The 71,786-nt window shown below is 44.7% G+C and overlaps 1 protein-coding gene and 1 pseudogene across 2 annotated transcripts; both read right to left on the reverse strand.

Annotated features, from left to right (window-relative positions):
* Positions 1-5,099: 5,099 nt before the first annotated feature.
* Positions 5,100-19,023, reverse strand: Pabpc1 (poly(A) binding protein, cytoplasmic 1). 2 transcript variants are annotated; one of them, XM_011245339.3, is made up of 16 exons: positions 18,977-19,023; positions 17,756-18,215; positions 15,186-15,379; positions 14,884-14,999; positions 12,288-12,427; positions 10,757-10,851; positions 10,312-10,449; positions 10,035-10,130; positions 8,647-8,919; positions 8,394-8,484; positions 7,644-7,754; positions 7,415-7,569; positions 6,899-6,983; positions 6,406-6,536; positions 6,005-6,097; positions 5,107-5,541 (listed from the first exon to the last, which is right to left on the reverse strand). In XM_011245339.3, exons 2-15 carry the CDS (start codon positions 17,946-17,948, stop codon positions 6,005-6,007), a joined length of 1,911 nt encoding a protein of 636 aa, XP_011243641.1. In that variant the 5' UTR covers positions 17,949-18,215; positions 18,977-19,023; the 3' UTR covers positions 5,107-5,541. The 2 variants fall into 2 exon arrangements, with proteins under 2 accessions (NP_032800.2, XP_011243641.1); NM_008774.3 differs by lacking the exon at positions 18,977-19,023 and having other exon boundaries at positions 5,100-5,541; positions 17,756-18,415.
* On the reverse strand, positions 38,965-39,355 carry Gm6704 (predicted gene 6704; annotated as a pseudogene).

Raw genomic sequence — 71,786 nt, forward strand, 5'->3', positions numbered from 1 at the left:
CATGACAATGAACTCAAGTTGAAGAACATTTATAAAATAATCTCAATTACAGAAAAGAAAGCAACAATAAACAAACAACAAACAAAAATCTGAGGAGCAGTAAGAAAGACAACTTAATTCCAGAGTTGCCCTAGACTGGCAAAGAGAAGGTGTGAGGTCATGGAAGGACTGACTGATTAGCTGCGTATCTCCCCAAATGGTGCAGCCTGTGTAAGATAACTCAGGAAGAACTCCTTCTCCCAAGGAAACAGATACGAGTGGGTAAAGGGAAGCAGCATCCATCAGACTGAGTTAGTGGTATCTGGAATCCCAGGGGTCCAGGAGACCGAAGTTACTGCCCAACTCAGCCAGACCGCATCAATACACAGACAAGCAGACAGGCAGACAGACAGCATGGTGGTCCCTGGTTTAATCTTCGTTCCATAAAGAAAGATGGGTGGGGATGCACAAGCAGCAAAGGGTTCAGCCTAGTCTGTGAGGATCCCCAGCACTCTCCTACACCGAGCTGTGCCTACAGTGAGCAGCACCTGCTGCAAATGCAGACGCTCGCCTCCGCCTGGGTGCTTGCTGGGGTGGGTCTGCCTGCATCCGCCTGTGTCTGCCTTCCAGAGGCTAAAGCCTCCCTCATCTAGAACCCCAGCATTCAGGCCAGATCTCATTGCAAAGCTCTGGCTTGTCTCTGCTGTCATCATAGGCCTCTTCTTGCAATGGCAAATCTCCTTCCTAACCATTGACAGGAGGTGAAAAGCAAAGTTATCAATATGAAACTTTCCAAAAAATTAAAAAAAAACAAAAACAAACCTAAACTAAAATTTAGGGCTGGAGAGATGGTTCAGAGGTTAAGAGCCATCTGTTTTTACAGAGCAGCTAGGTTTGATTCCTGGCACCCACAGGGTAGCTTGCAACTCCAGTTCCAAGGACTCTTGATGCTTCTGGCCTCCAGAGAGGTACCAAGAATGAAGTGGTGCAGATGTGCACATAGGTAAAGCATTCACAGTTAAAATAGAAAGCTAATTTTCAAAGGAGAAATTTAAGTGTAGGTTTAAGTTCACAAATAGGACACACTTTACGACATTTAACTTTATAATCCATTAAGAATCTACATTTTAGCCTGATTTTTCAGACACTCTGAAATAACTTTTCTCTTTGGAAATCATATGAAAACACTAATTGTCCTTCAGTGATGTGTTCCACTGTCCCAGGAGAACTGGGCCTTGTTCCAGTGCAATACATCAAATCGCAGCAATGTTCACTGTAGCCTAACACCCAACACTGTTGTACGGATTCCTGCCTACACACAAGCTTATCTTTATAGCCAAGAACTAAAACCACAAGTTTATACACACAAGACAATGGATAAACTTTCATATATTCACATGTTGTCTCAAGGTAGCCAACAGTACTGCTATATATGATGTAGATAAACAGATATACTAGCCCACAGAAACCAAGCACAGGAACTTGTAAGTTCATTTAAAGTTTAAGAACTACCATACACACACAAATGAATTCCATCAGCAATCATAAACATCTATTAATGTGTTCTATCAATGGACATGTTTATGTAATATACAAATCCCTTGACTACAGAAGGAATGCTAATTTGAGGTTAATACTCCACGCTACCTAAGTTTTCCTGGACTATTGTCAGCTTGTATGTTTTCCTACCCTTTTAGAGGGTACAAACTTGCCCAAACGTGCACACACAACCTACAGCAGGTAAGCCACATCAACAACACAGCACTTGAAACCAGGCATAGTCACAGCCACATCTGAAAGGTATCCAAGGGGCAGGAGTGAGAAGGTGGCAGTGCAGATAGGTTCTAGTTGCATCAGAGTAAACATAAAGGCCTGGTTTGACTGTGCAGGCTTATTCCATGGTCTCCTCCACTAGCCTAGAAGAACCAGACAGTGCACTGCTGGACTTGGCTTCCATCAGAGTTGGAACACGTTCATTAACCTGTTCTAAATTGAGGCTCGCCATAAGTGCATAGCCTGGACCCTCACTTTATCTCAAGAGTAAGAAATTCAAAGTACATAGTATCTCACAGGAGGTTGACCTAAGCTGGAGCAAAAGGAGTAATGGCACGTTGCATCCTGGGAACAAAGCACATTAACCTCACTTTTACCTGTGTGAGCACATGCAGAAATGGAAAGTCTAGTTTCCAGTTGGCCCTTACACAGTTCCACTTCAGCATATCAGTTGTCTTCACTGCTATCCAGCTCAAAATCTATCGTGAAGCTATGCAAGTTTAAAGTCATAATCAAAAAAGTAAATTAGACAAAAATGATAGCTTCTGGATATACTGTCAACACCCTTGGTGTTTCCAAGTCACCCTCAATTCTCAATAAGCAAAAACTGTTCCAAGGGGAAACTGGTTAAGTTTAAGACATCTTTAATGTTATCAACATAGAACTCCTAGCCAACAGCACTGCAACACTATGTTGCAAGTCTCCTGTCCAAACTTACATTACGCCCATTTCTCTGAAGGGCATGTCATTCTTCCTACTGCTTGTTAAAATGACTTGTCTTGGGAGCTGGAGAAGGGGCTTGGTGGCTAAGAGCAGTTACTGCTCGTGCAGAGGCCACCCATTATTCATGGTGGCTCACAACTTTCAGTTGATTTGAGGCCCTCATCTAGGTTCCCTGGGCATCAACCAGGCACACAGATGGTATAAACTCAGCACATAAGATGAAAGCAAACAAACATGTCTGCATCGTAACTGGTACTCACTTTAAAAGGACAAAACATGGAGGTTGGAGAGATCAACAACTCATTACAACAGCCATGTGTAATGGGATCTGATGCCCTCTTTGGTGACTGAAGACAGCTACAGTGTACTCACAGTGTACTCGTACTTATGGCCCTAAACAAATCCTCTAACATGTATAACTCAAGCAGTAAACCGTAAATCTCACCTGTAAGAATACTGTTAGGTGCCGGGGCCTAGCAAACACAGAAGTGGATGATCACAGTCAGCTATTGGATGGGTCACACGGCCCCCAATGGAGGAGCTAGAGAAAGCACCCAAGGAGCTAAAGGGATCTGCAACCCTATAGATGGAACATTATGAACTAACCAGTACCCCTGAGCTCTTGACTCTAGCTGCATATGTATGAAAAGATGGCCTAGTCGGCCATCACTGCAAAGAGAGGCCCATTGGACTTGCAAACTTTATATGCCCCAGTACAAGGGAACCCCAGGGTCAAAAAGGGGGAGTGGATGGGTAGGGGATTGTGGGGGTGGGTATGGGGGACTTTTGGGATAGCATTGGAAATGTAAGCGAGGAAAATACCTAATTAAAAAAAAGAATGCTGTTAGGTAGCCGGGCAGTGGTGGCGCACGACTTTAATCCCAGCACTTGAGAGGCAGAGGTAGGCGGATTTCTGAGTTGGCTACACAGAGAAACCCTGTCTTGAAAAACAAAAAATCAAAAATATACTGTTAACTCAAGTCCTTGCCACAAGCTACTGTAAGTCAGTTTCAATTTCCACTTGAAAAGCCCAGCAGTGATATCACACACCTTTAAAACCAGCACCCAGGTGAGAAGCAGGTGGGTCTGGTTTACAGAGCTAGACCCTGACTCGAAAAGCCAAGTCAACTCTGCAAATAAACTCTTTACATATCTGTAACAATTTCTGTAGGACATAGATTTTGCAGACTTACTGCTTCTGCCCATCATCTATTAACAAAGCTGTTTAAAACAAATGTGCTGTATTTTCCTATTCCTTGAGAAATTAATTCCAATCACAGAACAAAAAAAGCCAGTCTAGGCATACCCTATGTCCCTGAATGTCACAAAAACAGCTTTTCAAATTAGAACCTGCTTCAAAACATCAAAACCTAAAACTTTACTAAATTTAAGATGCTTATTATTTCTCTGCCTTCCCAAGGAATCTTCAAAAGCCAAATCTGGTGATATTCTGTGATCCCAACACTTAAAAAGATGGGTGTCAGGGTGACCAGAAATTCCAGGCCAAATAGGGCAATATGGAATCCCTGTTTCAATCAACTGAAGGACACAGACCAAAAGCAAACCAGGATTCCCGGTCTAGTCAGGCCAAAAGTGATTCCAGGGAGAAGCCATAAGATGAGGTGCCATTTTATATGCATGTATTTGACCCCAATTTTAGCAGTCCTAAAATGATATGCAGCTAGTGGGGCCAGAACTGGCTATATGATAGTATATGCCCATAATCCCAGCATTCAGCAAAACTGCCAAATTTGAAGCCAGCCTCATTTAGATGGCAATAGGTCAGCCATCTAAATAATTACAGGCACTTTTTTTTTTGAGACAGGGTTTCTCTGTGTAGCCCTGGCTGTCCTGGAACTCACTTTGTAGACCAGGCTGTCCTCAGAAATCCGCCTTGCCTCCAAAGTGCTGGGATTAAAGGCATGCGCAACCATGCCCCGCTACAGTGGGACTTTTAATCCCACCAGGTTGGAGGTAGAGGAAGGGCAATCTCAATTCTAGGCTATCAGGGCTACATATTTAGACCATACCTCAAAAAATAAAGCTGTATTTCCAAAGTACAAGTTGCTTGGGTACAAGCTTATGTCAAGGTCATAAACCAATCCCAACTTGTCCATCTTTACTTTCCAAGTGGTCTGGGTGAGGCACAGACGGTACTTAACTACCTCAAAGCTGGTAGGGTTAAAAGTAGCACAGGGTAGTCATGGTGCCTACTATGCCATTTTTCCCAATACATTGGGTAGCTACTGTGACTCACATCTTACCAAAAAAAAAAAAAAAAAAAAAAAAAAACCAGGTGAATTTATTTTGTAGCACAGAAACCATACTAATGGTAAGTTGGTATGTTAAAAACAAGCTAACTATACACAGAAGAGCTCAATAAATTAATGTGGGTAGCTGAGAACACACTAGAATTGTGAAAACGATGAGACATACATAACGAACCCAAAACTTGAGTGGCTAAGGCTAGCCAGCAACAGAGAGATTGTCTAAATCCACACCACCCCCAAACTGCGTATGCTTCACAGAATTGGTAGCTGCTTTCAGCTCTGTACTATTAAGTCAGCAACTACCGCTACATCTGCCAATTGCCCAGAGAATCAAAGTAAATAAAAGCATAACCATCTACTGTTTAAGGAATTTTTATTAAAGCAAGAATTTTATAATCCAAATTACGTTTCCTTGCTCAGTCATCAGTTCTGCTCCTTAAAACAGAGCTGATGTCCCAAGCTATTCCACAGTAAAGAATTACAAAATTAAAGAAAGGAATGCTTTAAATTTTTGTACTTTGCTGAAAATTCTTTTCCCAGGGTCTATAAAACATTAATTTGTTTTTATATTTTACTATTTTTTTGTATTTTTTTGTTGTTTTAAATCAAGTAATCTAGGACTAGCACTGTTTGCTAGACCTGGCATTTGCTCGGTACATAAGGTTCAAAGTTTCCTTTCCTTTTTTTATTTATTTTATATTTTGCAATGTTTTTTTTCATAATATTTAAATTTTTCGATGTTTAAGATATTTTTCTTCGGTGAAGCACGAGTTTCTGTTCGTGGTCCCTGATCAATCTGTAAATGTTAAAAAAAGACATAATTAAAGCCCCTGCCTGAATTCAGTGGGTCAGTCTGCTGCCTGTTTGTACTGGCACAGCCACACCCACTCCTTTAATACTCACAGCTATCACATCACATACAACATGGCCCACAAAAAACAGGATTCTAGTATCTTTTTACTACTGACCTTACTATATATACTCAACCAAGCACTAACAGTTTCCTGGTAGTGGGACAGAGAGAGGTCCAAGAAACTGCTTAAAGCCATCACCCAATTTTTTAAAAAGTACCGATTATGAAAGCCAACTTCCGTTACAGGGCATTGCATACAATTTACTATGCAAAATCTGTTTCCAAGTATTGACTTAAAATTGCTGATCAGTATTTAAGGTGAAAAAGATTTCGTTATGTATATACCCCTCTGGAAAGCTGACCTAATGTCCTTATGTCTGGAACAAGCGGGCGAGGGAGAACTCACTTAGACAGTTGGAACACCAGTGGCACTGTTCACTGCTTTCTGGGCAGCCTCTTTCGCTTGGTGGGCTTGTAGTACAGCTACAGCTTCATCAACCTGGAAAACATAATGGTTCAAGGAAATTAATTCTCACCCAAACACTTTAAAATGAGCCCTAAGTAGCAGCATTCATGAATCCGGCTGCAGGAGCTGAACAAACTGATCTGAGCAAGCTTTGCAATCTACTAGCAGTAAGCTTTGAGCAAGTTACCCAAAATAGAGAAAACAAGCACTACAGGTTTATCACAGGTTTGTAGTCAGTATTTACATATAAAGCCTAATTGTATACTCATTTGTATAAGGGCTCCATTTACATGTTCTGAAGAATAAACCTGTGAAGGACATAGGCTGAAAGCACAAAATACCTTTGAGCGGAGAGACTCTGGAGACTCGAGCATGTGAAGTAATTCTGAGTTATCAATCTCCAACAGCATGCCAGTGATTTTACCAGCAAGAGAAGGGTGCATGGCTTGGATAAGAGGAAACAGCCGTTCACCTAGAACAACAGACACTCTAATCAGAGTGGCAATGGCTATTATCAACCAGGGGTTTAGGAACCTACCTTATTTAATATAGAGTATGTACTAGCTACCACACCCGTATGTATAGCACAATCTGTCACAAGGCAGTCACTTCTCTGGTGGTATCAGTTCCTCAAGTGTTTGGTATTAACATAGACAATGCTTCTTTGTTTCAAGGCTAGAGTGGAATGTCAATGGCAAACAGTAGCCCACCATGTTTTCTAGTATTCCTTCACATACCATCCTAAGCCATCTCATTTTAGGTGCAAAGTGTCTAAGTGGTCCTTGTTATTTTCGTCAACTCTAACTGACAGACCAAGACAACAAAGTTACTTACCCAACATTTGCTTCTGCTCTTGCGGGGGCGCAGATGCCAACATGGAAGCAGTTAAAGGTTCTTGACCTTGCACATGAACAGCAGGCTACACATAAAACAGAAAACCCTCTTAATATTGAAGTAATGAGACATAAACCAGCCATCTCTCAACGGATAGTCATAGGAAGGACAGAGTGCTACCTGAATTTGATCTAGAGAAGCTGAGAGAAATACTGACTAAAGGTCAGCAAGTACAGATAACCAACCCCATGTGGCACATCTGTGCTTGAGATGCAATTACATTTTAGTCTTCTTTATAGTTTTTGGTTCCAGGACTAGGAAAAAGATTAAGTCTAATACACCCATCCTAAACAAGACACCACATAGGGAGACTGCTGGCTGCCCGTCAACTTTCTTCACATAGAACCTTAATAAGATGGCCCAGGTAAGTCTATGCTCATAGCTTGTGCAGTTACCATCAGACCTTGGATTTCAGCTGAACATTATGACCCTTGCAAATAAATGATTAAACTGTACCTGTTGCATGGTAACTTGTGGCTGTGCATTAAGATGTTGCTGGGGATTGCGGACTCCCGCAGCATATTTATACTGGGGAACGGTGCGGACAGCAGGAGTGGCTGCAGCAGCAGCAGCTGCAGGACGTGGACCCATTGTCTGTGTTGATGTGTTAGCTAAAGAGAAAAATGACTTTAATTGTGCCATTTTAAATTGGGGATCAATCTTTACAGAGAGGTTTAAGACTCACCAACACGCTGTGTTGACATGACTCGTGGAACCTGTGAGGAAGCTGGTCTCATCGTACTAAATGGTGGTCTAGGAGCAGCTGGGCGGATAGCACCGGGCATATTCTGGAATGCTGCATTCAAAAGAAAGACCCTGTATGAACTAGGAACTTCACTAAGTGAGTCAAAGCCTAAGCTTTCCTAGGGCCAAGGGTTTATGAAAAGCCAAAAGACCCTTACAGAAAGTGAGTTTCAATTTAATATCTGAGATTAAAATTTAAAAAAAAAAAAGCAGGATTAAAAAGTAACACCAAGTGCTCCTGAAACCCAGCTTGTTATATACCATGGCCAAGGACCAAAATGCCACACATTACCCTGTAGAATGAAAGCTATTGCTACCAAGGCAAATTAAGAATTGAAGCAAATACCCACTGATGGCATTTTTTTTCCTTTGTTTTTAAACTTGGAGCTGGGTATGACAATCAGTCCAATACCCATCTTAGCAGTCACAAAGATAAGGTAGGAGGCTTGCTAGTTCAGGGCCAGCCTAAGCTACACATCTAAAAATCAAAAAAAGCCAAATCTAACAACTATAAATTATCAGGAGCAATTTAATCACTACAATAGGACAAATTTGCCTCATATGATAGCACTGGGGAATTGAACCCACAGCCTAGCACATGGGAAGTTAATTGTTATATCACTGAGCTACACACATGCCCCCACTCCCACCCCAAGTCTCCAATTCCCAGACACAACTAAATGAGGCTTACGATGAGGTCTGGCACCCTGAGCAGTCCAGCGAGGACTTGGTCTTAGTTGAGCAATTTGGCTAGGAGGATAGTATGCAGCACGGTTCTGAGTCTGGGTAAAGAAAATAAGTCCACAAAACACAACTATCATTACATGCTCTCAAAACAACTGACTCTACCACCCTTGTCATTTGTCTTCCCAATCGAATAACTTAGTGCTTTATCGTGGAGAGCTTATGAAGCCAACCTGACTTAGTTTCTTCTTCACACTCACCTGTGGGATAGCTGCCATGAAGTAACCTGAAGGAGGTGCTGGCTGGTAGGGGTTGATCACGGGGTTGGGCACAGCTCGTACACTTGCCATCCTCTGCATATACTGGTTAGTGAGGTGAGCCTGGCGCTCTTCTTTGCGCTGAGCTAAAGCTACATACAGTGGCTTCGTGGCCACAATTCTACCATTCATCTCTGTAACTGCTTTAGTGGCTTCTTCAGGGGATGAGAAACATACAAAACCAAACCCTTTGCTGCGCCCACCCTCCATCATTACCTATAAAGAAAAAAGAAAGTTAGGGAAATGATAGAATAACCAAGAACTGTCTCTTATACTCAGTCATTGAACCAAATAATCTTGTTAATGCTAGAACCATCCTGTATTAACTGAGTTAGTTCCTTACAATCAATACTTAAGAGCATTCAAGGTATAGACATGTAATATTACATCTATTATCTGTGGTAGCAACGAGAATAGAATTGCACAATTAAAGTCCAACATGAAACAGTCCTCCTTAAATCAAGACAACCACACAGGCACATCATTAAATGATTTAAACTGCATTCAAAGGACAAGACTACTTCTTATTCTACTGACAAATCTGTTAAGAGGAGGAGATGCCCAGGATTGTCTCCATCTGAACACACGTCACCTCAGCAATTCCAGGCAGTGTTGGAAGTTTTGTCACCAGGACACAAAGGACCTTTATTTGCCATTTTAATCATCCCTTTGTATTACTTGGCAAACCTGGTTTTATTTTAGTAAATAAAAGCTAAACTCATGTCTTTAGTTTAGTTTTGTAGTTTAGTTTGCCAGCCCTGTGACCCCCAGAAAAGTTTATACTATATTTTATGTCCCTACCATATACTACCAGCAAAAGTCAATTCAAACACCATTCAGGTACAACACTGAAATGAAAGACCTTCAAAAACACTAGAAATACTAAATCTAGAAAAAACTGCACGCTAAAACACAGGGCAAGCCAAGCATGCCTATGTTTCTTATTTGCATTTACCCAATATACCTGTAAATATTTTGTTTCTAACAAAGTCTAAGTCTACGTAAGTCTACGGACATGTCTGGGAAATCAGAATTAAGGGGCAAGGTAGCCACAAATCATGGACACTGGATAAAACACCCACAGCTTAAGTTCTTAAACCAAAATCCTAGAATTTAGGTTAGAATCCTATTGCTTTGCAATCTGACTCCCAAGGTTTTTTTGAAATAGGATCTTTTCTACTTGGGGGGAGGCTGACTACCCAGAATGAACTATGTAAGTCAACAGGTATCAGTGAACACAGTTAGTGATAGAGCAGAACCTAAGGATCAAAAACTCCCTAGCTTAAAAATTTACTCACACAATCTCAACTCAAAGTATAGTGCACACTTACTTTTGCACTGGTGATTGTACCAAACGGAGAAAACTCCTTCCGGAGACGCTCATCATCAATCCCGTCATCAAGATTTTTCACATAAAGGTTCACACCCTGAAAAGAAGAGAACTATGAAGAGAGGCAGGAAGACTATCGTGCTACCTAAGCACACCTGTTACTGTAGAGCCCACATCTCTTCTCTTCCCTCCCAACCTGTTACCTGGAAGTAACTGAAATGAACATAAAACAGGTTTCCTCATCCCTGTCTTATGTGCTTGTTCGAGTAAATATGAACCTGATATCTGGTGATCCTATCTTGCTTCATCTGCTCAAATTTGCGCTTAAGTTCCGTCTGCCGTTCCACTTTTTTCTGAGCTCGTCCAACATAAATCTGTTTTCCATTGAGCTCCTTCCCATTCATCTCATCCACAGCCTTATAGAAACCAAAAAAAAGGACAACAAAAAACACTTCCGTTACTTGCGAAATACATATATCTCATTAACAAGAAAAATTTGTCCAATTACTAACATTAACAACAGACTCATCCCCAAATCTCCAGGCTATAAAGGGCGTACACACTCTAATACATAGAATGCAAATAACTGATTACAATACGGAAAGCTTCCATTAATGTCCGCATATAAATGTATACACATTTCAATAATGTATATAAATTTCAATACCAGAGCAAGTTTTATACCCGCCTTTGATAGAATAAAAAATGATTTAAGTCTCTTACTTTCTGCGCATCTTCATGCCTTTCAAAGCTTACAAATCCAAATCCTTTGGATTTTCCACTTTCATCTGTCATTACTTTCACACTTAAGGCAGGCCCTAAAAAAAGTAATTCAGAGTAATTCAGTAGTCCACTTAATGTACACATTTCATGTCCTAACATGTAACACAAAAGTCCCAGCCCTCCCAGCCCTAAGGTTTTACTGGTCTACCATATGCACTTCTAAATACTGTTTGATTTCTTTCAAGCTTATGGAAGATTTTATTCTTAGCTCAGTAGTTGTCCCTTTACATCATTAACTTGATTTTTCTTGTTCAAAATAATCCTTCAAAGCCTTCTGTTTTTCAACAGTAAGTACAGAGAATGGCTAGATCTGCAGGCATAAAATACCTGAAAGAATGTTTCTTAAAACACAAGTTCTGCCTTCCCCTTTTGTGGAGACCATAAGCAGGCTCAGGCACAGAAAGAACTAGGAGTGATTGAATGATGGCCCCCATACATCTCAATACTTGGTCCTCAGTTGATTGGTGGGCTTTGAGGTTTCCAAAGACCCATACCATAAAATGCTTTGTGGTTGTTGTAACAAGTAAGCTCTCAGCTGCTGTTCCACTGTCATGCCTACCTGCCACCATATCCCCTGCCATGACGGTCATGGATACACCTTAGACTGTAAGCCCCCTTAGCCGTAATGTCTTAGCACTTAGCAAAAGAAAAGACAGTGGTCTATAGCCAGGCTGTACAAGAGGTGGTGTAAGGTTTTTTTAAAAAATAAAATAAATTAAATTAAATAAAAATAATCCAATCTGCCTTTGGGAGGCAGCTAGTGGATCTCTCCAAGTCCAACCTTGTATATACATAGTAAGTCCAAGGCCAGAGACCCACCCCATACCACCAAAAAATGTTTTTTTATTTTAAAACTCCCAGGTGCAAGACAAATGATATACAAGAGAAACTTGACTGAATGAGGTGCAAAAAACATGACTGTCATCTTACATGATTGGTACTTGTGAAGAATCACAATTCCTTTTGCTTAAAAGAGGATTCAGCCCTGTGTGGTGCTTTGTGCCTTTAATTCCAGGACTCAGGAGGCATCTCTTGGGAGTTGTGTGCCTGCCAGAGCTGCAACTCTGAGGTCCTGTCTTTGTCAAAGCTCAACACAGCTTTATGATGTTAGATATAATACAGAACTAGATAAACAAACAAAAAAGGCCATTCCTAGGCTCAACAGAAAGGGAGGAAGTCACCTACAAATAATCCTGCCTTCCTCGTCTTTTACTCCAGGATCCCGACATCACCCACCTACCTCACACTAATGTCTGCACTCAGAGGATCTTACTTAATGTGGCAAACCCTTTACATCTCCTCAGCCACCCACGGCTCGTGTTGGTCACTGTACAGCATTCCACTTGCATATTACTCTTGTGCAGTGAACTATAGCCTAATTCAAATCAAGTGTTAAAACTTACTAGTCAAATATTAGTCATTAACTTTAGACAATTACTCTAAGTATAAAGATTTAACTTTGACACATTACCAAACTTGCCAAAGAGTTCCTTAAGGCGCTCATCATCCATGTCTTCTCCAAAGTTCTTGATGTAAACATTGGTGAACTCCTTTGCCCTGGCTCCAAGCTCTGCTTCTCGTTCCTTCCGAGATTTAAATCGTCCAACAAACCTAGTAAAATGTTTCATAAAGCTCAGATGAAGGCTGATGGTTTACAAAATATATCACAAAATAAAATGTCTTCACTGAATAAATTTTAAAAAACAATTTATAATTACAAAGGGAAGAGTTTTCTTTCAATGCACATTTGATCAAGTTAGCCAAGGGTTAAAGGGTTCACTCCTGTCAAGAGAAATAACTGTTCTGTGCCAAAAAGCCCTGCATACACGCGCTTCTTCATAGCTGTTTCAGAATGGTCCTACATTGTACCACCTCCTTAAACAGAAATTCTCAATTCTCTCTACTAATACAAGAGCTTGATCTAATTGCAGTATTATCAACATAACACTAAAACTCAATTCTTCCACATTATTAAATAAGATGACATAAATAATAAACACCAAAAGAAGAATACAAACTTCTGTAACCCCACACAAAAAATCAAAGTCAACTTGAAGGCTTCTTGTTCTCTGTTCAAAAGCACAGAAAACATAATGAGATTTAGTTTTTTTTTTTTTTTTTGGTTTTTCGAGACAGGACACAAAAAATCAAAGTCAACTTGAAGGCTTCTTGTTCTCTGTTCAAAAGCACAGAAAACGTAATGAGATTTGGTTTTTTTTTTTTTTTTTTTTTTTGTTTTTCTGCAGCTCTGGCTGTCCTGGAACTCACTTTGTAGACCAGGCTGGCCTCGAACTCAGAAATCCGCCTGCCTCTGCCTCCCAAGTGCTGGGATTAAAGGCGCGAGCCACCACGCCGGGCCAGATTTGATTTTTTTAATCCTCAAAATCATGGGCTTCTTCATGTAGTTTGGTAAAGAAGAAAGGATTTCATTGTAGACCAAACTTTCTGGTCTAAGTAATGCTTTAGCTTACTATGTCTTAGGACAGTCACCAAAACCACAGTTCAAAAGAAGAGAAACTGTATGTACACATTTAAACTGCTTTCTGATATGGTGCCTCATTATACACTTAAGCCAGCAACCAATTAGTCTTTACTTGGATCTTACCAGTACAGTATAGACATTCTTTTAATTTTTACTAAAGCACTGCCGTTGAGTTTTCCATTATGGTTACAAGTTGGGGCTATAGTCTTGGGTTTCAGTATTTGTAGGCTTTATGAGCTAAGCACCTCTACCTGAAAATCAAATATGCCAAAATCTCAAATTTTAAAACTGCTGGATTGCAAAGAACACTTTGGAGTTCCTATTTCTACATCTGAGATCAGCATTTCCTTCACTTTATAAATGAGTATTCTAAGAGTTGGGAGGTGGTGCGTGTCTTTAATCCCAACACTCGGAAGGCAGAGAGGCAGGTGGATCTGAGGTTGAGGCCAGAATAATGTACAGAGTTCAAGTACAGCCAGAACTAGAAAAGCCCTGGGGTGGGTTTTTCTTTTCTGTTTATGAAACCAGACCAATGTAACTTCATATTGGTTTCCAACTCGTGACAGGAATATGCTACCAGAGGTAGAATTTGTCATGAAAATGAATGGCACTGTCAACGATCATGCCACCACTGGAATTTACACATCTAGAAAGAACTTTCAGATCACTTAATAAGTGACCTTACACACTTAATGCGTGAGCTCAATTCTCCCAGATTAAGAGAAATCAATCTGCAAATTCAGCTGCGGTGGTAACATACCATTGATCCCAGCACTGAGGGGACAGGCAGGCAGATCTATTAAGTTCGAGGCCAGCCTGGTCTACAGAGTGAGTTCCAGGACAGCCAGGGCTACACAGAGAAACCCTGTCTCAAACAAAAACAAAAAAATAGATCTCCACTGACAACAGCCTTTTAATTTTCAGTGCCATTTGCCAAAGTTTTTAACTTGTGTTAAACCAGTTTATTTCAGATAAGAGAACAATACTTCAGAAAAGATGAATGGAAACCACCAGTGAGCTCTGAACTCAGACTACTGGGTGTCTTCTTGCAACATCTATCCATTTCTTTAGCTAGTTTCCCTAAACATGAATGAAATAGGCTGATGAACTAGTTCCTTAGTTTTTACCTGGTTCATTTTGGGTTTCTATGATGAGTAACTGACATTACTGATCATGAATGATTATGAAACCCAGCAAATATGAGTCAGTGCTATATGTATGTAAACACAGTTTGATGGATCTTTTTGAGATATTCTCATGTAGCCTAGCTAGGTTGATCCTCTGCCTCTATCTCTCAAGTGATGAAATTACAGGCATATACTAATCCAGTTACATTCTTTTGAGACAGTTTCAGTATGTAGGCCTGGCTGTTCTAACCTATGTAGACAAGGTGGGCCTCAAAGATCTTACAGAGATCTGCCTGCCTCCACTTCTACCTCTCAATTGCTGGGATTAATAAAGGCATGCTACTAAGTCCAGCTCCAGTTCGCTGTATTTTAAGAGCACATATTTACTTGTTTTTAAACTGATAGAGAACTATTAAAAGCAGACTGACCATATCCACTGTAGACGTAGCTATACTTACACTTTACGATCATTTAGAAGCATCCCATTCATTTTTTCAATAGCTCTTTCAGCTGCTTCCTGTGTTTCAAAGTGTACAAATCCATAGCCCTTGGAGCCATTTTCATCACAAACCACCTAGGGTGAAACAGAACACTCACTTTTCACTACTTGCTATTGCTTTCCTACTCTGTAGAAATGTTAGCCACCCAATCCCAGGAACTTCAGAAATAATGACAGTATTTAACAGACAGCACAAAGATCTCTTCCAAATCTAAAAGTAGCACAACGCTGCAAATACTAACCTGTTATAGCTCAGCTTACCTTACATGAAAGGATGTTACCAAACGCAGAAAACGTATCATATAGTGCTTTATTGTCGATGGATTTGTCCAAATTTTTAATGAATATGTTGCCTACTCCACTTTTGCGAAGTGATGGATCACGCTGAGACCACATGATGCGTACTGGCTTGCCCTTTATAACATCAAAATTCATGGTGTCCAAAGCACGTTCCGCTACAAGAGACACATTTTCAGAGTAAGTATTACTTCTAACACCTCATTAGCCACTTTGTATAAAATTACCAGTGACAGGGAGTAAAAGGATAGCCATGTGGCCTCAGCTCAACTTCCTCTTTAAAGTCAAGTCTTAATCATTGTAATGAACAATTTATCCCACTTATTTTTGGATAGTTATGCTTCACAACAAAAAACCTAGCCTATAATTTCAAGGCCCCAAAAAAGATTGAATACTTGTATTAAAAAAAAAAAGTGTACTATAAAAAGAAGTGCTAAAGCTGAAACTTTTTTTGGATACAGGATCTCTATGCAGCCCAGGCTGGCCTGGAGTCCAGCCACCTCTGCCATGTACCCATTACCTGTCTTAAATGAAAAAAAAATACTATCATTAAGTAAAGAGATGAGACCTTCAAGGGGGAAACAGTCCACTTGAACACCTGAAGCAAATTTCAAATCTCATAATAATTGTAGTTATTGACAGAACAAGTTTTTCAGCCACCTTTTCTCTTTTTCTTTCTTTTTCTTTCAGATAAGGTCTCACTGTGTATCTTTGGCTTTCCTGAACTCATGTAGCCCAGGCTAGCCAAGAACTCAACAGACAAACACATGTGCTGGGTTTAAGTGCAGAAAGCACCACAGTCCCCCCAACCACTTTTCTGTAAATGAAATTTCTAGCTCCTAGAGCACAGTAATCAGCAGCCAGCTCATTATCAATTGGCCACACCTCCTAAGCACCCCTGGTCCTGCTGACTTTGCTTGAGCTTGGGGTTTTTTTTAATGAGTCACATCTCCCTACAAAACTGAAAACTGGTCACTAGCAGAACCCTAGTCCATTACTGCAATCGGTAAGGAAATACTGTAAAAAGGAAAAAGCTGGTTTAAAAAAAATTGGTAAGATGGAACATTGAACATACAGCCACAAAATAAATGGAAGAAAGAAGAGGCAAGATTCTGAGCAGTTGGAATATTGGTCCACTGACACAAATGTATAAAGTTAACTATAACCATGGCAATTTGAGGTTCGGCTTTTCAAATCCCAGGACCTTTAAAACCTGGGCATGTCTGGATTTAAAAAAGAAAAGAAAACCACTAAGTTTCAAGTCTTTCAAGTTTTGTTTTCATAGAAGTTCTGGTTACTCTATCCCAAGCTACCTTCCTGTACCTTACATTCTGTCACCTGCCAGAGTTGAAAGCTGTAATGAAGTGACACTAAAAGTGCCCCTTAGAGAGCAAGGGGCAGGCCACCTGCTGTGCCCTTCTACAACTTCTGGCTTACCAGAGCATCACTTAAGATGCTGCTTACCCCAAATCTCACCTTTAATCTAGTGACCACTCTTTAATTCCAGTCTTCCTTACTAAAATAAAACCCAGAGCTGACTTCTAAATCAGAGTCATCTAGATTTAAAAACCCAACGATATCAGGCCATAGATCTTATCTGATTCTTAGATTTCTGTTTCAGTGAATTGTCAAACTTAAAACAAACTCAATGTGTTACTTCTTAATTATTGCCCAAGATTCATGGATATTCCAAACCACTTTACGAAAGAAAAATCAAAGAAGCTTTCATTAGTTGGATGCTATTAACTCAGCATAATTTGATCCAGGTTACCCTAATATTTAGGACCAAAACTGGTCAACATGTTTAAAATTCATAACCACAGGTGCTATTTTAGAAAAAATATACATATGTATACATTAAATAACGACTTCTATTAAACTTAAGATCTAATTTGTTTGAAAATGAGCCAAGGAGTCTGGTGCCCTAGAGTCTTCCACATCCCCTCCTCCACGGCATGGTTAAAGAATACTTCATCTAGGGAAAACCCCAAGCAATTATATATGGTATAAGGTGCCTTTCCTGGTCCACAGGTCAGAGATGTGCTATTAGGAACGAGCTTACGACCCTAAGGACCACCACCACCAGGCATCACCCTATTTAACTTTCTTCTAAAGCCTAGGGCTCCTCCCAGCGATTGAGCCACCGGCAGGAACAGGCCTCGGGCCTGTGAGGTTACAGGGTTCAACACGTGGTATTTCCCAACACTGAATCGTACTTCCTCCCCGGCCTGACTGCCGGGCCAGGGCAGGGGATGGAGGGGTACCTCCACCCGCCGCTCCAGGAGGGTACTCGAAACCCCCGAATCCCACAGCTTGTGGCGGGAGCGCGGTGAAGGCTATCTCAACCACCCTCCGGGCGCGTCATCGCCCTAAAGTTTGAGAGCGACCGATGGCGAGAAAATGGTCGCAGAGGAGGAAGTGCCGGCCCGCGAGGGGCTGCGGCGCCGTGCCCTCCCGCCCCCTCGCCCGCCCCGCTAGGCCCGCCGCCCCGGCCGCATGGCCGCCCGCCCGCCACCCTCCGGCCTGCCGCTCACCGTCCGCCGGCTGCTGGAAGTTCACGTACGCGTAGCCCAAGGAGCGGCGGGTGATCATGTCCCTGCAGACCCGGATGGAGAGGATGGGCCCGGCCGGGCTGAACTTCTCGTAGAGCATCGCCTCGGTCACGTCGGGGTGCAGGTCCCCCACGTACAGAGAGGCCATGGGGTAGCTGGGGGCGCTGGGGTTCATCTCGGCACGGCTGCCCGCGGGGCCGCAGGCCGCGACCTTTCCCGTGAGAGGAGGAGAGCGAGTGCGGGGCCGGGGGACGGAGCCGGGGGGAGGGGAGCGGGGGCGAGCGCAGAGGGACAAAATTCAACCGGAATCGACGCGTACTCAACGGCCGTGGAACCGGGGGAGCGAGGCTGGCGGTGCTGGGTCCGGGCGGCAGGAAGGCCTCGGTCTCTGGGTTCCTGCTTGGAGCTGCGGGGCCGCGGGCGGGCGGGTCGGTCTCGGCTGCTTCACCGGGTTATTTTATAAAAGAGGAAGAAAAAAAATAAAAGTCTCCGGCGGGGGAGACGCGGATTTTTTTGTAAATTTTTTTTGGGTTTTTTCAAAGGATTTTTTAGATTTTTTTTGGATTTTTTAATAATAAATGTGTGTTCCGAGCCCGGAGCACACACTCCGCACTCTCAGCACTAACCGCCGGGGAGAAGGGGAAGCACCGCCTCCTGCACCCTCTACTTATACCCCCCGCCGCACTCGCCCCGCCCACGCGCGTCTGACGCCAGGGCCCTACGCGAGCGACGGCGCCGGAGGAGGCGGAGGAAAGCGCAGAGGAAGGGAGAGGTGGCGGCGGCTGCCGCTGCTGCGGGCGTGGGGGTTGGGCCCGAGGCGGGGCGGGGCTTCTGCGCAGGCGCCACAGCCAGGGGCCGACTTCCCGCTGCGCAAAGCCAGGAAAGGGCGGGACGGCCAGTGGGCGGCCTCGGCGCGGCCGCTGGTCACGCCCCTTGCGCACACGCCCCGCCCCCGCCCGAAAGAGCGTTAACCCGTCAGCGCAGCGGGTGGGCAGCGCGCGGGGCTTCCGGGTTTCTGGGCGCCAACCGCCCCCCACGTGCGCGTCTAGTGGCGGCCTCTTCCCTCCGCCCCGGCTGAGGTTCTGCTTCGCTAGCCCCCCACCCCCGAGCGGCGCTGGAAACGGGTGGGCGGGCGTGAGCCTTGCCGGCCGGGTTTCCTAGGTGTGCGCGGAAGGAGGCAGGGTAACTGCCTCGTTCTCCTACCCGGACCGCACTACGAGTCCCAGCGGGCAGCGCCGCCACGCGCGTGGGCCGCGGAAGCGGTGCCTGCCGGGAGCTGGAGTTCTCAACGGCCGCGGGCTGGCTGACCTCAACCGGACCCCAACCGTCCCGGGCGTGACCCAGCACGGGTCCGCGGCCCCGACGAGGGGGAGGGGAGGGGATGGGATAAAGGCAGTTGGGAGTCTGGCGCTTAAGATGTTCTGTTGGAATCACTTAGCCACTTCCTACATTTTTTACAGTGGTAAAAAGGACTCGAAAAAAAAATTTTTTTTCCTTTAAAGTATGCGTTTCTCATAATTACTCGGTATCTGTCACTCTTACCCAAACAAACCTGGATAGCCTGCTTAACTAGGCGTGGTTGGCCACGCTTTTAACCCACTTCACCAGGCGTGGTGCCCACGCCTTTAACCCAGCTTTGGAAAGGCAGGAGGGGTTTGCAGATCTCTGAGGTCAGGGCCACCCTAATCTAGCTCTTGGATGCCAGGGTTTGGGGATTAATATAAATGATTGATAGGCACAAATATATCAACTCGTAGAAATGACATTACATCAACCCAAAAACTCCACTTTAGTAGGTTTTACAGTTTTTGAAGTCCTCTATAAACATCCTTTGACAATGATGTGTGGGAAGTGAAGCAAATAGTACTATTTTTACCGTTAATGGTGTCAGAAGTTAAATGACTGCTCAGCTCTTCAATGATCGTTAGCCTAGCCTATTGCCTAGTGTAAATTAGTTATAACTCTTCTCAGTTAGAATTTAAGTCCGGAGACTCTTACACAGATGCTGTCCCCTCTCCCCCATCTTCACCTCCCCACCCATATTGATGGAAGATAACAGTTTTGAAAAATATGTTGTATGCTTAACACATGAGTATCATTTAAGGCTGTTCTTTGTTTGTTTGTTTGTTTGTTTTTTTGTTTTTTCGGGACAAGATTTCTCTGGAGCTCTGGCTGTCCTGGAACTCACTCTGTAGACCAAGCTGGCCCGAACTCAGAAATCCGCCTGCCTCTGCCTCCCAATTGCTAGGATTAAAGGGGTGCACCACCACTGCCCGGCTTAAGGCTGTTCTTTAGGAAGACACATTATGCTATGTAATCTAAATCTGTTTACTCAAATAAGGCTCTAGTTAAAACAATAATTCATCAAAACACCACCGTTCAGTCTACTAGGAAAGTAGTTTAAAATCAATCCATTAGTATAGTCATTGAATGTCCATCGTGTGCTGGGTACCCTAAAGTAAAGATAACGAAGCAAAGTTCTTATCCTCAGGACGTTAATAATGGTTTTTCTGGTCACCATAAATATAAACCTGAAGGTGTAGTGAATATCGAATCCCAGCACTTTATCAGGTGGGATATTACTATTAGAATCTATTCTAAAATTTTTCTTCAAAATATGAAAGTGAAAATTCCATTGTTAGTGTTTAAAAGAAAACAACATCATTTTAGTACTTAAGCTCCTAGGCAAAGAGCAATATAAAACGAAATGAAAACGGAAGAGGCCTTTGAGAAAGCTGTCAGTATAACTCAGTGAAGGTGTTTATTGCCCTGCCTAACCTGAGTTGGATTCCCCAGGCCCAACATGATGGGAGGTAAGAACCAACTCCTGCAATATTCCTCTGAGCACACATTCCAAGGACATGAACATAAGACCGTTGTAATATGCAAAGATGGCAGCAAAAGTTAAAACCAGGTACAATCACTACCTTTACCTACTGTTTTTTACATATCCTCTTGAAAGAAAAGATTACCTTTAAAAATAAAAAGTGTGTGTTTGTGAGTGTATGCCACACATGAATGATGCTCACAGAGGTGAGACGAGGGTATCAGATCTGGAGCTGGAGATAGAGTTGGGTGTGAGCTGCCTAGTGTGGGTCCTGGAAATCAAACTCGGGTTCTTTGGGAGAGCAAGTGCTGCTACCCACTGAGCATATGTCTCTAGCATATGTCTTCTAATGGACCCCATGAAGACATGATTGTAAAGGGCAGAAGTAGGGGGAAATGGTCTACTTTGTCAGAGAGCAAGCATTTAGCAAGCACTAACTTAAATGAGGGCTGAGTGTTCTATAGCTCCCAGGTCTTACCTTCATTTTCCTCCAGAAAGAACTGTTACACATGTTTTAGCTGCGGATCTATTTTGTACACACTTCCAAACGGTTAAGTCCAATTAATAATTCAGCTTTCAGGATAACTTGGTACAGGAAATGGATGCTCTGGATGGTGGAGAGAAGAAGCATTCTACAATAGTCTTTCTTTCCACATTAATATATATATTTTAAAGACAAGATGTGTCTATGTAGCCCTGCCTGTGCTGGACTTCACTAGACCAGACTGGCTTCAAACTCAAAGACATCAGCCTGCCTCTGCTCCAGAGTGCTGGAATTAAAGTCATACACAACCACACCTGGCTGAACATTAGTTCTTTGGAAAAAGAGCTAATAATTAGGACTCCTAAGCCACTGCAGTTATTGACAGGAAGTGGATGCCAGTGTCCTATTCTAAGGAGGGATAATTGTGCAAAGAAATCTAGAAGCAGAGACTTCCTTGAGAAAGATAGCTAGGAGAGACACAAGGGAATTGGAATCCACACCATTGAAAGTAGGAAGGATTTGGACCTCAATCGAGAGCTTTGTTTTTATCTATGGATGATGGCAACTGTTGCTTATCTGAGTGGTTTGGTAGGCTGAGGCTTCTGATCACTTATCTTTCACTTCTAACCAGCTGGTTCCACATAGTTTAGTATCTTTTTTAACAAAACAAGGACCATCTTCCATTCACTTTCTGTTCATAGCCAACATTCTTAGATTTTGTGTGTGTGTGTGTGTGTGTGTGTGTGTGTGTGTGTAAATCAGAGGACACCTTGCTTGAGTCAGTTCTCTCCTTCCCCTTGTGGGTTCTGAGAGGCTTAGCTGTAAGCACCTTTCAAGGCTAAGCCATCTAGATGGTCCCTCCAGAGCCTTTCATTTCCATATACTTTGTAAATCTCCCCTTGATTCCTTAACCCACTACAGTATTGCTCTCTTCACCTCACTCAAACTGCCCTGTCAACAGTTGTTAAAGATCCCACTGTGGTTTGACAAATCCAGGGGACTTTTTCAGACCCATTGGACTCAACATTTACAGAGGCTGTCTGTTCTCTTGTCTCTTTGTAAACATTTTCTTGGCTTCTGTCACACATCCAGTTCCTAGAAACTCCACAGCATCTCTCTCTTCTCCAGCAGTCCTTCCTGATCATCAGCTTGGGCTGGTACCCTTCCTGACATTACATTTCCTACTTTAAATTGTTCACTAGCTGCCTCCTGAAATAAAATTCTAATGTGCTCCAAAAGAAGTGTATGCCATGTTTATCTGTATCTCTACATCCTAACATGAAGCTTGGCAAATCCAAAGTTATGGATTTGGTGTTTCATTTTACCTAGCCCCAAGAAGGCCAGCCAGGTTTTATTTAATCATGCAAAATAGGTTGCTAGGGAGATATCCAACTTTTTAGCCTAGGACTGTGCACACCAGAGGCTCTGGCCAGCTCTCCCATCTGACCTCTAGTAGCAGCTAGCTGCTGTAGGAGCCACATTCTAAAATGCTGCCTGGGCTCTTGGTTCTAGGCACGAAGGTAATGAATAGACTTTGTTTTGTTTTGAGACAGGGTTTCTCTGTGTAATTCTGCCTGTCCTGGAACTTGCTCTATAGATCAGGCTGTCCTTCTTCTCAGAGATCTGTCTACCTGTGGCTCCCAAGTGCTAAGATTAAAGGCGTGCACCACCACTGCCCAGAAAGACTTTTAATAGACAGCCAGGCAAGCAGAGGCAAGTAAGGACTATGGAATGAACCTCAACAACTGAAGACAATGGTGATCCTACTATACTCAAACTCCCTTCAGGAGCAACCACACAACCTCCCTGTCTTCCAGTAAAGGGAACTAAGGATATGTCGACAGAATTGTTAATTCCTTCTGCCTTTTAAATCTCCACTCTCTGCACTTATCTAAACTAACTCTCTCTCTCTCTCTCTCTCTCTCTCTCTCTCTCTCTCTCTCTCTCTCTCACTGCCTATGTTTATCTGACTTCCCTGTGCTATCTAATTTTAAACTGCAGGCTATGTGATGGAGTAAGCACCTTTATTTGTGCACCATCTCACTGTGGGAGCCTAAGGATGTCTAATGACATCAACATCATTCATTAACTTTTTTTATTTAATGAATAAATTCTAAGACTCTCCAGGAAACCCATTCACTAGAACTTCATTAGAAGTGTAGAAATAAATTTCAGGTTTACCCAGGATATATTCAGAATACGAGCACATTAATTTGTAGTGTCTCATGACATATAACACAAATAGAAGTTGGCTGGCCTTACAAAATCTTTAGGTAATACTGAATAACATATTGGAAAAGGACAATAAATAAACATAGTCGCTCTCCCTACGTAAGGAGTATAGGTCTTATTGATCCTTGAAATAAAAAAAAACACTATATTAAATAAAAAATGTTACATAATATTTCAGAAAATTGGCTCTTTTGTTTCTGTTTGGGGATTGGTACTCCCATTTTATAAACTGACGCGTCCATGATTAGGATTTCCTACAGATGCCATTCAGATTGTATTTCCTTCCATATACAATATGTATGATTCAAGTTAGAATACAGAAAGGAGCATACTTATATGTATATGTGCACATAGATACCTGCACACACTCATTTGGACCTTTCCCTGGAATGTTTATCAGATAACATCATCTGACCTTAGTTCTTAGAAGGTGACTGTCAAGCAAGAAAACCTAGATCCTGAAACACTCACTTAGGGTCTTCCACAGAGACTCAGAAACCTGCAATAATGCAGAGAAGAATGGTGTAGTTTGCTGTAGAGGAGAATAAGAAACTTACAGGAATCTCAGAATAGCAAGACTTCTCCCAGGGCATAGCTTTCAGTGTTAAGGCAGTGTTCTGTTATGCTCGTTAAGATGATCAGGGTCCCACTGTCCCCTTAGCAGAGTTATTGTGTGACTGAGTGGTTTATAATGCAGTTCCTAGCTTTCAGTGTTAAATCAGAATTCTGTTACGCTGGTTAAGATGATCAGTGTCCCACTGTCCCTTTAGCAGAGTTATTGTGTGACCGAGTGGTTTATAATGCAGTTCCTTACTCAGTGCCTTCCATCTCTTGAAATACAACACATCAGCTGATTTGACAGGTTCCGAATTCAAATTTGTCAGAAACACTAGACAGAGGTGCATGCATGATGCAAGCAACAGCTGTTAGCCCCTGAACTACCTGCAGGACAGAAAAGTGTATCACTTCCCAGCCTTTGTGGTTCTAGTGTGGCCAACAGAGGAAATGGCATGGCTGCCTCAAGACAGGGTTCCAGAGCAGCTGCAAAAAAAACCAAAACCAAAACCAATCAACCAAAAGAAAAACCCATTGTTATTTTGTGCAGAGGTCAATGTGAGAGAGAATATTTGAGGTGATGGGCTGTGTCTACCATAACAAGTTCAAGGGGTAACCCAAGCAACAACAAAGCTCTACTTTATAGTCTACCAGATAAAATTTATTCACTGAGCATAACAATGTATTGAACTTGGGTGCTTTTATTGCCTCTTTATAGCTCTTTATCAGACAGGAAACAAGGAAGAAATTGACAGTAAATAAACTGAGGCCTAACAAGTAGAAAAACTTGATGCCCAAGCTTCAAAGGATGAGGTCTTTGATGTGGGAGCTGAGGAGACCAGTCTTTAGAATAACAAGAGGAAAGGGTCTGGAAGAAGAAAATAACTCCCAGAGTGTCCTGGAGGCAGAAATAAGCTTTGGGTTGCTGAGAGAGAGCAAAGTCTCATGGTGGAAACTTGGTGCACCAAGACTGTGTAAGGAAGGGCCAGTAGCACACAAGATGAGGAAAACCAGATCAAGGCTTGGAAGGAGCAGACTGCAGCTGGGAAGGAGGGAGGCCAGGGTGCGATCTTTTGTACTGGTAGGTTTTTTTCCATAGGTTATTCTGGTAGCAGTGTTACAGTACTGGATTTGAGAAATGAGAGACAAAAGAAGGCCAATTAAAATATTCCTGGAAAGGTGTTACTCACTGTTCCAGGAAGTGAAGGCAAAAAGAAAGGCAAATGTTCCTGGTTAGGGGTGTGTGAGGAGGGATGGGACACTCTAGGCTTATTCAGGAAGACAGCTTCTTTTACCTGGTGTAAAACTAAAAACACTGGTGTGTGTAGCTCTTTATTAAGAAGATATTGACCCAGCATTTGGGAGGCAAAGGCACCATCTATATGATAATTAAAAACCACAGCATCTCTGTCTCCAGGAGGCTTACTTTGTAAAGAATCAGGCAAGGGTAACTTTGCTTCTGCTATTTATTTATTGATTTTTGTTTGTTTCATTGTGCTGAGACAAAGTTTCACACTATAGTCAAAGCTGACCTGGAATGCAGGGTAATCCTCCTGCCTCAGCTTCCCAAATGCTGAGTTATTGGCACATAGTACCATATGCAAATTTGAGCGGTGGTTTTAAATGGTGATCTTTATTGTTGCTGTGTTCAAATGAAGGAATCTATTACATGGATTTGTTTTCTTAAGTCAGCTTTCAGTCCTGGCTGATTATGATTCAGTAAAGGCACGTTCTATTGTGATTGACAGCTGAGGTACCAACTCCATGGAAACTGAAGGTGATGTAACCTTGAGGCTCTGAGTCTTGGTTAGCAGTGGTTTCCTCTGGGCTGGATTAAAGTCACTTTCAAATTGAAGTTCAGATAAGGTGACTAAAGTACAACTATTCTCTGTTGGAGACTAAAACCAGTGTTTCTATGTACTTGTATAGGCGTTTCCCCACTCCATATAAACTGATAAGCGATCTGTTAAATACCTTCAAACATTTCAGAAGCAGAAAAAGGTAAGAGAATCCCTATGTTAAATGTAAAATAATGATAACAAGTTTATAACATTCACTTGTCTGTTTTCTTTTTTAACCATATGAATTATATGTGTACATGTGGATGTGCACATGCAGGTGTGTGTGTATGCTTGTGTGTGTGTGTGTGTGTGTGTGTGTGTGTGTGCATGAGTGTGTGTGTGTGTGTGTGTGTGTGTGTGTGTGTCACGCATGTGTGTGCATGTATGTAGAGGCCTCAAATAGAGTTCCTTGGACACCATCCATCTTTTGGTTTTAGTCTTTCACTGGCCTGGAACTTGACAAATAAGCTAGGACATCTGGCTTGATCCCTTCCACCCCCTTTTTGGTTGTTCGAGACAAGGTTTCCCCCCGACTCCGGGGGGATTGACTAGAAATTGAATTTTATTTTGAGACAAGGTCTTACTCTGTAGCCCAGGCTGGAAATCATTTTATTTATATATAGGTATAGGTATAGGTATAGGTATAGGTATAGGTATAGGTATAGGTATAGGTATAGGTATAGATTGTGTGTGTGTCTGTGTCTGTGTGTGTGTGTGTGTGTGTGTGTGTGTGTGTATCCCAGGCTAGCCCTTAACTGACAGTAATCTTCCTATCTCAGCCTCCTGAAGTCTGGAATCATAGGTGTAAAGCCATCATCCACATGGAATTTTAAAAATTTTAATAACACTTTCCAAAATTCTCTAGAAAATTAGATAACCCAAACTTCCTCAGAGACACACTTTTGGAGCTGCAGCCCTCTAGGATATACCTAGAATGACATAGATCTCATTAGGTGAGAGCAATTAGAGTCGACTGGTTTCGTGAGGGTCTTGCATCTAACATCAAGAGGCTTCTTTGGTGTGAGGAGGATCTATAACTCCCCACTGCGTGCATACTTTCGAGAGATGCTTATGATGATGCAGTGTTATATGAAGGCTGTCACAGTCTAATGGATGGACAGACGTGATGGCCACAGATGCAGTAAATGGAACTACCATCCAAAGAAACAGCTCTCATCTCAGAGGAATAAAAGACACTGTTAATTCTGGAACAAAATATGAGTGACCATGACCTGAGAATATATACTTCAATCTCTTCAAACCGAATGTTTCAAGGAAGAAGCAGTTTCATAGAGTTTTTATAGTTGCAGTACAGATAAAGTTATATGTCAAGGTATTTTTAAAATGTATTGCTGGAAATGGCAGAGGTCATGGCAGCATGGGTCTCTACTATAGGATCCTATAATATAGGATCTCTACTATAAGATATTCTATATAGATCTCTATATAGGATCTTCTATATAAATCTCTACTATAGGATCCTCTATATAAGATCTCTACTATAGAATCCTCTGTATAAGATCTCTACTATAGACCTCACATGTTATCTAATGGCGTTCTTAGCATTTCCATTGAGGGAGAATAAGGTTTTGTTAATACATTCCGAGGGCTTTGATTTGTTCATTCCCAATGTCAAGACTGATGCCAGGTAGTCAAAAGACTCCTTAAGAAGCTAAGAAAGTCCCCATGCTGTCTGATCAACAACGTCCCAAACTCTCCATAGCCACTGAAGTTTTTCTCAGCCAATCAGCCTGTGCAGGCAGCTTCTTTCCAGGAATCAGGGGTCACAGTAAGTAGGCGGCTACTCAGAGCTCTGGTGTGCACACACACACACACACACACACACACACACTCACACATGAACACACTGAAATCAGCCTTGGAAGTATTTCGGGCTAGGGACACAAAGGAAAATTGGCTGGGTGTCTCTAATTTAACAGTTGCCATGGTTCACAAAACCATATGAACCATCATCAGCTCAGGGTAGGCTGTGGTGAAGCTGGACACAATGCTGTGCCATACTAGCAGCACATCCACTCTCCCTAGTTTGCCTCACCTCCGAGTTAGGTTCCCAGCCCTCCCCACCCCACCCATCCCCCCCCACCTCCCCCCCAGTGATTTCCAAGCGGCAGCTGTGTGTCAGAAGTGACTTGCCTATCAGAGAAGAGGATATAGGTTCCCAGTATGTTACTGACAACCTCGAAGCACATTCATCACTGTATTTCATATTTTTATTCTAGGAAACCAGCAAGATAAGAACAACCTCTGAGCTGGGCATGGTGATGCATGCCTTTAATCCCAGCACTTGGGAGGCAGAGACAGGCAGATTTCTGAGTTCGAGGCCAGCCTGGTCTACAAAGTGAGTTCCAGGACAGCCAGGGCTATACAGAGAAACCCTGTCTCGAACCCCCCCCCTCCCCAAAAAAAGAACAACCTCTGTCTAGGAGTCTTTTTTGGGCTCACTCACAGGCTGACCAAGAAAACGTCTGATTGGTAAATGGTGACCAACTGCCATGGGCTTCATAAACTTGTATGAAATGATTACAGAGTTATGTGCAGACTATTGCCCAGGGCATTCCTTATTATATTGTTTAGATTTTAAATACTTTAATCAAAAATATTTTAATAATTTAGTGATACTATTTCCTGGTCACAACAACAACAAAGAAATAGTGTTCATTTCTTTTTGTATAATTTTTTTTTTTGAGACAGAGTCTCTCTATGCAACCCTGGCTAGCCTGGAACTTAATATTTAGACCAGGCAAGCCACAAACTTACTGTAATCCTCCCTTTGTTTAGCCTCTGTTCTCTTACCATGACCAAGGCAACTCTTTTAGTTGGCGCTTGCTTATAGTTTCAGAAGCATAGTGTGTTAACCTCATGGCAGGAGAACGCCATGGTGCTCAAACAGCAGAGAGTTATATCCTGGTCCACAGGATGTGTGTGCACGCTCCTGTGTGTGTGTGTGTGTGTGAGAGAGAGAGAGAGAAAGAGAGAGAGAGAGAGAGAGATTGAGAGAGAGAGAGATGGGGAGAGCGCTAGAGCTGTCTCTGGGCCTGGCTTAGGCTTTTGAAACCACAAAGCAACAAGGCCACACCTCCTAATCCTTTCAAATAGTATCACCCCTGGTGACTAAGCATTCAAATATATGAACTTCTAAGGGCCATTACTATTCAAACCACCTGAATGCCAGGACTACAGGCATGCACCATCACGCCCATCAGTAGAAAAATATTTTTAAGAGATGATTCGAAGATAGCCTAGTCACAATCTTTCAAGAAGTCATTTTACAAACAAAAACAAACAAACAAACAAAAAACCTAGTTTCTCAAGAGGCAAATGTGAGAAGCTGGAAGCTGTCAGTCCCACAGAGCTTAGGTGTCAATGGGCTCAAATATAAGCAAAGACCAGAAGCCTGGACCAAACCTCTGTAAGTAGAAGATGAACACACAGGACTAAGACTTATTATAAATGAAAGATAATTGATCTGGTCATCCCTAGTGAGCATCAAACCAAGAGAATAGCAAAGAGCACTTTGAATATCTGGTAGTTTAATATTTGTACTAATATTTGATTTTTTTTTGTATTTTCAAATAAAAGAAATATTCGTGTTAACTTAGGAATCTTTTTACTTAGAATGACAAATGAGGGCTGGTGAGATGGCTCAGTGGGTAAGAGCACTGACTTCTTTTCCAAAGGTACTGAGTTCTAATCCCAGCAACAACATGGTGGCTCACAGCCACCCATAATGAGATCTGATGCCCTCTTCTGGTGTGTTTGAAGACAGCTACGGTGAACTTATAATAATAAATAAATCTTTAGGCCGGAGCAAGTGGGGTTGACCAGAGCAAGCAGAGGTCCTAAATTCAATTCCCAACAATCACATGAAGGCTCACAACCATCTGTACAACTACAGTGTGTACTCATATACATAAAATAAATAAATCTTTAAAAAAAAAGAATGACAAATGAGTGTTTTCACTGAATTATAAAGAAAGGATATAACAATCCAGGAAAATGAAAATTGAGGTACTTGTGCCACTCAGTAGGAAAGACTGACGTAAAGTAATAGTGGTCAGCAAGCTGTCTTTTCTACTGTTCAGTAAACACCATCATGGGACTGAGCCCACGGACTTGGACTGTTCAAATGTTGGGGTGCAAAGTCAATTTTCACTTAAGTGAACCAACGTGCCTTGGACAGATGGCCATGGACATGTTTGGGAACATACATAGGAGCTTGGAACAGCTTGTTGGGGTACAAGCAAGAATGCCTTAAAATACAGTGTCATTCTGTCAATCTGGACTCTGTTGGTCTGAATACCAATATGAAAATGATGACTGCCGGGCTTGGTGGCGCATGCCTTTAATCCCAGCACTCGGGAGGCAGAGGCAGGCAGATTTCTGAGTTCGAGGCCAGCCTGGTCTACAGAGTGAGTTCCAGGACAGCCAGAGCTACACAGAGAAACCCTGTCTCGAAAAACCAAAAAAAAAAGAAAAAAAGAAAAAAAAAAAAAGAAAGAAAGAAAATGATGACTATGGTGAATCAAAAAGCATTAATTTGTGAAAATCTGAGTCCATAAAGATAACAAACATGAGAAGAGCTGGTACCCAATGCAGAACGCATAATTCTCTGCACGCCAAGTGTGTTAGTTGTACTTAGTAGAAATTTATGTTTAGGAAAAAAAAAATTCCTAGCTCTTAAGCCATAGCTGCCCATGACAGTGTAGACAAAGAACTCTTTGTGTAGGCATTCACCCAGCACATCCCTGCCTGCTCAGAAATTGAATCCTTGGTGTTTGTGTTTCTTAGGAAAGTTAGTGTTAGAAGATAGTTAGATTATTTGACTCCTGAGTTTCTATGTATTAATTAGCTAAGTAACAACAGGCTACCTAATAAATGTCATATGATGCTGGACATGTCCTAAGCCTATGCTAATAGGTAGTCATTAGTCACATGAACCAGGGGCTAGATGGACCTGGAAATGTGGTGCTGTAACAAGGGACCTAAATCTTTTATTACATTTACTCCTAGCTAGAGTAAGAAACAGGCAGGCAGGGTGGCCCATGCCTCTAGGCTTAGCACTCAGTAGCTACAGTAGGAAGATCAATACAAATTCAGGGCCAACCTGAGCTGGACCCTGTCTCAAAAGAAAACAACTCAAAACAGGCTGAGTCAGCAAGGTGGCTTAGCCTACTGCCAGGCCCAATGGCTTGAGTTCAGTCTGCAGGTCCCATATGGTGGACAGTGAGAATTGACTCTGACAACTTGTCTCTGATCTCTGTACCCTCCAAAGAAAACCTCAAATAATGAAAATAAAAAACAAAGTAACAAGAATATACATTAAAATAAAATACACAAGACTTCTGCTCACCAGCTCCCTAAGGGGTCTTTACCGCAGCCGTGAGCCGTCACAGCCGGGCACGAGGCTTCGTTTTTCTGCTGACATGTTTTGGGACATCCCCCAAAGTGTTAGCTCACCAGCCCTCCTCTTTTCTATGACTACCGTCTGAAGAATCTTTTTTGTAAAGGATGCTGAAAGGTGGCTTGTCTGCCATCTTGGCAATTAGTAAGATAGCTTGCCTTTGGAATGTTAAGAATCCGAGTTTCATAAGCCAGTAATGACAGCAGCGGGTTAAGCCCACAGCAGCCTGTAATCAGACAGTTTAGGCTTAGTCCCTTCTTTAAAACATATGTGAATAAAATCTGGCTAAGTTTTGTGAAGTGACACAAGCTGTTATAACACTGAAAATGATTGTGTGTGTGTGTGTGTGTGTGTGTGTGTGTGTGTGTGTGTGTAGGCTTGTGGGATGTGTGTGTGTGTGTGTAATGTGTGTGTATGGCATGTGTGTGTAGGCTTGTGGAGTGTGTGTGTATGTGGCATGTGTGTGTGTGGTGTGTGTGTGTGTGTGTATAATATGTGTGTGACGTGTGTGTGAGTGCAGGCTTGTTGTAGTGTGTGTATGTGTGATGTGTGCATGAGAGGCCAGAGGATGACGTCAGTGTTCCTGCTCTAGCACATTCTGCCTTGTTCCCTTCAGTGAACCTGGAACCAGGCTGGTGGCCAGCAAGCCCTAGCAATTCTCCTGTCTCTGCCCCCAAAGTCCTTGAGTGGCAGGTACAGAGCCACCCCAGTCTTTTATGTGGGAGCTGGGATCTGAACACTAGAGTAGAAACAGCTCTCCTTCACCAAGCCTCTCTCCACCCAGCTCAATAGGATTTTTTTTTTTTTTTTAAGGAAAAAGGCACAATTTTAATTTCAACAATATATGAGCCCATTGATTCATTTTTATGTTCTATACAGAATAAACCCAGACTCCTCACCTAGGCCTGCCAGGCTTCTCATGATCTGGTTGTGGACTTTTTCTGTTTTGTTTTGTTTGTTTTGTTTTCCTTCCCACCTTCCCTTCCCACCTCACCTTCACATCCATGGCCTTTTTTGTCAATAGTCATTTACATATATGTATTTGCATGTACATGTACACACACATTCCTAAGTGTTACTTGTGTGTGTTTTCAGGCTGGCACTTGGCACTGGACCCCCTAGTGAGGGGCCCCTCTCCCACTCCCAGCTCTGCTCAGTTGACTGTTGTTCTGTGTAGGTCTAGGCCTCCTGGGCTTTTCCCAGTCCAGTCTGTTTGTTGGAGTCCTTGTTCAGCTCATATCTGGATGGTCATGTTGGTGAGACTTACGAATGGAGTCTCTGATGCCCCTCGTCCTCTGGCTCCTGCAATGCTCCCTGAGCCGTGGGTGTGGGCTGTTTTGTAGATGTATCCACTGGAACTGGGTGGCTGAGGACTTATGCATTGGCTGTCAGCCATATGGGCATCTTACCCTAGCCACAGGGACTCTGCTCTTCCTGGCCTTCCAACTGGATGTGCTCCTTCCTGCAGCTTTTTTATAGCTGTCTATTTCATCCTAGACTCTAAGATTAAGTGTCACCTCCTCCTTCACGTCTTCCCCGGATGCCCCCTGGCCACACTACCATCCCCTGTACACTGCCTCTTCTCCATAGTGCACCAGCTACATCCATGCTGTGGGAGTGTGAGATGTCTAACCTTCACTACTGTATCTCCACGGCCCAAGACCTGTATACTTGTTATACAGAGTATATACAATTAATATTTGCTGCAACAAAAGCTGTTTATGAGCAAATAAATATTGAATGTATTACAAATACAAGACCTAGAACTTGATGCAATGTAGGGAAATACAATGCCTTACAGAGAGAGTCCCTCATGGCTCTGTGGGTAAAGGCACTTGCCACTGGGCCTGACAACCTGAGTTTGACCCCAGGGATGCAGGGGAGAGAATTGACTTCTGCAAGTTGTCCTCAGACCTCCACATGCTTCCACACAGACATAAACACAGTAAACAAATAAGACATTTAATAAAGAGTCCCAGGCCAGAGAGATGGCTCAACGGTTAAGAACACTGACTGCTCTTCCAGAGGTCTTGAGTTCAATTCCCAGCCACCACATGGTGGCTCACAACCATCTGTAATGGGATCTGATGCCTGCTTCTGGTGTGTCTGAAGACAGTGACAGTGTGCTCACATACATAAAATAAATAATTCTTTTTTTTAAAAAAAGAGTCCTTTATAGCAACTGAGTGACGTCTTCTCATACCTTTGGTAGGTTAGAAGCGTGAGGCAAGTTCGAGTCACAGGTGCTCCAAATTCCCACCATGACTTGCCTTTAAGGAAGGGGTGCAGCTTATGCTGCCATGGGATGTGTTCTTCCTCTGAGTCAGGAAGCCAACATGTGTTGGTATTTGCATCCAGCATTTATTAGTCAATGGCTTGCCTCGCCATTCCTGAAATGCATACGTTTATGAGAGCTCTAAAGTTTGTTAGGAGTTTTTATTGCTGTCCATTTATCTGACCTTGCCCATCCCTCTGTTCTAATGAAGCCCCTGATGGCCATTCTCCTGGGGAGGCTGGTGAAGCCCCTGATGGCCATTCTCCCGGGAAGGCTGGTGAAGCCCCTGATGGCCATTCTCCCGGGGAGGCTGGTGAAGCCCCTGATGGCCATTCTCCTGGGGAGGCTGGTGAAGCCCCTGATGGCCATTCTCCTGGGGAGGCTGGTGAGTAGGGCTTACATTTTACTTAGCACAGCTGGTAAGAGATAGAAATAGTAGCCAGCCTGGTGGCGCAAGGCTGCTAGCCCAGCACTTGGGAAACAAAAGATTAGGAGTTCAAAGCTGGTTTCAGCTACATAAGCAGTTTGAGGCTAGCCTCCTCACCCCCACCCCCCAAGAAAAGGTCAGAGGAAAGGAAAGAGAGAGGGGGAGGGAGAGGGAAGAGAAAATGAGGAGGGAAAGAGTAGAGAGAGAGAGAGATAGACAGAGAGAGACAGAGACAGAGAAAGGGAGGGAGGGAGGGAGGGAGGGAGGGAGGGAGGGAGGGAGGGAGAGAGAGAGAAAAAGAGAGAGTAAATGAACTCAACCTTCCAAGCCCCAGTCCTCAACATTTTAGGTGCCATCAGGACCCCCCTTACACTGTAGTTAATTAAAACCTTACAGTTTACAAAGCACTTACATGAAAACTGTCTCCTTTGATCCTCTTAACAATCCTGGGGTTGGCAAAGCAGGAAAAAAATCCTTTCCTAAAAATATTTATACCATCTCTTTAAGAAGAGATACACAAGAGCAAAGATACTGTTACTGAGTAAGTAATACAGACAAGCCGAAGTTAACTCCACAAGTGTGCTCAGATGCAGCAAAGGCTGCAAAGTGCAGATGGCCAAGCAAATCTCTGACAAAGCCAATATTTGGAGGACGTGAATATTTCACAAGATTTGAGGGGGTGGGGTAAGAATCCAGATTTGAGGAGTTAAGGACAAAAGGGGTGACAGTCTTTTGGACAGAGGTAAATGGGCCACAAAAAGGCACATTCCTCAGACAGTGCCATGCAGAGTGTTGCCGTAAATTAGCTCAGCAGCAAGACTACTGCATGGTCTGGAGAGATGGCTCTGACCATAAAGTACTCACTGTGCAAGCATAACAAGCCAAACTTGGATCCTAAACCTGCATAAAGGTAGCTTGCAGTCATGCATATCTGTAATTCCAGAAAAGGTGGAGAGGGTCACTTCTTACAATGCCATGGCTAAGCAGCCTAGCTGGATCCACAAACTCCAGGTTTGGTGAGAGATCCTGTTTCAAGAAATAAGACAGATAGTAACTGAGGAAGGCACTCAGGACTGACCTCTGGTCTCCATACATGCATACACATGTATTTATGTACACCTGTACATACATGCACACGTTCACACACACACACAACTGGTGTAGTGTAGGACATGTCTGGCATAAGGTACATGGTTATAGATGACATGACAGCTGGAAGTGAGCAGGTCTAACACAGAAAGGCCCATCAGGGCCAGACTTTGGCTTTATGTAAGGAAGTGGGATGAAAGACTAGAACACCAGTGCAGGGCTTCCAGCCTGTGGAGTTAGGTGGCTGGCACACTCAATGTATTATTTTTAGGGAAAGCCGCCTGGCTTGGGTGGGAATGAAAAGACTAGGATAAGGAAATAATGAAATGCAAAGTTGGTGCAAGCAGGAGGAGGTACAGGCCTAGTGCCAGCAGGTGGAGTTACATGCCTGGTACCCTGGTACCATCATTTAGGATCTGGACGCCAGGAAGGAAGTAGGTTTGGAGAGGCTAGGGCTAGAGTTCATGCTGTGTGCTCTATGAATCTCTCACTCTCTTCTAGCTCTGCATCATGCTGCCCATTCCTCTGTCCATGGTCCTTCCTAGACAATTCACTGCAGACACCATAAAGACAGATATTTCCTTGTGAATTTTCTGTATGGTATTATGAAAAGGCAGGGGTGTGGGAGTGGATCTTAAAAAACCCAGTGTAGTGGCTATTCCTGGTTGTCAACTTGACTATATTTGGAATGAACTACAATCCAGAATTGGAAGGCCCACCAGTGACCCTTATCTGGAGGCTTGGAGATAGAAGTTTCTGATCTGGATCTTGGTATGGAGATCTTGAGGCATAGTGGCTATGGATTCCAGAAGATTAAATCTCTGAGTTCAAATCTCTGGTGGAACACACCTTTAATCTGGGCTACACCTTCTGCTGGAGACAATATAAGGACATTGGAAGAAGGGAGTCTTGCTCTTGCTCCTTCGCCTGCTGCTGTGTGAGACTGAGTAACTGCTAGATCCTTGGACTTCCATTCACAGCTACTACTGAACCATTGTTGGGAATTGGGCTGCAGACTGTAAGTTATCAATAAATTCCTTTACTATATAGAGACTATCCAGAAGTTCTGTGACTCTAGAGAACCCTGACTAATACACCCAGTAATACTTTTTAGTCTGGAATAGTTATTTAGAAGTTGTTTTGGATTCAAAAAATTCATATTTATTACTTCTAAATTAAAAAAATCTCAAGCTTTTACATTAAACATATTTACTTTGTTATTCTACTTATAGACCTAACAACTTGATATCTTATCCATTTAATCATTTAAAACTGCGTTTATTAATCTAATAATTTGACTATTTTTTCAAACATGCTGATTTTCTGATTAACAAACCTTCTTAAATTATAAAGTAATTCTCATTAAGATAATAAATTAGCTAGGCAGGGTGGTACACACCTGTAACCCTAGGACTCTGGAGACTGAGAAAAGAGAACCACTGAATATTAGAGAGCAGCTATGACCCCATAAGGAGATATGTGTCTCAATAAACAAAACAAAATAAAGGAGTTGGAGAGATGGCACAGCAGGTAAGTGTGATTACTATGTAATCCCCAGGACGCACATGAAAAGCCAGGCCTAGCCACACTCAGGCCTCAGTACTTAGGGGTGGAGGCAGGATTGGGGGCTACCATCCATAGTGAGATCTTACTGTCTTAGTCAGGGTTTCTATTCCTGCACAAACATCATGACCAAGAAGCAAGTTGGGGAGGAAAGGGTTTATTCAGCTTACACTTCCACATTGCTGTTCATCACCAAAGGAAGTCAGGACTGGAACTCAAGCAGGTCATGAAGCAGGAGCTGATGCAGAGGCCATAGAGGGATTCCCCTGGCTTGCTCAGCTTGCTTTCTTATAGAACCCAAGACTACCAGCCCAGGGATGGCACCACCCACAAGCCCCCTCCTCCCCCGGCGTGATCACCAATTGAGAAAATTCCTTACAGCTGGATCTCATGGAGGCATCTCCTCACCTGAAGCTCTTTTCTCTGTAATAACTCCAGCCTGTGTCAAGTTGACACACAAAACCAGCCAGTACACCAGTCCAGCTCTAGTTCAAGGAGACCCTGTCTCAGGAAATAAGAGAATGACAGAACAGGACACCAGGTGACCTCCAAGCTGTAGTGTGTAGGCTAGTGCACCACCCTCCACACGCAAATACATCACAAACATGCATTGCGCACACACTCACACACACACTCACACATGCACGCGTGCTCTCACTCACATGCAAATAAACTCAACACCCTAAAAGAATGAGTAACAAGAAAGAATATAAAACTAGTTGCTTTTCTAATTCTACCTCTGTCACTATTTTTGGGGGGGGGGAGGGTGGTAGAGAATGAGTGGATAAAATGTATTCAGTGTTGAGTGTAAACTCCAGTATATAGCTACACAACCTCAGAGCGGCTTTTCTAACTATAGAGATGGCCACTGACATACACAGATTTGGGGTCTTGTTAATTGTGGTGTCTGACAGTTTTTTATTTGCAAGTTGATTTTTGTTGTTGTTTTTGTTTATTTGGTGGGTTCTTGTTTGTTTGTTTGTCACAAGTTTTCTCTGTGTAGCCCTGGCTGTCCTGGAACTCACTCTGTAGATCAGGCTGGCCTGGAATTCAGGATCTACCTGTCTCTGCCTCTTGACTGCTAGGATTAAAGACATTCACCACCACGTTCCCCATACTAGCAAGCATTTTTAAATAATAAAGTTTATATTTTTTAATTTTAAAAATTAAAAACAACAACAACCAAATAGGAGAGTGATGTTCACCTGAACTCTCAGCATGTGGGAGGAAGAAACAAGAGAAACAAAGGTCCAAGGCTAACTTCAACTCCACAGAGTGCCTGAGAGCAGTCTGTATTGTATAAAACACTCTCAAAAAACAACAAACCAAAAACAAAAACCTCAAAACAACAAGAAAAAGAAAGCTAAGTTAAAGTAAGACATAGGTAAATTGTAATTTTTCTTAAAAGTCCCAAAGTAGTAAATAAACTTAAATTGTCTGTAATTTAGAACCAAATCTAGAGTAGTATGTTGTATAATTTAATTCACCATCACTTGGTTAATTTTTTAGTCACTTTATCATTTCTAGTAAATATTATTAAAAATTAGGACTGTTTAAGATATCATACACTAGAAACACTAAACTATCACACAGTAGAGGACTTTATACATATAAAGCAGCAGGTTTGGGGTCCTTCATGACCTGTCTAATTCTAAATTCCATGTTCTATAGGCTTGCCAGGATGAAGAGATGCACATTCACCAAGACGGCAACTGTGCTGCCCCATGTGGCAAGGCCTTCCTGAGAGACGCGTGGGTTCACCGTCTCAGCCAGCCTGTTTCCTGCATCAGGGGAAGCTGGGCCTCTGCGTCTCTGGCATACGGAAGACAAGGGTTCAGCTATCCCTCTGTGAGCTAAGATGGCCAGACTCCAGATCTCTGGTCTTCCTTTTGAGGCTGGTTCCTTCCCTTACTCTGAATTTCTGTGCTCTGGAAGTTTTTAGGGTCCCTGACACTCCTGTCAAGGGCCTACTCTTTTGGGGAGGAGGGATTGTTTGGTTTGGTTTTTTTTTTTTTTTTTGGTTTTAGGTTTTGGGTTTTGGGTTTGGGTTTGGGTTTGGGTTTGGGTTTTGGTTTTGGTTTTGGTTTTTCGAGACAGGGTTTCTCTGTGTAGCCCTGGCTGTCCTGGAACTTGATCTGTAAACCAGGCTGGCCTTGAACTCAGAGCGATCCTCCTGCTTGAATGTTGGAGATTAAAGGTATGCACCACCATGGCCCAGCTTGAGGGCCTACTCTTAATGTCCTTGCATATCCTGCCCAGCGCATCCTTTGTTAAGCTATAATAGGGAAATGAACACAGTTGGGCTGGCTAGATGGCTCAGCTTGGGCAGGCAGTTGCTGCCAATCCTGACAACCTGAGTTCTAACCCTGGGGTTTAATGTAAGGGAAGGGAAAGACAAACTGACTCTGGGCTTCCACAGGTGACATGTCCCACCCCCAACACGGATGCATGCCCATGATACATGTGAATTTTTTTTGAGTATCACAAAAGTTTATTTAGTAAAAAGTTCCATATGAAAATGTACATGACCTAATTCTACATCACAATCAAACAGGCCTTTGGGGAAGGATGTGGACACTGCTTGCTGAGCACAGGTCAGACTCTTTCCAAGGCTTCTAACTTGATAATGCTGTTTCCTCGGATGACCACCATGCTGATGTTGTTCTGCTGCCCACTGGTTGCCATCTCCACACACTCGTCAGTCACAAGGTTCATAAAGGGATCAAAGCCCAGCAGTATTCCTTGGACATGCCTGCCACCGTTTAACTTCAATGATAACTTCTTGTCCATAAACTTCTTCAGTTCGGGAGGGTGGGCTTTGCTCGTGGCAACTCCTCGGCGGGCTCGGCACAACGGCGAAGGAGTGATACATGTAATTTTTAAAGATCTAAAATTAATATTAACTAAAATGACACAGTTAATAAAAGTGTATTGTTAAGATTAAACTTCCCCACCATGGCTCCTGTAAGGATGAGTGAAACCTACCTGCAGCTGAGGAATCGAACACAGCTAAGTCCTTTCTCAGGCAGTCACATGGGGATGGGAAGGGAATGGCAGGAGTCGAAGGGCTTGACACGTGGGAAACATTTTTGAGTTTGGGAATTTAGTCTGAGAGGAATAAGACCACCCAGGGGACTGGAGAAGAAGAGGAGCTGAGCCTGAGGAGAGGCAAGGTGGTTGGAATCTGGCGGGAAGAGAGCGCATTCTCTGGGCCGGCAGTGGTGGCCCGCTCCTCGGGCTTGCTCCTGAGGCTGCTCCTTGGGCCTGCCCAGTACCTTCTGCTCCCTGTTGTCTATGAAACTTATCTGGAGTGATGAGCTATGTCAAAGCTAGAAGACTCTTACTTGTTGTAGACAGCAGTCAAGGCTAACCTCAATCGGCCCAGCGTGAAGACTAGCTACTGTGATGTTCACTGGAGGAGGTAGGAAGGGTTGTTCACAGAAGAAAGGGGTCAGAACCTCAGATGCCAGGTGTTCAGAGGAGAAAACAGTGGTAGAAAATACAGAGAGGAAGGTGGTTTATGCCCACAGTCCCCGCTGGAGACAGAGTGAGAATTCCACTGAGTTTGAAGCTAGCCTGGTCTCTATAGTTTCCATCTACCCTAGGCTACAGAATAAGACTGTTCCAGGATCAGAGATTCTCATTTCTTCTTCTTGTGATCCTTCTTCTTGTGATAGGCGTTTTCTAGCACTGAGCTACACATCCAGCCCCCAAATTGTTTCTTAAACTAGGAAATGCACACTTGGGGTCACACCAGAGCCCAAAGGTTGGCCTTGGCTAACAGGCTTTTGCGGTAACTCCAGCAGAGGATTAGTGAGAGGCACTGAGAAAAGGGGGAGGAAATGTTGTCCGGCTGCCCAGGGACATGCAAAGGGAATCTCAGAGGAGAGCCTTGGCAGGCAGCAGCCGGGCTTTACTCCAAGAAGGGTACACACAAAGTCATGAGTCCATCAGAAAGAAAGTTCCTTTCCTGACAGGGAAACAGGAGATCCAAGTCTTAAGTCTGAGCCCATGGGCTGTGTCATGCGGCTCACATCCTCTGTTCAGGTTTCCATATATATCATTAGTCATCTGTTTGCAGGGGAAGAGTCCTCTGGGGTCCCTTACTCCTGGGTGACAGTCTCAGTCATGTTCTAGTTTTCGTTGAATTTAATCTGCCCATCTACCAACATCCTATTTTTTTTCCTAGAATTTACTCAACCTGAGTCTGTCCATAAGAAACTGATCTGTTTGCTATGCTAATGAAATCAGGGTTCTGCACTTGCCAGGTTGAGTACTAGGCCCTGGACTGATCATCCCCACCAAGAAACATCTTAGAAAGGGATTGCTCATCTCTCCAGTGATTTCCTGTGACACATAATCACAGGGCTGGCTGGCCAGTAGCTACAACTCATCCTGGGGGTTCAGGAGACTCATGGAGATGATAACATCCGAATTCTATCGTAAAAGATGAGTAAGAGGTAGGCAGAGCCTTCCCAGCACAGTCAGGGCAGGAAGAAGCCAAATGTAGAGGTTTAGGGATGAGAAGGGACAGTTGGAAGATGGAGGGCCCTGGAGTCTCAGGACAAAGAAAGCCCTTTACGTCTCTGAATTAGGAGAACAAGTGGAAGAGCTTGGCTTTATCCCTCCAGCTTGAGGGTAGAACACTGGTTTAAGGGGCCAGTCCAGCAGCAGTTATTTGACGTGGTGGGTTCTGAACTGTCACACTGGAGGAACCAAACAAGGAAAATAGGGACATCTTAGGCGACACCCTCGGTCTGGTTTGGATGTCTTTGTGGATGGTGGTGCCAGGAACCTATAAATGGACTAAATGGCTGAGTCTCAGGCCATGTTTGTGTGGTCCAGAGGTGGGAGCTCCCCCAACAAAGGAGAGCATGATGGGGCTGTTTTTGAAAATGGCGGCTTCTACGTGTCTATGGGGCGTCTAAGGGGGACATACTTGGCTTTCAGTTAGATAGTCTGTCACTTCGGGTTGAAAAGGAAAGCCAGGGCTAGGCATGAAGATGCTTATCTAAGTCATCCTCACTATGTTAGTGAAGTCAGGGAAGTGTGAGGCTGCCCAGACAAGTATGAGAGCAGCAACACTCTAAGGATGAGCCTAGGGGCAAGCCAAAGACATGAGCAAAGACCAGACCCACAGGGGGAAGGAAGGCAACAGGAGCACTCGAGAGCTTCCAGCAACTCACAAGCAGCTCCAAACCTAAGAGCTTCTCAACAGAGGAGGGGCAGGCAAGCCAGCTGATGGTGGCCATGGGGCATAGTGGACATCAGTGGCCTGAGGACAGGATGTCTGCGGGTGTGTGTGTGTGTGTGTGAAGACAGTTCATGTGGATTATCTTTTTCACAAAGCTTGCCGGGGATGCAGAATTGTCTTGCTGGTGTGGAGGCAGCCATTGCTATGAGCCACCTTTTCTTCCAGCCTCCCCTTGTCTAGGAGCCATGCAGTTAGAGGAAAAAGCCTGAAAGTTGGCAGGAGGCCCCTGAGCTGATGTTAGTACACCAGTCATGAGAGGTCCTCTGCGCAACATCACCCCATCTTCTCTTGACACCTCTTGCCTTCTTCATCTTTTTCTTTCTCCCACTAGTGAATGAAGGACTGGCTTCTCCTCCAGAGAAGATCCTCCCACCTAGGGGAGGATCGATTCAGGGACTGCCCAGCTCTCAGTGATACCATCATGCTAGGAAGAAGAGGAAGGCACCCTATGGGCCCCTGAGATCCACACACTTTCCCATGTCCTCTCCCTTTCAGTTTTGGATATAGGGCAAAAGTGGTAGCCAATTCTGACATCTTTATACCTACCTGGTCCCTGTGGTTTCTAAGGCAGCTTTTTGTGGTGGTGGTGGTGGTGGTGGTTGGAGGTCCCCATTCCTTCCTGGGTCCAGGTTTATTTTTGCTCAGTAGCCATTGGCTTTCTGGAAAACAGATCAAATATAACACAGCTATGCCTAGTGAGGTCCTCTAACTACCAGGTAAAGGAGATGCTCCAAGATTCCCTTTTCTCCTGGGCCATGCCCGGATTCAGTTTAAATGGTGCGTATCACTGTTCTGAAGTAAAGCTTGTCTCTGCATCTCCCAGGCTCTCAGAAGCAGAGGAGAATGAGGAAGCATCAGATCCGTCTCTCTGTGCTCCGTGGGTGCCTTCTACGGGCTCCAGGCCTCAGTCGGATCCAATACGGCTCTCTGTCTGCTGCCAGAAGGAAAGTAAGCTTTCCAGGCTAGAGGCCCGCAAGCTCGGTCTGGAGTCTACAGTCCTCGAGTCTGGGCCCAGAAGAAGCTTTGCCCTGCTAGGGAAATGGACTAGTCTGCTTAAACAGGCTCTTCTTTAAGTTTTCTTAACAGTAAGCTTTCACATTAAAGAAAAAAGTGTTAGAAGAAAAGACAAGAGCATCTTGAAAAGCAACCAAGCTTCCCTGCCGGGTCCTGATCCATGCAAAAGTCTTAGATGCACTTTTTATGCAAGTAAAAGTTAAATCTTTGGGGAAAAAAAATGATGGGATCCTTATGTATCTTGTGTGATCCAGTGGACAGGAATAGACAATAATAGAATAAAAGACAAGACTAGAAATAGACAAATAAAACTGAAGGGAGAAGAAAACAGTGATTCCCTGCTAGGCTGTGTGGAGGTGGGGCTGGGGGGTGGGGTGGGATTGAACCCAGCTCGTGCCTGGCAGGTGTTCTGCCACTGAGATATTCTGCCCTTGTTTTAAGTACGAATGACATGGGCACATGTGCAAGAAAAACGCTGTGGACAGGGAGAGATTTGAGGTAGAAAACAACAAATTTTAACAATGGAAACAGATCTTGGAGGAGATGGAGGAATGCTCACCTGTTAAGGGGTAGCTCTATAAGTGGTGGCCAGGAGGGAGGGAGGAGAGAAGAGAGGAGAGAAAGAGAGATGGGGAGAGAGGAGAGAGAAGGAGAAAAGAGAAAGAGGAGGGAGGGAGGGAAAGAGAGAGGAGAGGAAAAGAGAGAGAGTGAGTGAGTACTGTCCTTGCAGCCTCAGCAGATGCTGATGCTACAAAAAGTCAGGTGGAGCCATCACAGAAGACACTCTTGAGGTAGGGCTGATGTCTGAGTTTTAGTTGAATTCAAAGTCATTTAACAAAGCACAGCTTGCCTTCCATAAACAGCAGGGAGAAGGGATTTAGAAGAAGAAGATAAATTCTGGCTTGTAAGTTTCAGAGGTTTCAGTTTGTGCTTCGCTGGGTTTGTTGTTCAGGAGCTACAATGGGGCCGAGTACCACAGAGGAAGAGCATGGTGAGGAGAGGCTGTTCCCTTCATGGTGTCCAGGAAGCAAGCCAAGGAGAAATGGAGGGGACAGAGCCCTGGGCAAGAGACAGTCCAACCAAAACGTACTGCCAGTGACTTGGTTTCTCCAACAGAATCCACTTCAAGAAGTTTCTGCTATCGCTCAGTAATCCCATCACATTATGAATCCTTGAGGGATTAATCTATGAGTCCTCACGGTCCAATCATCTCTTGGAGATTGGGCCTCTAGTTAGAGGCCGAGCTTTCAACACACGACCTCCGGGGCATCTCAAGGACCAGCAGTGTGGCCACTGGATGAGGGCTGTTTGTGCTCATGGTTTTGCCTTTTCTTTTTTTATTTTTATTTTTTTAATGATTTTAGAGCTTTATTGTAGAAAGGCAGAGAAAGAGAGAGAGAGGCCGGCCATGGCCAAATGGAGAGAGGTGGGAAGAGAGAGAAAAGGAGGGCTTGAGAGTAAGAAAGGTGAGAGCTTACAGAGTCATGTTAGTCTAAACAACAACCCATGAAGTGGCATGGTCGCAGGCTCACAGGCAAGTTTGAATCCAGGCTTTGCATGCGATCTGTATGTGACTCCAAGCCGGAACATGCTTAGAGAAAAGGGGGATGTGTTCTGTCAAGGAAGCCCACACAGGCAGTCACAGCAGAAAACATTCGCATCTCTGAACTCATCGCAAGAGTATTGTCCTAAGTGTCAAGCTTGACTCCATTCCAGAGTCTCCAGTTTAGAAATCTGTACGAATACTAAACAGCTTAGATCCACCAAGGGCCTGCATTCTTTGCTTGTCCAAACTTCAAGCAGGCTGCTAAACCCATCTATGCCCTTCCTTGAAAAATCCAGTTTTAGCAAAGAAGCTTGTTAAGTGGGTTTAGCAAGAAGTGTCCTTCTTGACTCCTGATCACTATCTGATCCCTCACCCATTGCCACACCCCTGGCTTATATTGGATTTCTTGGCCTGTCTTCAGTAAGAATTCCGTTAGGACAGTCTGATCCCTAACAGTGCCTATTTCTTCTTAGTAATTTCCCTCCACCCCCCACCCCCCACAGCTTCTTGGCTCTGAGTAGATCCCACGCTCTCTTCTACTGTGAGACCTCAGTGCGGTGCTCCCATGCCCACTGTGGCCCGCTAGAACGCCTGCCTTAGCACACATTAAAAGTTTCATTGAGAAAGCGTTGCTTTAACAAGCCTCAGCACATCAGGCAACGGCCTACTAAAATCTGCGTTAAACTGGTAAACAGTCTTCAGATTGTTTTGTCTTTTATTCATATTACATAATATTGTTGTGACTGTTGAAAATGTGGGACGAACTTGGAGAAAAGCTTCTGTCATTTTAAAGATCCTTAAGCAGCAGCTGTAAGAGTGGACTCACTGCCTGTCACACTGCTGAGTGAACTCCTTGCAGGCAGGCTCCCAGCCGACGGCCTCTGTGTATAGATAACGAGTGAGATGCTCTACATACCATACACGTACTTGTTACATGCAAGCTCTCGCAGCACCATCAACAGACAGGATGTTTGCCTACAGGATCCTAGAGCACAGTTTCAGGACAGCCCACCAAAACATCTCTCTCCTCCCGTGTCAGAATCCCTCATGGGGATCAACAGAAAGCCATCAAAAACCAAAACCTTTCTTTTCTTTCCCTGACTCTGAGCCTTCCAGAAACTCTTGCTAGAGGTTTCTGAGCTCAGGCTACACCAGAGATGAAGTGGTCAAAATGTCAGAGGCAGAAAGAACGAGAAAGGTTATAGATATGAGCGGGTCCAGGACCTGGGGGCAAGGCATTTACGAAGGTGCCTAGGAATGCTGGGACACGTGGCTGAGGAGGTAGCTTGGAGCCTGCATTGAAGGCTCAGACTTCCCCCCTCAGCTACGTGTGTTTACCAGCAGCGACAGGCTCTAGCCTGACAAAGCTCAAGCCACTTGGATCACCCAATGACAGGAACTACCCACCAACAAGAGGAATGTTCACACCTGTGAGCAAGCTCACCTGAACTTCCTGAGCCATGCTCTCTCACAGACCTGCCCTTGGTACCATCTCCCTGACAATCTCCCCAGCTTCATCCCGACCTTGCCCAAGCTTGTGGCTTAGTATTATTATCTATTCATAATCCATTTCAGGTTACAGACTATCACCTGCATGCCACACACTTTAGGTCCCTTACACCCTTACACCTTGGCGCTTTGGAATGACTCAAAGTGAACATTGTTCACTGTTTTATATAAAAAGAAGCAGGCAAAGGCATCCAGGGCTTTAACAAAGCCGGTGGCCCGTGTGATGTTATTTGAGTTTGCAGCCAGGTCTGTCTGATCTCAAACAGTAAGGCAGGAAGTTGCCTTCCACAGCCCAGGGTTCTACATTCGTAGACTTCACCAATGGAGGCTGGGAAGTATTTAGAAAACCATGTTGCATTTGTACTGATTTTGTACTGACTTTGTCCTCGCCATCCTCTGAACAATACAGTACTATTTGTATAGCATTTACCTTGTAGTGGGTATTCTATGTGATTTAAAGTTTGTGGGAGGTGTGTGCAGGTTGTACACACATACAGTACAGGTTCATATGAGATAGAGTACCTGTGGGATCTGGTAAGCACGGGGCATGTGGAACCAGTTCTCTAGCATCAAAGGTTGGCAGTGTGATGTCACGGTGAGTAGTGGGTACCCCGGCCCAAGTCCTTGGTGGACTGGCTTCACCAGCTGGAAGAACGCAACACATTCAGACTGCTTGTTCACTTCTTGGCCCTGAGCTAAGAATCCCAGGCTTATTCTTCTAGGGTTATTATCTGTCCACTGTATTTTCTGTTCTTAAAAGCTATTCATTTGTTTGTCTTTCAAGTATTTATTGGAATTTAGTATCGCTTTTATGATAAGCATGAAAGGTGTTAAGGCCAATCACACAGTTTCAATCCTGAACAGTCAAGCAATCTAGTAAGAAGATAAGTCGATTAGCAGGTACCCTGTGGGTGGACCATTGTTATAACTACTCATAATAGAAAATAAAAATAAGGGGCTGGAGAGGTGGCTCAGCAGTTAAGAGCACTAACTGCTCTTCCAGAGGTCCTGAGTTCAATTCCCAGCAACCACATGGTGGCTCACAACCATCTGTAATGGGATCCGATGCCCTCTTCTGGTGTGTCTGAACACAGCTACAGTGTACTTGTCACAAATATAAAATAAATAAAATCTTTTAAGAAAATAAAAATAAAATTAGGCAGCGAGATGACTCAGTAGGTCAGTATACTTCTCACCAGGCTTGGCCACCCACCTTTGATTCCAGGAACCCACACGGTGGAAAGAGAGGACAGACTTCTCTCATGGTGTCCTCTGGCTTCCACATGCATGCCATGGCATCCATACTCACATGCGTGCACGCACGCACACTTACACACACACACACACAGACAGAGACAGACAGAGAGAGACAGACAGACAGAGAGAGACAAACAGACACACAGACAGACAGACAGAGCAAGACAGAGAGACAGACAGACAGAGGCAAACAGACACACAGATGGACAGACAGAGCAAGACAGAGACAAACAGACACACATACACAGCGAGAGTGAGAGCGAGCCCGGGTTGGCTCCATGCCCTCCAGCTTTGGACCAGCAGTTTCCTGGGACATGTGCTCATCCATGAGTCAGTCTAGGGATCAAGCTGAGCACTGGGTTCAAACACTCCAGAGGTGGTCATTTGCAAACTCGGAAGTGACCTCAAGTCCCTCCTACTCCAGTGTGGCTTCCATGTTTGTGCTTGCTTGCTTGCTTTCTTTCTTTCTTTCTTTCTTTCTTTCTTTCTTTTTTTTTTTTTTTTTTTTTTTTTTTGGTTTTTTCGAGACAGGGTTTCTCTGTGCAGTCTTGGCTGTCCTGGAACTCACTTTGTAGACCAGGCTGGCCTCGAACTCAGAAATCCACCTGCCTCTGCCTCCCGAGTGCTGGGATTCAAGGTGTGCGTCACCATCGCCCGCCCGGCTCTTTTTAAAAAAAAATATTTATTGTAATCTATGAGTACATTGTAACTGTCTTCAGACACCAGAAGAGGGTATCAGGTCCCATTACAGATGGTTGTAAGGCACCATGTAGTTGCTGGGAATTGAACAAACAAGCAAATAAACAAACAAACAAGCAAATATGGTTCTGGGGATTTAACTTCTGAGGCAAGCATTTTCCTATGATCTCCTGGGCTCCTTAGTGGCTCCCACTTTTAACCTATCTCTGACTTTTCCTCCTGATCCTTGGCTTTGGGCGATGATGTTACTAGCCACTAGGCAAGCTGGTTTCTCTCAGTCCTCCTCCTTTGGTTGTCTTAACCCACACCAGTCTTCAGTGTCATTTCCTATACAATGCTGGGCACTGGGGTGTGCAACTCTCATGCAGCTTCTGGAGGCAGGAAGGCAACTGAACTTGAGCCTTGCAGTTCAAAGCCAGCCTGAGCCATAAAGTAAGACGTTATTTATTTATTCCCTTTAAAAAGTGTTTCAGCCAGGAGAGGCAGGCAGATCTCTGGAAGTTCTAGGACAGCCTGGTCTATGTGAATGCCTGGACAGCCAGAGCTACATAATAGAGAGACCCTGTCTCAAAAGAAAATCCCACAAACAAATAACAAGTACTCATATCCCCAGAAAACAGGTCACAAGTCTCCTCTGTGTCTGAGACTTCCAGAACACACGTGTATCTAGAGATCACGCGTGGGTGAGAAAAGTGTTCTGATTTGCTGCAGTCTACATCCTGTGATATTTCCTCCTTCTCCTCATCTCTGGCCTGTCTGAACGTCATATCCATCAAACAGGCCGGAGATGATGAGGTTAGCCTCCCTTGAGATCTGTGGGGCGGTAGATAAGAAAAGGTCATTTGCAAACCAAGTGCCACCTGGAGAGAGGTGCTTCTCAGAGCCTGCTTGTGATTGATTGATGATTGATAGATGCATTGATGTGATGGAAAAACACATCTTTCCCACTGGGATCATTCCATTGCTTCTTATCAGAGGTGGAATGTCACACTTGCTCTCCTGGAAAGGATGAACCGCTCAAGTTTTAGACTAGAGACGAATCTGGCTTTGGGTTTTTTGTTGGTTCTGTTTTGTTTTAGTAATCACCAGAGTCTGAGCTGCAGCCACAAGTGAACATGCTTCCGCTGCATAAATCAGAGCCACTGCAGAATGGAAAGCAGATAGACAAACAGTTCCTATGTGCGGCACACGATGCATATTCCCCACGTTCCGTCTCAACCGATCACATCTGCTCATTCCCATTCTTGTCTACAAGAGTGGGCATTTTTATTTGCATTTTCTAAAGCTTAGTTCAAAAAACACATTAATCTCCACTTGTAAGCCTGGCCCTTTCCTGGTGAAAGACACAGGCAGACAACAGCTAACTGAAACCCGAAGTCTTAAGCATTGTATACATGGGTGCGGCTAAAATGCTGTGGGTGCCAGGAGGAAGGAGGAAGGATGGGATGGGGTTAGGAGCAAATGTCCGTGAGTTCTTCCCTTAGGCTAAGGACCCGGTGCATGGTGCATGGGCTTCCAGCAGCCGTACTACCTGGGCACCTGTGAGAAATGCAGAGTCCCAGGCTCCACCTCAGACCCGCTGATTCAGACTTTGCGTCTTGACAGGATGCTAAGGAACACTGGTCTAGGTGACCTGCAGATTTTATTTAGTTTACAACCCATTGAGGCAATAAGGACAGGAAGTGAAGAGACAAAATTCTCCACATGTCGTGGAGCTGGGATTTGAACTCAGGCCTGGTAAACTCCTGGGCTCCATTCATTTCTCTGTGCTTCTCTTTTCTACCCAGGGCTTTCTGGGAAGCACCGCAGCCGAGGGGACCCTTGAGCTGTGCTCGGGAGGTCCATGAAGAAGGAAGAGGACATGCTTGGCAGAGCCTCCAGAGCAAGTGCTTGGCACAGCTGCTCAACAGGGCCATGACCAGTGAGGAGAATAAGGGAGGCGAGAAAGCTGGAGTCAAACAGTAAAGAGCCTTGAACACCACACTAAGGAGCTTGAATTTCCCTGAGAGTGGACATTCCAGCCTGGCATGGAGCTGTGATCCTTCATGGACCAGGTCTGGTTCCTTGTACTCTCGGGCTGTGTTGTAGGCAGTCTCGCTAAGTGCACACTGAAGCAGACTTTGTGGTAAAACATTCTACTTAAAACTCAACACTTGTGAGCCAGCACAGAGGTTCATGACTGTAATCCCAGCATTTGGGAGGCTGGGAAGGTGGTCATGAGTTCAGGGTCAGTCTGGGCTATAGATCCAGCTTAGTTGGCCTGGACTCTTGTGAGGTCTAGTCATTAAAAGGAAAAGAAGGGTGAGGGAGAGACAGCAGAACAGAGCACGCTGGTGAGCCTCTGAAATCCTGCCACTTGGGAGGCTGAGGTGGCCATACGTTCCAGGCCAGCCTGGTCTATACAGCAAGCTCTATGCCAGCTAGGGCTATAGTAAAACTCAGTCTCAAAAGGCTGAGCAGAAGGAAAAAGAAAAATGGAAATGAAGAGGAGAAAGAGAAAAGAGAGAAACCATCACCTATAGGGAAAGAGGATGAATGTGGTTTTAACCAAGCCCCAGCCTTCTTCTCCGGAAGAGGTTACAGGGCTGACTGTCACAGATGCAGGCTGTCACAGCAGGGTGTGACCTTGGCTCTGTCAACAAGGAGGGAGTTAGACTATTTGCTGACTAACTGCTCACATCATAGCCAGGTCACCAAGACAGGGAAGCAGGCTGTACTCAGGGGTGGGCTTTCTCCCCTGAGCCCGGAAAGGCTGGCCTGTGGCCGGGGGCAGAGAAAAATCACATAGCTCCCCAGTTTGCCATTCCGGTGCCCAGTTTTCATCCAGATGTGCTGGTTGAGTTGAACTGTGCTAAGTGCTAAGAAGACCGGAAGCTTAGAGGTTTGGAAAGATGATTTCAATGGACCCGGGAAGCTTTATTTGGATATAAACCGCCTGTATCAGAGACTCCTGATAAGACCCAAGCAGATTTCACTCTTTCTCATATCGGTTTAAAGGGGCATGGTCATGAGCCACAGAAGGGAAATGGCCCCTTGAGGCTTGTTTCTCTATAGTCCTCTAAGGCAGCCGTCCTTAGTCAGAAGTCACTGTGCCGGCAGCATCAACACCTTCTGGAAACGCACCAGAAATGTAATTTTCAGATATCACCGACTCTGAAGCCAAATCAGAAACTCCATGGCTGGGGCCCAGCCACCAATTTGTGTTTCATTTAATTGTGTTGTTGTTATGTTTTGGCAGTTCTGAAACTGGGCTTCAGCAGGTAGCATAGGCTGGCCTCAAACTCTTCACAATCTCTATTGATGCCTCTTATGTTCTGAGTTCACAGGCATGCGCCGCCACATTGGGGTCCATCCACGCTTGTGTTTGGGTGACACATTTATGTTTGGGAAACACTGAACCAAGTATTCTGTCCTCATTTGTCTAAATTCAGGACCAGCCTGTGGCCAGGCAGAAAGGAGCAGTGACAGTACATGCCATTTCTTTCCAAGAAAGTTCTTGAAGTTGGAGCTTCACTTTCAAGAAGCTAGTTTTGCAGCTGTGGAGTCAAGAGGTTTATTACATAGCAGTGAGAAACCTTGGGAAATGTAATCTTCCTATAAGAGGTTCTGACTCCAGCTAAAATGTGGGATTCTATACCAACGAAAAATAAAGGCAATGTATTGACAGAGAGCTAACAGCCTCTGCCAGACTGAGGAGAGCTACAGTCAAGGTGCACGTGCCGGAGTAAGGGGCACATCCCAGAGGAAGGGGCACAGACCAGAGGAAGGGGCACAGGACAGAGGAAGGGGCACAGGACAGAGGAAGGGGCACAGACCAGAGGAAGGGGCACAGACCAGAGGAAGGGGCACAGACCAGAGGAAGGGGCACAGACCAGAGGAAGGGGCACAGACCAGAGGAAGGGGCACAGGACAGAGGAAGGGGCACAGACCAGAGGAAGGGGCGCAGACCAGAGGAAGGGGCACAGGACAGAGGAAGGGGTGCCCTTGAGAAGTAGTTTCTGAGCTCAGTCTGCTGGGGCAGGAAGATCCTAGGCAACATCATAAGACTGTCTTAAAATAAAAAGTGAAAAGAGGGCTGAGGATAACCCCAGTGCTTGGCAGCAGCTGTGGCCTTGCTTGCAGTCAGTCCTAATACTGAAATGAACGCCATGGATTTGATGACCATTCTGTTCTCATGGTGGGGAAAGGTGGACAAGTCCTAAGTTTCCAGGCAAGTGTACAGTGACTGTGATAACTGCCAAAATGCTAGAGGGGGAGGAGAGAGGGAGGACCATGGCTTTGATTCTAGGCTCAGTGGATCCTGCTTAAGGAGTAAGAAGCTAGAAATGTCCAGTCCAGCCAGGTGTGACGTCACATGCCTATAACTCCAGCACCACATTTGGGAGGCAGAGTTGAAAGTTTGAAGTCAACTTGGTCTACATAGTGATGTGTCAGAAGAGAAGCGGGGAGGGAGGGAGCAAAGTGTGCAGGCCTGTGGTCAGTGAGTTGGTGAGATCAGACGGATTCGGAGGTCTGAGATCAATGCTTGCAAAACAATGTGGTAGTGGAGTAATGACGTCCATGGGATTGCCCAGAGTGTGAGGTACAAGAGGAAGAAAATCTGGGAAGGTGGACACTGAAGAGCTGAGCACAGAAGGAGAAGCTAGTAAAGAAGACAAAAAGTGCCTGCTGTGGGAGTGGTGTCAGGGAACAGAGGCCAGAGGACTTCACAGAAGCAGTATGGCACACGGTGTCACAGGTTGCAAAGGTGACTCATGGGACAAGCACTGGAAAAGTCCCTGGTAACAATTGATGCAAACCAAGACAAACCAGACAGCTATGGGAGATGGTCAAGGTGGCCCAGTGGCAGCACCAAGACCCAGCCTGTGTTCCTAAGTCTCAAATCTCACATAGGATCCCCGGCACCCTTTCTTGCTCCAAGCTGCCATATGAAAACTGTTTTTCAGGTTTGTGTCTACTTGGAGAACTTGTTTCCCAAACTGCTGTGGTTCTATCCTCCTCCTCCTCCTCCTCCTCCTCCTCCTCCTCCTCCTCCTCCTGCTCCTCCTCCTCCTCCTCTCCCTCCTCCTCCTCCTCCTCCTCTTCCTCCTCCTCCTCTCCCTCTTCCTCCTCCTCCTCTCCCTCCTCCTCCTCCTCTCCCTCCTCTTCCTCCTCTTCCTCCTCCTCCTCCTCCTCTTCCTCCTCCTCCTCTTCCTCCTCCTCCTCTTCCTCCTCCTCCTCCTCTCCCTCCTCCTCCTCCTCTTCCTCCTCTCCCTCCTCCTCCTCCTCTTCCTCCTCCTCCTCCTCCTCTCCCTTCTCCTCCTCCTCCTCCTCCTCCTCCTCCTCCTCCTAAGCCTCCTCCTGCTCCAATCTGCTTGAGTAGACCCACTGGAGTCTGATTGTGACACTGTCCTGGTTTATGGGCATCACTTTCCTTCCCAGCATTCTAGACTCGTGTTTCCCTTTGTCCTGTGCCATGTCTTGCCTGGAAGCCCAGATTCCTCTGGGTAATGTAAGCAGTTGGTGTTGTTCCTACCTACCCTGTGCTGGAAAGAGTGTGTCAGGCTAAGATCACAACCCAGGCTCAGGGCTGTTGTGCTCCCAATTGCACCTCTGCATAGTGTAAAGTGTAGACAGCTTCACGTTGGTGAAGGCACACTGTGAACATGGCCGGGAGGTTAATTTTGGAGTTAGCTTATTTCTGAAGTGTTCAGTTGGTAGGTTTTGTTTGTTTGTTTGTTTCTAAACTTTGGACAGCTGTGCGTGTAGGCATGTTGCAGGCAGTTGTGCATGAAGGCATGTTGCAAGCAGCTGCTTTTAGCTCTCTGCTTCTGGTGCATGCGAGGTTTTGCCTGTTGGAAGCAAGCTGCAGCTACAGGCAGCATCCACCAACCGGCTTATTGTCAACCGTAGTCGTGTGCTGACTGCAAAGTGGCCCCACTTATTTTGCATATCTTGTGAGATCACTATGGGAACGCAGTCCCTATGATACAGCACTCCTTGTCTTGAGCACTTTTCATGGTTTTTAAAAACAGCTTCATTTCCTATTGATACAAGAGAAATATTTGATAACCAAAAATAAATATAGCCAAAAATTTCGAGTTTGTTTCATTAATGAGTATGGCTTTGCAGTCTAATCTGAATGAGCCTAGACTTGTCCTGCAAGTGTGTACTCTCCTAACAGGTGAGTCACCCCAGACTCCCTCGACTCTATCGTGGTGGATGACCTGAAGAGTCACAGTTACTCAAGATGTAGGACAAAGGTAGAAGCTCCTGCAGCCAGGCGGGAGTACTACAGGCAGCCAGGCCAGGCAGGAGTACTACAGGAAGCTGTTCTTAGATTCAAGCCGAAACATTTTGTATCTCACTTCTTGTGCTACAACCAGTCATTGTGCCATTGTGGACCAGTCACTGTGCTGGACTATCAACAGCCTCCCCGTTTCCATTCTGACACTGAAGCTAGTGACATCTCATTGTGGATGAAGACATGGCGTCAGAATCTCTGTGCTCATACGCGTCACTATTCATCTCTCTAGCATTCATCGGCTTTCTCAGACTAGAATAAACAGCTAATTCATTGGCAGTTTATGTGATCTGGCTCACCTGACTCCAGTCACCTGTCCACACTGTCCTTTCTGGTCCGCCATGTGCAAGCATGCAGGTTGTAGACTGTAGGAAGTGCAGGTAGGCTGAAGGGTGAGTGACAGCCCTGGAAACAGTACATGCACCTTGCTCTCACACACAAAGCCTTTTCTTATGAAGCCGAGACACTTGCCTCTCCTTCTAGAGCGGAACTCTCTTGGACCTGCCAGAGGTATAAATAATGACACAGAGGCTTTTAAAAGTACAGTTTAAAGCCTAGGCCGTTTACCTAGGGCAGTCTTCCAGCCAGCTATCTAGCTTAACCCGACTAATCCTGGCACTGTGTCCTGCCACGAGGCTGGCTCGACCTCTGCTCCACTCTGGTCTGTCCATTCACCAGCTGGGAAGTCCCGCCCTCCATTTCCTACACAGCTACTGGCCATCAGCTCTTCATAACAGCCAATCAGATACAATTCTAGATTCCCTCTAGGCTAGTGAGGAAGAAGGAATATTTTAAAAATTTGAGACCTGCCGATGGGCCACAGAAATAACACTGCAGAGATCCTGCCTGTGTTCAGCTCTCTGCCAGTACAGAATTAACAATTAAATCTATAGAGACAAACCTTCACACAATCCCAAAATCCTTCCTAGGGTATCTACTGAAGGCTCTTTGCGTGGATGGTACAGCAGGCAGGGCTGGATGTATACTTTGCAAAGCCCAATGTCACAAGAGTCTCAAAACCTTTTGATCAAAAAAACCATTGAATGGAGAGTGACAGAATAGGGCCCTTCTGAGTACAGGGACTTGTGACATTCTTATGAAGCTGAAGTTTCTGGCATGTAGAGGTCCATTTGCCTCTTAACCACCCAGGGGAAAGCAGCGTTTTGCTCACGTTAGAGTAACACCCGTTTTTAAGCCATTGCCTCTGAAGTAAAGCATTCTCTTCTGGAGGGAGAGGGGAGGCTCGTACAATTCAAAAGGTCACTTAAACTCACAAGGTCCAGGAAACTCAGCAAGGCATCAGATTCCCAAGGCTCCTCGCCAAAGATTATAAAACCTGAGAACAGTTGCTCTGAGAGGGAACTGTCCACCACTTGGTCCGTCCGGGAGTGTGGAGTTCTTGACCCATCATCCAGGCTGAGGTGAGGCTTTTAGATAATTTATCTGCCATTGGGTCACCACTGCTCCTGTCCTGTAAATTAATCTAAGCTTGCTGATTCACCAAACTAGACTTGAATGGACTCAATTCTTTAGTCTGTCATCAGTGTCCTGTGAGGGGTGACTAGATCTTTGTAAATGTCTTCTTAGGAAAAGTCACCAATTCAAGGTGAAATAGAAGCATTTGGAATCACAAATGAAGCAGGGCTACTCAGATGACCCCGCTTATGCCTGGATCTCGGGCAGAACATCTAATCAACTTAAAAGGTTTTGTGTTTCTTTCTCTTTGTTTGGTTTTTTGAGACAGGGTTTCTCTGTGTAGCCCTGGCTATCCTGAAACTCACTCTGTAGACCAGGTTGGCCTCAAACTCGGAAATCTGCCTGCCTCTGCCTCACGAGTGCTGGGATTATAGGCGTGCACCAACACTGCCCGGCTTGTGTTTCTTTTTAATGAATCTTAGACAGGTTCTCATTTTCCTCTAAGTTTGCTTGAAGGCAGCGACAGACATCCTAAGTAGTGGGAAGTGTGGGTGCACAGCCATCAGGAAGAACCCACCAGTAGGGAGAAATGTGAAAAGGTCATTACAGTTGGAGCTAACAAAAAAAAAAAAATTGTATTTTATAGTGTGGGGAGCCGCCCTCACATTCACATTACAAGATGGCGCTGACATCCTGTGTTCTAAGTGGTAAACAAATAATCTGCGCATGTGCCAAGGATAGTTTTCCACTACATGTGCTCTGCCTTCCCCGTGACGACAACTCGGCCAATGGGCTGCAGCCAATCAGGGAGTGACACGTCCTAGGCGGAGGATAATTCTCCTGAAAAAGGGACGGGGTTTCGCCTTTCTCTCTCTTGCTCTGGCTCTTGTTCGCTTGCGCTCTTGCGCTCTGGCTCCTAAAGATGTAAGCAATAGAGCTCTTGCTCTCTTGCTCTCTGGCTCCTAAAGATGTAAGCAATAAAGCTTTTGCCGCAGAAGATTCCGGTTTGTTGCGATCTTTCCTGGCCGGTCGCGAACGCGTGTAAGATTATAGACTTTGGGTTTCATGTGTATTGATGAATTCAATTATATTTTAAAGTTTAGTTAAGACTGAATACTTGGGGCTGGAGAGATGGCTCAGTGGTTAAGAGCACTGGCTGCTCTTCCAAAGGTCCTGAGTTCAATTCCCAGCAACCACATGGTGACTCACAACCATCTGTAATGGGATCCTATGCCCTCTTCTGGTGTGTCTGAAGACAGCTACAGTGTACTTACATATAAATAAATAAATAAATAAATGTTTTAAAAGACTGAATAGTTAGCAAATGACTAGTAAATATTTTTCTCTGCACTTGAGAAGTTACAAAATTACTTTAAAATGATCCTCCCCCAGGTGTCTCCCCCTCCCCCGCCCCTGGCTCTGAACTAGAGGTATTGAAGCCAGGGACTCCCACAGGCTGGGCTAGCAGGTTGTCCCTGAGCCACGCCCCCACTTTTCTTTTACTTTCATCCTAAGAAAGGTTTCACTAAATTGCAGAGACTGACATTGAAATTGGGATCGTCCTGCCTCAGTCTCTAAGGCAGCTGGGAACCACAGGCTGATACTAACTATACCAACCAGCTCACCTGTTTGGGGGTGGGACGGAGGGGAAGGGGGCGGAGCGTAATTGTATTCTTAATGAGTCAAGGTTTTGTTATTGTGACACATTTCAAAGTTTTATTTAATATATGATTAATTCAACATATGTTCACTGCTTTCATTCATAAGACATTCATAATAGTGTTTATAAATATATATGACCTTCCACTTAAAAGGGGTGTCAGGCCGGGCGTGGTGGTGCATGCCTTTAATCCCAGCACTCGGGAGGCAGAGGCAGGTGGATTTCTGAGTTCGAGACCAGCCTGGTCTACAGAGTGAGTTCCAGGACAGCCAGAGCTATACAGAGAAACCCTGTCTCGAAAAACCAAAACCAAAACCAAACAAACAAACAAAAGGGGTGTAAGATCTCAGGGGTTTCTCTTTCAGTTCTAGGAATCCAACACTCTTAGTCTTAAGCAACAACATGAGACAACTCAAGTTCAAGGATCTGGGACAGTGAGATAAGGCAGCACGTGAGTTTTCAGAGGGAGCAGGACAGCTATCAACCCCCTCGGGCTGGAGAGGCCGTCTGGGGGCTCTGATATGCTTTCTGCAGTAGATCAGCACTGGACCAGTGCCAAAGGCAGAGTGCATGCAAACACAAAACCATCCTGAAAGTGCTTGTGGCCCACCAAGGAGGAAAGCACATTTCTGCTCCAACTTTGCTAAGTTTTGAAAAGACCATTAGAGAAGGAGGAGGAAAAGAAGAAAAAAAAAAAAGAAAGAAAGAAAGAAAGAAAGAAAGAAAGAAAGAAAGAAAGAAAGAAAGAAAGAAAGAGAGAAAGAAAGAAAGAAAGGAAGGAAGGAAGAAAAGAAAAGAAAGAAAGGAGGAAGAACAGGAAGAGGAAAAGGAGGAAGAGGAGGAGGAAGAGAAGGAGGAAGAAGAGGAGGAGTGGGTAAAAGGATGAACTGGAAGAAAAACAGAACAAAAGCTAAGCATCTATAAAGTCCCTCACTAAACCGCTCGAGGCTTAGACATGTTCAGGATGTGTGCAAGCCCTGACCTCCTGACTCCTCACCTTCCTGCTGTCAGGAAGCAGTGATAAACTCACCCACATTAAAGTCTAAATGACTAATCAGGGTTCAGGAGCCATCAAACACAGGCCAGACACTGCCAAGCACTGTAAAGGAGTCATGGCCAGAGAGCTGAAAGTTTTTATGTTTTTTTTTTAATGTAAATTGACAATTTGTACTTGTATAAATGTGTAAGGTTTGAGGCAGTACTGTAATTTTTGATTATACATCATAGAAGGAGGAAGAGTTGACAATTTAATTGGCTCACTTTGTGTGTACCCTTGCCCCTGCAAGCCACAGCACTAGCTGTGAAGGTTACAGAACAACTTGGGAAACATCTCTCACTTTAAGCCACATGGGCCCCAGAGGCCAGAACTCAGGCTGTCAGGCGATCCAGGGCAAAACCCTTTACCCTCACGGAGCCAGGCCAAGAGTTGAAAACAGTATTTTTCTTTTGGGGGTGGGGGTGAGGGTGGGGGGAGTGTTGAAGAAGGGTTTATTTCACTTTACACTTCCATTATGGAGTCAGCCCCAGAATGAAAATGTGCAAGAAACCTCCTTGCTGACTTGCCCTCTCCAAGGCTGGAGTCTGTTTGTTTTCTTCCCGTTTCAGAGCCTAGGCTGTCCTAGACTCTGTTTGTACCCAGTATGGCCTTGAACTCACAGAGATTCCCTGCTTCTGCCTCCTGAGTGCTGGGATTAAAGGTGTGCACCACCACTGCCCAGCTATTTCCAGAGCTGAAACTTTTAATGGCAGACTTTCAGCAGAGACCCAACTCATCTACCGTCAAATGACTTTATCCTGAAAGGACTGAGACCTGACTCTCTCTCTCTCTCTCTCTCCCTCTCCCCCCACCCCCTTGTTCTTGCTCTTTCACGCTCTCCTCTTGGTTTTGGATTTATAGAAAAATTTTGGAGGCAATTCAGAGAGATCCTAACACCTCCCCCATCCAACTTCTTTTAATATTAACAGTTTCTGTTACTATGGCACATTTGTCAAAAGTAAGAAATGAGAGCCAGAATGTTCACTAAATGCCAGATTTTATTTGGATTTCAGGGTTTCTCACTAGTGCCCTTCTGCGTGTGATACAATCCAGACTATCATACAGCATTTATGCTGCCCTCTTTAAAACTTTCATCACTTCAACCCCACAAAAAGCAGTTTCTGTCACGCTATTATCCGCCTGCGTGCCGCCAAGGCTCACGGTCCTTCTCAGTGCTTGTCTCGGTCAGAAACCTCGGTCAGAAACCTCCTCCTGAAGCTCCGCCCCCTCTGGTCCCTTCCGCCTTGGTATCCACCCTCAGACTCCTACTTACTGTCTACCCCACTAAGCAGCACCCACGAGGCCCCTGGGCTCGTCCTGTCTTCTCTGTCAGTCCTCACTCTGGGTATACTCATCCAGACTCCAGCTATAGGGTAAACTCTTTGTGGTGACTCCTAAATGGATGGCTGGTACCTCTGCTGAACTCTAGCGGATGTGTCTCATTGCTTGTGGTTTTAGCTTGGTTTCTGGTGGGTCTCGTCTCAATGGCAGGTCCCCAGGTCCCCACACTGAGCCTGGACCTACGCCTGGAGCCCGCCCTTCTCCAGCTTTTCCACACAGGAAACTGCGGCTGTCCAAGGCCTTTGCCAAAAAATCCCACACTTGCCTTTAACACCCTCATCCATTCTGTCTCAATATACTGTCTGTTCCACCTTTGAAAAAGCTAAGGAGCAGGGCTTAATAGCCCACGCCTTAATCTCAGTACCCTAGAGGCAGAGGCAGGTGAATCTCTGTAAGTTCAAGTTCTAGGCCAGCCTGTTCTATGTAAGACTCTGTGTGTGTGTGTGGGGGGGGGGGGGGGAGAAAGGAAGAGGGAGGGAGGGAGGGAGGGAGGGAGGGAGGGAGGAAAGGAAGGAGGGAGAGCGCGAGCTGATGGTGGTCTTCTTTTACTATAGCTACCATCACTATGCTGATCCCTTTTTGGCAGCGTCCCTGCCAGCCATGGCAGTGTTCTCAGTCTCCCGAGAGCTGGGATTAGAGCAAGCCATCATGCCTGGTTTAGGTCACCATCTTTCCACCTAGTTACTGCCACACTCCCCAAAGCTCATCCTCCGCCCACCCTGCACCCTGGCTTCCCCCTTCCCTCCACTGCTCTAAACACCAACACGCGCACATTTTTAAAGCACTTCTGAGCTGAGCTTCGGCCGGCCGGTTGGGATTTAGACTTCCTGTTCTTCCTTGAGCTCTGGACTGGGCTCCATCTCCAGGAGAACTTCTGTTTCTCTGAATTCCCTTTGTTTTTCCAGAACCCGAGCCTTAGTCAAGGCACTATCTTCTAGTTTTCAAATGCTTCTTTACAGAGCCCCATCAAATCCCGCTCTAAATAACACGGTAGGCCCGCCAGTAAGGTGGCTGGGCAGGCAGCTAGGGCTCGCGCTGCCAGGCCTCAGGATCTGATTTTGATTCCAGGACTCACATGGTAGAAGGAAAAAAAATGGATCCCTTCAGGTTGTCCTCTAATCTCTACCACCTGTGGTGCCCCTACAGAAGTACACAATAATTTTTACCTTTTAAGTTTAAATAACCCAATAGTCACTGTGAAGGGAACAAATATTTTTGTGAGTTAAACTTCCTTATTTAGTCTTTGGACCAGCACTCAGATTTGATTTTGCATGATCCTGTGCAAAATCAATTTTACATTTTTACAAGTAAGGAAAATGCGTCTCGGAGACAGTAAGTACCTTTCTGAACTGCTGTAATTCCTGTGCAGAGCAAGCCCTGCACCCCACTAAAGCCTTCCATCCCCAGCTTTCCAAGCCTGGCTCTGCACTCAGAGATCTGCATGTGAGGCCTGGATGGGCCTCTCCATCACACAGCCTGCAGCTCCACACTCAGGAGGAGGTGCAGGCACACTCCTCAGGCCTTGTGAAACTCAAGTCCAGAACTAACCATCCCTGTCAGACAGGAGCTTCTTCTATAAGATCACCTGTCTGGAAGAAGGCTTGGATGCGCTGTCTCCCTCAGCTGGTCTCTGCCGCTTTATTTATTTATTTATTTATTTATTGGTTTTTTTTTTGAGACAGGGTTTCTCTGTATGGTCTCTGCCGCTTTGTTTGTTTGTTTGTTTGAGACAGGATTTCTCTGTATAGCCCTGGCTGTCCTGGAACTCACTCTATAGACCAGGCTGGCCTCGAACTCAGAAGTTTGCCTGCCTCTGCCTCCCTAGTGCTGGGATTAAAGGCGTGCGCCACCATGCCCGGCATATTATTATTATTATCATCATTATTATCGGTTTTGAGTCGGGTCTATCACTGTAACAGAAGTGCCAGAGAGCTTTTGGTGTCACCTCTCTGGCCAGAGTTGAAGTTCCCACTACACCGCCTTCTTAGGTAAGTGCTGGGGAGCCAGTTTCAGGTTCTCAGCATAGTTAGCACGGTACCAGCTGCTCTCTGCTTTCTCCGTGTTGATATTTCAAAGATAACAGCCCGTGTTCTCACCAACCGTTGTTATTATTTCACTTTCAACTGTGGATCAATGTGAAATTCAGTAAATGAATGCACCCGCATAGTTAGTTGTCTTCTGTCTGAAAATGAGCTAGGATAACCATGTTTTGAGTTCGAGTGAGTGAGTGAGTTTACTAAGAATACAGAAACCAAATTAAAGAGGGGGGGGGGAGTGAGCAGCAGATGTAGAGACACGGCAGAGAGCCAGACAAATCAGAAATTCATCAAATCAGGCGCTGAAGACATCCAGCGGAGTGAGCTAGTGAGCGAGTGCCCGGTGAGCCAGTGCAGCCAGGGTCCACTCTGGTCCAGTTTCAGAGCATGGACGTGAGCAGAAAGGCAACATCCTCACATCACCTGCTGCAGGCACCAAACAGAAACAAACAGGAAGCTGAGGCTGATGGCGGGGGCGGCGTCGGGGGCCGCTGCAGCGGGGGTGGGGGGATTAGGGGGTGGGTTGGGGTGGGGGTGGGGGGAGCTGTGCAGAGCCTTCCCACCATGGATAAGCTAGCTTCTCATGGCAGAACTTCTGCAGTAAGTTAGTAAGTAGGTAGATAAGTTTGAGATCATATTTTTTGCTTACAAAAAAAAAATTAAAAAGGAAAGAAAATGTTTGCATAAGAAAAAACATAGTGGGACTGGAGAGGTGGCTCAACGAATAAGAGCATTGACTGCTCTTCTAAAGGTTCTGAGTTCAAATCCCAGCAACCATTTGGTGGCTCACAACCATATGTAATGGGATCAGATGCCCTCTTCTGGTGTGACTGAAGACAGCTATAGTATAGTCATATACCTAAAAGTAAATAAATAAAAGACTTAGTAAAAGATAAGCAGACTTTCCTTTCTTTCTTTCTTTCTTTCTTTCTTTCTTTCTTTCTTTCTTTCTTTCTTTAATAAAAAGAAAAAGACAGATTTGTTTCTGTCTAAGCATGTCAGAGAAGACCCCAGGAAGTCACTCGGAAGTTTGGGAGGATGGTGTATGTTAACTATAATGTATGTTTAAGATCAAAGGTTTTTAAAATTCCTAAGGTTACATTGACCTGCTCATGACAATGTTTAAAAAACCTGATTTAAAAAACGAAATTGGGCCGGGCAGTGGTTGGGCACGCCTTTAATCCCAGCACTTGGGAGGCAGAGGCAGGCAGATTTCTGAGTTCAAGGCCAGCCTGGTCTACAAAGTGAGTTCCAGGACAACCAGGGCTACACAGAGAAACCCTGTCTCGAAAACAAAAAAACAAAACAAAACAAAACCGAAATTGGATCTGGAGAGGTGACTCAGTGGTTAAGAACTGCAGAGGACCTGAGTTCAATTCCCAGCACCCACATCAGGCCACTCCCAGCTGTTTCTAACTCAGCTCCAGGGGATGCCACTAACCTCAGGCACATGCACATATACAGACACAAACATGTACATACAAGTAAATATATATATATATATATTGCTCGCTCAGCTTGCGCTCCGCTGGGCTTCCTCAGTCAGTTCAGGCTGGATGTCGTCAGCACCTGATTTGATGATTTTAGATTATATATATATATATAATATATATATGGGGCTGGAGAGTTGCCTCAGTGGATAGAGCACTGGCTGCTCTCCCAGGGGTCTGAGGTTCAAGTCTCAGCACTCACACGGCACCTCACAATTGTCTGTAACTCACACCTTCACACATATATACTTGCAGGCAAAACACCTATGTGCATGAAATAAAAATAAAGAAATAATTTTTAAAAACCCTGCATGTCTAATCAAGATAATTGTGTTTTTCCTAACTTTGTTTAAACCACTGGTTTAAACCTTAGCAAAACCAGAGTTTATTTAAAACTGTTGAATTTTTGCGTAAGCTTCTCTAAATATTGCACAGAAGTTAAAATTATAAGATTGGCAAGGCCATCAATTAGAGCATTCCACAGCCAAGCCCAAGGCCCACACTAAGGAGGGTGAGAGGAAGGAACAAGGGAGACAGCCCTTGCCCTCCAACGTTAACCACAGCCCAGGGCATGATGGGGGCTCCTCTGGTACATTACAGAGTCCCTGGTCAGAGAGGCCATGGAGTCTATGCAGCTGGCTCTATCCAGTATGCATCCTGTAGGGAGGAGGGACATTCCTGATGCTTCCAGAGGAAGCCACAAGGTCAGAAGGACCCTGACCCATCCCTGCAGATGGCATTATTATTATTATTATCATTATTAATTATTTATTTATTTTGGTTTTGGTTTTTCCAAGACATGGTTTCTCTGTCTCAAAAAAAAGACTGTAAGAGGGAGTCTGGACTGACTTTAGAAATAAAAACAAAGGGTTAATCTGTGGCCATTTACATAATCTTAAACACTAGAACCAGGAGATACAGGGACTTTAAAAGCATAAACAGTTAAAAAGAGACAGCAGGACAATCTCTGGCTGAGCTCTCCAAGAAGAGCAGGGCAGTTACTGGAGAAACAAATTCACTGAGAACATATGTTCTATTTTCAGAAGGGACCCCAAAGCAACTTCAAATGAGTACCCGTGCCACCAGCCAGGCAGTATCTCTTGACCCTCCCCCTCCCCCCCCTTAAGTGGATTCCCACATCTGTCTCCGGGGTGGGGTGGGGAGTTAAAAAAAAGATTGTTACTGGACAAAGATACTGTCCCATCCTTTCCAGCTTGAACCCTGAGACATATTCTATGAAGACTGCATCTTACTGTTTTAATTTTCCTGTGTGTCTTTGGTCCTCTTTTATTTGTGATTGACGTCTTCCAAATTCCAGGTCTTATAACTTCAAATAAGGCTGACTAAGGGATGCTAACCCAGACCACCATGACTAACTTCTTCTATTGAAGGCTGCTACATTACCCAAGATAATGCCACAAGTCTCTCTATGTGAACCTGGGGAAGAGACCTACCCAGTCCTTTTTTCATCCCTACCTGGCTCCAAAGCATTGAAGTGCAGCCATGGCCAAAAGAATTGGGTTCCAAACCCTTAAGGAGAAAATAGCACAATAAGAACAAAGGCATAGTTAAAATAAATACGTAAAAAAATTACAGTTAAACAGGCAAGGAAAAAAAAAAAACAAACACTAAAAAAGATAAATGAAAGGTCTTGCAGCTGGGTATGAGATAGGCGAGCTAGCCAGACAAAAAGACAAAGCTCTAACATTAAACAGTAAGGCCTTTATAGTGAACTAATTTTCTTTATTGCATTTGGCCTCAAATGTATTAAATTTTATGTGTCATAAAATAACTTAATAGATATAAAAGTCTCCGTTAGTACCATGGACAAGTCATGGCTGGATGTAATAGGCAGTATGTTGTGGCGTGCATTGTTTGAGCTCACTAAGGAGCTAGCTCTGGAAGTGGGGTTGTTTTCTCCCATTTCAGGCCCAAGTCCATTTGTCTCAAAACATCTCCTAAGACTTCTTGTCCTCCTAACACTATAAGTGGGAGGGAGAAGGACACCAGAGCAGGAAATGACACCAAATGCCTGGGGACCCTTCTTAACAGAGGCCACTCATGATACAAAGGCCTGCAGTGGAGAGGAAGTCTGGGCGGTCAGCCTTGGAGCCCATCCATGGGGAGGACGCTCAGGCTGGGGAACTCTCTCAAATGGGAACTTCAGTTCACCGCCCCAGCTTTTCCAGTCAGTCTCTCCTGGACATGATGACTTTATTATCTTTGCTATTTGCCCTTTCTCGTGGAAGCCTCACCAAGGGGCTACTCCGCTCTACGCGGTCTTGACAGATGAGCGGACCCCAGCTGACTCCCTTATTTGGACTTGCTTGGTTGATCTCCTGCTGACTTGGTATCTACCATTGTTTCTACCACCGACTCCTATTGACTCCTCCACCCTTTGCTTGCTGCACATTTAATAAACTCACTCATTTGAAACAAAGGCACAGTGATCATCCTCCAAACTATACCCAACAGGCACAGCGATAAAACATAGCAGTAAATGTATATTGTATATTGTTCACGCGTATGTGCCCGACAAGATACTCAACGCTTTATATACTTTAGCTTATAGAGCTAATAATTGCCATAACTGCTGCTGTACTGATGGGGTCACTGAAGCTTATCAAGGCTTGCTGAGATGAGATGAGGGCTTTCATTGTGGGCCAGTGGTAGAGCACATGCCTTGCATGTACAAGGTTCAATCATTAGCACCTAGCACCATAACACACACACACAAACACACACACACATACATACATACATACACATACAAAAACACATACATACACACATACACACATACACATACATACACACACATACAAAAACACACACATACACACATACACATACATACATACACACACATACATACACACACATACAAAAACACACACATACACACATACACATACATACATACACACACATACAAAACCACACACATACACACATACACATACATACATACACACACATACATACACACACATACAAAAACACACACATACACATACATACATACACACACATACATATACGCACACATACACATACATACACACACCCGCCCACATGCGCTTGCACATCTGTCAGTACATAGCTCAACCTGCTTGAGTTCTTAGCCACTCACTGTATTTCTTACATGTAACAAGAAAAGCCTGGGCTGCGTTTGGAAATCCCCGATTTTGTGAGTACAGGTTTCAGGAATGACTGCTGGGCATGTGCTGACTTCTCATTCCTGGAGGTATGAAGAACCCGGAAGGGAGGAGGTGAAGCTGGAGCTGCCTGCCGGGGAGTCCAAGTCATCCACAGGTGGCTGACTCACTCATGTCCTGCTTAGAAGGATCTGACTTCTCTTACTTAACACTTAGTTACCCCAGAGGAGAAAGAACTGTGTCAGTAAACCACGAGTCCCTCTTGTCATCCGACAGGATGGACCCCGGAATTTGGAAGGGGTATAATCTGCAAGTAGAGTTTAAATGCTGTTTTATTCATATTCAGATACCCAGCTTTTTACACACCACATTTCTGGAGAAAGGGTGGCTCTCCTGGTCAGTGGGATCTTACAATGGCTACTGGCAAAGCAACAATAAGCAACATCGTGACGTATGTACCAGGTCACTTTATATTTCTGATGGTGTAAGTGGGCAGCTGCAACCTGGCAAGCTTTCATAGCTTTCATTCGATAACCGAAGGACTGCTTCAGGGGTAACGCAGTCCTGGTTGATGGCTGAAACTCTGTGGACACTGTCTTAAAGGAAAGCGCCAGGGAAATGGCCCAGTGGGGCAGAGCTGCAAGCACAATGACTAAGTTTGATCCCTGAAACCATAATGGAACCATATATAAAGTGAGTTATGGTGCCAAGAATCTGGAATTCCAGCACTCCTGAGCAGGAGATGGGAGGCAGAGACAAGAGACTCTGTTGCAAGCCTGAGAACCAGTTAGCTTAGAGTATACAACACGGCAACAGAAACAGAAAACCTGCCTCAACAAGGTGAGGGAGAGAACCAACTGCCAAAAGACCCTTGTCCTCCAGTATATAAATAAAATAATATTTAAAAGATCGAGAAAGAACCAGCATAAAACATACCTGAAAGAGGCTGAGTGCTGCTGAGTCATTGAGGTGGAAGAAAGAAATTCTTCGAAAAATGCTGAGCCTTGTGTGTGGTGGCTCCTGACTGAGATCCCAGCACCAGAGAGGCCCCAGGAGGAGGGTCACAGCATGGGGTACATGGGGGTGGGGGGTGGTGTTCCAGGCACTCCTCAGAAGCAGAGGGTGGGGACAGGGGACAGGGGAGAGAAGTCTTTGGTGTAGCTCAGGGGGAGGGAGATTGCCTAGCATGACTGATGCCTGGGGTTTGACCCCAGCACTGCATAAACCAGCCACATTGATGCACGCTTGGAGTCCCTACACTAGCGAGGCAAAGGCAGGGAGTGGGGGAGGTGGAAGCTTGTCCATCCAGGTGAGGTTGGGGTATAAGAGACACCCTCTCAAAAACAAACAAACAAACAAACAAACAAACAAACAGACAAAAGAAAAACATTGGCGAGAAGAGGGGAGGAGGGGAGAAGAAAGAACTAGAAGTGGATACCGGAAACTGACCATGCTGAGACTCTGGGAAAACGTGGTGTGCACACACAATAGAAGTGAGCCACATTCAGATGAGACTGAAGGAGAAACTGAAGAAACTTTAACCCTTTCGCTCCTCATATTTTGCATCTGTTTGTCATGATGATGAAAATCTGTCTATAAAACCTTTTTCTATGGCAGCAGACAGCCTGTTCATTAAAGGTGTTGCTTTGAGGATCAGCAGCGGGGACTTCACCTGCCCTGCCCTGTCCCTCCCATTAGTCCCTAATTAATGGGCAAGTCCCTTGATTTGTGCCCACAGTTCTCCAGGGTTTCCTTTGTGGTTGTTTAGTGCAAGTCAAATTTGGTGACACTCTGCCTGTTGGTCCCATGGTTGACTTTCTGGTATTGTTTAAAGCCAAGGTCATGGTGCGGTTCCTGGCTGACCTGTTCTTAGGCTTCTGGGCCTTTCTAAGTGCTGAAGCTTAAAGACACCATGATGTAGAAACGCCAAAGCACAATGTCTCAGATGGGCGGCATTTCCCTTCCTCAGTGGATGTGAGCATACGGATGCGGCTTTCCATTGGCAGCACCTCAGAAATGGTAAAATAAGGTGGGTTCGGTCCTACAGGGGTGCAGGCCAGGGAGCCAATCAGACGTGATCGTAATCTGGTCTCAGGCCTGGTGGCCCAGGCCTGTTATCCCAGCCTTTCTAGAGGCAGAGGCAGGTGGCTCAGAAGTTCAGGGGTTGCCTGGACAACTGATGACCTTGTCTCAAGATAGTGAACTTCCCTCTGACCCAGGAGGCCTGTGTCCATGTGCAGTACCCAAGGAGACCATAAGAGGGTGTTGGGTCCCCAGGGACTGGAGTTAGAGGTGATTATGAGCTGACATGAGGGTGCTGGGAATAGAACCTGGGTCCTCTGTAAGAGCAGCTAGTGCTCTTCTGTTGAATAATCTGTCTATCCCTATCTATGTGAGTTTGAACTCAGTCTGTAGGAAGCTTTATCAGTGGGTCTAATTAGTCTCCCAGCTTTCTTTTTTTAAATTATTATTTTTGTGCTCATATACTGGCATCCCTACATGTATTTACTGCTGGAACTGGAGTGTAGGATATTTATCATGGTCCTTATTAAATTGTATCTCATTGGCTCTAGTCTGTTATTCCCATCTGCCAAGCCCTTTCTGAGTCATGATTCTCTCACTTACTGTATAAACTACCTTTCCAATCTAGCTTTCTGTCATCTGTAAATGTGATAAGCCTGAGTCTTTATCCAGGTCTCATAAAAATGTTAAGCCTCCCTGGGCCAACTTTCTAGAGCCATGGTGATCATTAGTGAATTCCTCCTTGCTGGTGTGAATCCATAAAGAGATATGGCGTTTTATTCAAGTCTCCTTCTATCCCTGTGAAATACAGCCCAGTTCTTAGATCAGGTTTGCTGACAGTAGACCCCAGTCCAACCCTACTTTTCAAATACTAGCTACGACCAGGTATTACTGGCACTGGTAATCCTTGAGAGGCTGAAGCAGGAGAATTGCCCCAAATCTGAGGCCAGTCTGAACTATGTAGCAACTACCAGAACAGAGCTATATAGCAAGACCTTGTCTCAAAACAAAATACTAAGTATCTGGCCTTGGGCTGCCTCCCTGAGGAATCTTAGTTTCCTTATCTGTTAATCAGGTTACTGTTTTTATTGTTATCCATGTGTTACTGTTGTTATTATTGGGACAAGGTCAAATCGAGTAGTACTTAACAAAATGTTTAGCACTGTTCTAGCCACTTTAACAAAGGGGAACTGATGAGTTAGTGTGTATAGGTCCATATTTTGTTTGTTTTCGAGACAGGTCTTTTGTAGCCCAGGATGGCCTTGAACTCCTAGTCCTCCTGCCTCTACTTCCCCAATGTTGGGATTACAGGCATGAGCTACTATGCCATGAGTGTGTGTGTGTGTGTGTGTGTGTGTGTGTGTGTATATATATATATATATATATATATATATATAATTTGTTTGTTTCTTTGTTTGTTTTTGGAACATGGTTATCTCAAATAGCCCAGACTGTCCTCAACATCAGCCCTCCTTATCCTCTCAAGTCCTGAGGTTACAAGTTGAACCATCTGATGTGTTTATAAAAAGATAAAGAGAGGGGGATATGTTTTATGGAAGTATAGTCAAGTATGGGGGAAGGGGGTGCCTAGGAGGGCCATGCTGAGGCATCCTTCCCCCTGAGGGACCAGTCACATGAATGTATAGTATAGATTAGAGTTTATTAAGGGCCTGGGGAGGGGAGTTAAGAGGGTAGTAGAGGCAGAGAAAGACAGAGAGAAGGAGAGAGTAGCGAAGTAGAGGAGTAGAGGCCGGACATGAGCACAGGCGGGAGCAGAAAGGGAGGAGCAAGAACAAGAGAGCAAGAGAGGGAGGAGGGGGCAAGCAGCCCCTTTTATAGTGAGTCAGGCACACCTGGCTGTTGCCAGGTAACTGTGGGGTGGAGCCTAGACAAAATGCTAACACCATCTTGCCTGGGTTTTTGTTAATCGTTTATAACTTGAGTAATTTCAGTTGCTATGTCTTAAATGTGGGTTTATCTGGGCTGTCATTCATTTCTCCTCTCCTAATGTTCTTTGTCTTTGATGCTTTGTTTTCTTCCGAGCTCAGATCCAGTGTCACTCACAGACTAAGAAATGACTCCTACCACCAAGTTACACCCTCAGACCATGACTTACATTTTAAGTACATATAGATGTTGGAGGTGAAATCATTCCAGAGTTCCCTAGGGATCCATTTAAAGCTGGAACCTCTGTTTTCTTGCATCTCTCTTTGCTACTTGTGGTTTAGAAATCTTGGACCTCAGTGTCCAACACGTCTGCCTCTCCCACCTTCTTAGGCATGGATGCAAACACACAGACACATGTGGAAGTCATTTCGAGTCTAGCCCGTATTTCATAGGTCTTACAAAATTCAACTCGTTTGGAGCAGCTGGCACTGTCTTACTAGCGCCTTGCTTAGGTTCCATTTCCTGACCACGGCCGCTGTGCTTTCCTTCAGAGTAGAGAATTCACATCTGTAAAGTACATTAGAGTTGCTTGTAGAGAGAATGCCAGCCAGGTGTAGTGGCACACAGCTGTAATCTCAGTACCTGGGGGAGACAGGAGTGACTGAGGTAGAAGGATTGTGGCTGTACAGTGAGTTTGAGGTCAGCCTGGGCTACAAGAGGCTGTCTTTTAAAAGATCAAATAAGTCACTGAATAATAATAAAATAAAATAAAAGCCAGAGCCACTGAAAGCACTCTTTGTAGTCCTGTGTCAGCCACCTGAGACACCCAGACAGCAGCTGGCCAAGGCCACTCAGCCTAGTCACTGATAAGGCTGTGGATATAGGTGGGAATGAATCTATTCGGAGCATCCGGGAGCTGCCGACAAAGGAGCCCTTAAAAGTTTTGACGTGAGAAGGGGGGAGACCAGGCCAAGCTGAAGCTGCTCAGCTGTCTGGACTGCTGCTGCCTGACCTCTTTAACTCCTGCCCAGTGCCTGACCTTGCTCTCTCTCCCCCACCATCCTCTATGCCCCTTCTCAAGTGCACATTACAACTTTTGTCCTTGTTGTCGTTTTGTTATTTGTTTGTTAGTTTGTTTGTTTTTGTTTTTCAAGACAGGAATTCTCTGTGTAATATCCCTGGCTGTCCTGGACTCACTCTGTAGACCAGGCTGGCCTTGAACTTGCTGAGATCTACCTGCCTCTGCTTCCCAAGTGCTGGAATTAAAAACATGTGCCAGCTGGGCGTGGTGGTGCATGCCTTTAATCTCAGCACTTGGGAGGCAGAGGCAGGTGGATTTCTGAGTTCGAGGCCAGCCTGGTCTACAAAGTGAGTTCCAGGACAGCCAGGGCTATACAGAGAAACCCTGTCTTGAAAAACCAATAAACAAGCAAACAAACAAACAAACAAATATTAAATAAAAGCACGTGCCACCATGCCTGGCGTTATAACATCTTTTTACATTTTAAAAGGTTTTACATGTGTGAGGGCTTGCCTGCAAGTGTGTATATGTACATCATATGTGCCCAGTGCTTCCCAGGAGAAGCCAGGAGAAAGTGTAGGATCTCCCAGAACTAGAGCTTTGGCCAGTTGTAAGCCTCCATATGGGTGCTGGGAACTGAACCTGGGTCCTATGTAAGCACACTTAACC

Source organism: Mus musculus, chromosome 15 (assembly GCF_000001635.26).
Source record: "Mus musculus strain C57BL/6J chromosome 15, GRCm38.p6 C57BL/6J".
Lineage (NCBI taxonomy): Eukaryota > Metazoa > Chordata > Mammalia > Rodentia > Muridae > Mus > Mus musculus.

Excerpts from the sequence above, each read along its gene's own strand:
- Pabpc1 (NM_008774.3), bottom strand. The coding sequence starts at position 17,948 with ATGAACCCCAGCGCCCCCAGCTACCCCATGGCCTCTCTGTACGTGGGG. Across the intron at positions 10,852-12,287 it reads GGAACTCTTTGGCAAGTTTG|GGCCTGCCTTAAGTGTGAAA; the intron begins GTAATGTGTCAA and ends TACTTTTTTTAG. Across the intron at positions 7,755-8,393 it reads TCAGGGTGCCAGACCTCATC|CATTCCAGAATATGCCCGGT; the intron begins GTAAGCCTCATT and ends TTTTGAATGCAG.